The 72,089-nt window shown below is 41.4% G+C and overlaps 1 protein-coding gene and 1 non-coding gene across 4 annotated transcripts; both read right to left on the bottom strand.

The window, feature by feature from the left end:
- Positions 1–1,330: 1,330 nt before the first annotated feature.
- On the bottom strand, positions 1,331–1,436 carry LOC129658240 (U6 spliceosomal RNA). Its single transcript, XR_008717334.1, has one exon. It is a non-coding gene; the product is annotated as a U6 spliceosomal RNA (small nuclear RNA).
- A 10,617-nt stretch (positions 1,437–12,053) lies between these two features.
- On the bottom strand, positions 12,054–56,688 carry KDR (kinase insert domain receptor). Of its 3 annotated transcripts, XM_055588591.1 has the most exons (30): positions 56,339–56,688; positions 52,635–52,728; positions 50,537–50,733; positions 47,545–47,675; positions 47,143–47,311; positions 46,288–46,427; positions 45,505–45,682; positions 43,996–44,110; positions 43,745–43,908; positions 41,724–41,880; positions 40,502–40,625; positions 39,877–39,985; positions 38,722–39,063; positions 36,496–36,642; positions 35,264–35,395; positions 32,887–32,993; positions 32,322–32,457; positions 31,629–31,733; positions 29,976–30,089; positions 29,310–29,398; positions 28,578–28,731; positions 26,577–26,674; positions 24,009–24,131; positions 23,745–23,856; positions 23,382–23,481; positions 22,870–22,975; positions 21,578–21,729; positions 16,326–16,425; positions 15,740–15,825; positions 12,054–13,755 (listed from the first exon to the last, which is right to left on the bottom strand). In XM_055588591.1, the coding sequence occupies exons 1-30, from the start codon at positions 56,403–56,405 to the stop codon at positions 13,533–13,535; spliced, it is 4,071 nt and encodes a 1,356-aa protein (XP_055444566.1). In that variant the 5' UTR covers positions 56,406–56,688; the 3' UTR covers positions 12,054–13,532. The 3 variants fall into 3 exon arrangements, with proteins under 3 accessions (XP_055444566.1, XP_055444567.1, XP_055444568.1); XM_055588592.1 differs by lacking the exon at positions 24,009–24,131; XM_055588593.1 differs by lacking the exon at positions 15,740–15,825 and having other exon boundaries at positions 13,530–13,755.
- Between the last annotated feature and the right edge of the window lie 15,401 nt (positions 56,689–72,089).

A 72,089-nucleotide genomic window follows, 5' to 3' on the forward strand; every position in this document is an offset into this window, starting at 1 on the left:
TGTCATCCTAAGTCTCTTGCACAAACTCCTGTCATCTGGTGCACTAAATGCTCAAGGCAGTCATATTGTCCTACTCTGTGCATTTTACATACAGTACAAAGTTTGAGGGAAACCATGGGTTAAGAACCCCCGCAGCTTGTGAAGGTCGGTAGTGAGCTGAGACTTTTAATAAAGTGCCTGGTGGGAGACTCTCTCGTCATTTAAGAGAGATTGACAAAGCTTCCACTTAGAGTGAATCAGTCTCTAGGAATCTCCCATCACAAGTTGGTGGACAGAAGATCCAGCCAGAATCTTAAAGAGAGCAGTGACTTCACTAAGCCGTCACATCACAACCTGCTTTGGCAAGGAATGCGCGTTGGATTCTTAGATCAGACATCATCAGTATTCAAATGTTTCTGATTGGAAGCTGCATAGAGGAGGCCAGAAGAGAAAGAGAATGTCATTTCAGAAACTGTCATCTGCCACCCAGCCAACCCTTAAACATCTTATCCTGCCCAGGCACACAAACTCCAGGGAGCCTGACAGTTGGAGTGCTAGTTAGCTAATTCAAAGGAAAGAGGCTTTCCTAGGTTCTGCTTAAATATCCAAAATCTTAACTTGCAATGATTTCCCCAGCATCCCACCTGAAAAACAGGTTATTTGCCACACACACAAAAAAAACAACAACCAAAAAACTGTAGCTATAAAATATGAAGATACTCAAAGAAATAATTGTCAGTGTTTTCACTGATTGTTTTGTTCTTACAACATCTTAAAAAGTTCCCAGATAATGTAAAGTTAACTATGACTTTTTTTTTTGAGCCCCAAATGAGTTTCTGAATGTCAGGCTAAATCAGGCTGACAAAGCAAGGGGGTGGAGAAGAGCATATTGTTATGGGCTCTATAACATTTTTTTTAATTTATTTATTTTAATTGGAGGCTAATTACAATATTGTAGTGGTTTTTGCCATACATTCACATGAGTCAGCCATGGGTGTACATGTGTTCCCCATCCTGAAACCCCCTCCCACCTCCCTCCCCATCCCATCCTTCAGGGTCATCCCAGTGCACCAGCCCTGAGCACCCGGTCTCATGCATCAAACCTGGACTGGCGATCTATTTCATATATGATAATATACATGTTTCAATGCTATTCTCTCAAATCATCCCACCCTTGCCCTCTCCCACAGAGTCCAAAAGTCTGTTCTATACATCTGTGTCTCTTTTGCTGTCTCGCATATAGGGTCATCATTACCATCTTTCTAAATTCCATACATATGCATTAATATACTGTATTGGTGTTTTTCTTTCTGACTTACTTCACTCTGTATAATAGGCTCCAGTTTCATCCAAAAATATGGAACACTTCATGAATTTCATGTCATCCTTGTGCAGGGGCCATACTAATCCTCTCTGTATCATTCCAATTTTAGTATATGTGCTGCCGAAGCGAGCACTCTACAGCATATTTTTGTAATACATCTTATTTTGGGTTGATCTTGATACCAACTGGAGTCTGAGGAATGGCAAATTTCTCCATAAGCCTGGTGGAAGATGTTTCTAATGGGTCCTAAAATATTTACTGTGAGTTTCAGCACTTGAATCAGCTTCTGGGATTAAAACCTAAACCCACTATTTCTTCCTAACTGTACAGTTTTGTACAAATCAGTGAACCTGCCAAAACTTCTATTTCCTCATCTGTGAACTGGTGATAATATCAGTACCTGGCTCATGGGCTTGTTACGAAAACTATATTTTTATAAACTGCTTTGTACCCAGCCTAGCACAGACTAAGGTCCTAATAATTTATTGATTAATATTGTTTCTGTTATTTCTATGAAATCAATGGAGGTTATGAGGAGGTGCCATTGGTACTTGAGGCGAGGGCCATTTAGTAGCTACTTGCCCAGAAATGAGACTTTGAATCTCCTTCTGACGGATGCAGCTTTATTTTATTTCTTTAGCAGAAGGGAACTTATTATTTTTTTTACATTTATTTTTATATATTTATTTGACTGTGCCAGGTCTTAGTTGCAATACATGAACCCTTAGTTGCAGCATGCAGGATGTAGTTCCCTAACCAGGGATGGGTTCTGGGCCCCCTGCATTGGGAGCATGGAATCTTAGCCATTGGACCACCAACAAGAAGTGCCCAGATTCAGCTTTAATGGCCTTGCCAGGCATCCACAGCTGGCCATTCTGGAGGGCACTCAACCTTCACCAAGGTCACCTGGCAACCTAATGCCACAGTGCCAAAGCCTGTGTTAGCAGGAGACACTGAGCAAGCTGGCTGCCACCTGGAACAGTGATGGGACTTAAAAGCCTCTCTCAGAGACGACTCTCACCCTGCCAATATAAGGGAAACAAATTGGTCCTTGGTGGCTGTGGCTCCCCCAGGTCCTTCCTCCTCAGGGGCTTCATGGTTGCAGAAACTGCGGAAAGCTCAGCCTCTTGATCCATTATCTGTCACCATTCTAATGATCTGGCAGGAAAAGATACCTGCCCTCAGTCCCCCTGGGACAGACTCACATTCATTTATGAGCCAGCAGAGCACCCCTTCCTCACAACTTAATATGTTTAACAGCTAATTGAATCTCTGTAGGGATTACACTTTACATTGTGCAGCTTTATGGAAACAAACCCCGGGCTTCCTCAGATTCCCCTAAACAGCTCCTTATCTTGGAGAGTGAGATCCTTATCAGGGCCATATGTTAGAGGGCCTGGGCTGCTTCCAAATGACCCCAAGAGAGTCTGGGGCCTCATCAGGCTGCAAGGGCCTGAATAGAGTCACAACCTGAACCAGCTCAGCGCCCCAAGCCAAAGGAGGCTCCTTCTTCCCTGCCTTCTGCCCTCCATAAACCTGTCGAAGGCCACTCAGGGCCGGGGTGGCCCACATCAGCTCCTCTCCCCAGGTGATTTCCTGTGCTGTCAAAGCCTGGGGGATTCCTGAGCACCTCATGCAAAATCACAGTGAAGCCTCTGCCTGTTCCTGGGGTGCTGTGGAAGCACTAACACATGGCTTTTTAACTCACTTAGGAGCTAATCCCTCTAACCTGTGAGGAAACCAGTTAACGCTAACGGCTTCCTTTTGCCAAGATGGCAAGGTGGGCTCCAGCCAGAGAACCAGCTTGTTTCACACACAGTTATCACAAGTCTCGGGAGATTCCTGGCCTTGGCAGACACTAAAAACACTCCTTCCCCTGGGTTATAACAGTTCAGTGAGAGACCTTGTCTTAAGGAACTCCTGGGGGAGGGAGGTCGGCAGAACGCAAAGAGCAGGAAATGTCTCCCAGTGAGAGGAGCCTGGAGCCAGAGGGGCCCTGCTGGAGTTTTCCAGCCTGTGACTCATGTGGCTACTTCCCTACTTGACCTGGCCTGGACTCCTGCTCCTCGGCCACTGTGTCTCAGCGCCTCTTCCTGTCTCCATTCCGCCCAGGCCCCTGAACAAAGCAGAAGTCTGGAATCCACAGCAAGGACTGAAGTGTTGTGTATATAGTTGGGCGTCATCTGTGGAAGCAGCTCTTTTGAAAACAGAAAATAACTTCCCTACCCTGAGAAGAACTTGGTGAGCTCTTAGAAGTGTCTACTTTAACAATTGGAGGCTGAAACTTTGATTATCATCTCTTGAAAAAGGAAGACCTAGTACATTCGTTTTCATGGATTCATAGTAATAAGTAAGGCACTTGTCGAGCACTTAGGTGCCAGGCACTGTACTAAACGCTTTACATCTATTACTTTATTTAATACACACCACAACCTTTTGAGGTCTGTACTGTTGTTATCTCCATTGCATGATTGAGGAAACGGAGGCTCAGAGAGCCTTGTTCATGTACCTTGTACATGATCACTTAGCTACTACATGGTGGAGCTGGGATTCAAACATGGGTCTGTCTTATTCAAGCACTCAACTTCTTTGTCTCTAATTTTCTGGGCAGAAAGGGAACTTGAAGACCAGCTGAGTCAATGGGTACTCTGATCCTCAACTCTTATAACTCCTTAACTCCTTTCCAACAACTTCACAGAACAGTCTCTGCTTACTACCAGGAAGGCAGACCCTGGGAGCACAAAGGAAAGAGCATTAGGCATCAGATGACCCAGGGTCTGCCGTTCTCATGGTTTTTATCCATTGATCTAATCGCCATTTGGGAACACAGAAGAAAGTCAGAATACTCTCCATGGACACCTCTTCATATATGAAAAGAGAGTCCTTGCTTAGTCCCTTACATCTTCTCCAGTCCAACTAGTTCCAGTTTGCCAACCATTCTGTAAGTAAGGCCGACACAGGCACCATCCTCTGGGTGTGAGGCAACCTGTTAACTTTTAAGTGTGGTTGCAAGAATGGAGAGTTAGAATTAAGTTGGTCTGATCAGCTTGGAGACAGTGGGAACCCTCCCTTTGTTATCTCCCCATACTCACTGAGTTATACAACTTAAAATTTCCTCACCTCTTTGGAAACCCCAACATACCCTGAAAATGCAGTCAACGAAAGTCCTTAAGGTGTTTTGGTCTTGCTGATGCCTAGGAAAGCAAGCTAAAATGCCAAAAATCAATTTGCAGAGAGCCAATTGGCTAAAGTTCTATCTACCAAATGATAGATTTTATCATTGCATTCCACAGATATTGAGTACCTACCACTCTCTGGACATCGTTCTAAACACTGGAGATGAAGCAATGAACAAAATAGACAGAAATTCTTGTCTTGATGAAGCTAACATTCTTAATATAATGGAATTGCTCCAGCCACTTTTAAGTTCTTCTGATTGCTTTGAATGTCACTTCACAATGCCTCAATGGGCATATGAGCATTCATCTAGTATTTCTAGCAGTCAGAAAGAAAAATTCAGCATTTCACATCAGTGTGATTAGTTTGGATCCCTTTACAGAATTTACATATAAATGGCAAATAAATATTATAATTTTATGCTAAAATTGATGAACTTGAATGAATCATTGAAAATGATTAAATGTATTCATGGGAAATGTAAGCCTATGTCCATCAATTTCTGAAAAATTGAAGTTTCCATAAAATTCTTTTATGAAGACAGAGTGAAAACCAATCCATTACAACTTCACAGAAATTGTCAGTACAAATGGATGTAAACTTTATAGATAATTTTTTAAATTTGGGGGCTTATTGATCATTTCTTTTCACTTTTTCAAGATTTTATTTTTTAGAACAGCTTTAGATTTACAGGAACACTGCATAGAAAGAACAGAGTTCTTCTATACCCCATCCCCCAGTGCTGTTTCTTCCATTATTTTTTAATAATTTTTTAACTTTTTATTTTTTACTGTGGTATAGCTGGTTAACAAACAATGTTGTGATAGTTTCAAGTGAAGAGTGAAGGGACTCAGTCATACATATATCTAGTACCTGATGAGTTCACTATTAGGCAAACCAAGTATCTGACAAACTGATTCTTAGCAAATTGGTCACTGGCTAGCAGATTTGGGGCAAACTGATATTTGTAAACCAATGTAAAGTTATTGCTAAACTGTGGTGCCCCATCCCAAAATATGTGCAGAATAATCAAATTAATTTATTTGAGTCTCTGACCAGTGAGTTTTTCCGAATCCTGACTCTGTCACACTTCCGTCTTCCCAGGCACTTGTCATCCAGCAATTTGTTCCTCATGCTGAGTCCTTATGCCAGTCTTCAAATCCAAGGGATCAGGGACGGCAGAAAATTCCACTGGAGGCTTCCATCCAGTTTGTCAATGGTAAGTTAATTAGCAATCTTTGAATCATTCAACACGTTATAAACTTAACTTCCCTATCCCCAGCATCATCACAGGAAAATAATTACCTTTATTGAATACTTTCCACTTATCAGGCAGTATGGTAGATGTCTTATATACATACATCATTTAATCCTCATCAGGCTGAGGGAAGGAAGACTCAAAGCAGTTAAGTAATTTTCTTGAGACCATATAGCTAGTAACACACTTTCTTCCCTCTGGCAATCAGATGTTTATTTTTACACTAAGCTTTTACATTTAGTCAAAATGGTTTTAATTTATAGATAAAGGTGCCTGAAAGATGGGACTCCTGAAGGCAACCATATATTAACTAAGACAGTCTTCTCCTGGTGGCTCAGTGGTAACAAACCCGTCTGCCGATACGGCAGACACAGGTTCAATCCCTGGTCTAGGAAGATTCCACATGGTGCGGAGTAACTAAGCCTGTGAGCCAGAACCATCGAGCCGTGCTCTAGGGCTGGGAAGTGCAACTACTGAGCCCAGGTGCTGCAACTATTGGAGCCCACATGCCCAAGAGCCTGTGCTCCACAACAGAAGAAGCCACTACAACGAGAAGCCCAAGCACCTTAACTAGAGAAAAGCTCATGCAGCAACAAAGACCCAGCACAGCCAAAAATAAATAAAATTATATTAAAAAAACTAAGACACTTAAAGGTACCAGACTACCTTCACATGTATCTTTTCTTTGGTTTTGATTTATCAGAAGACAAGTCAGTGCATTGCCTTCCATTAGGATTCCATCCTGATTCCCATCCCAAATATGAGCATGTCCTCAAGATATAAGTAGACAAGATCTAATCCTGGCGTGACCTTGCCTCCTTAGACAAGATCTAATCCTGGCATGACCTTGCCTCCTGGGGCTTCAAATTTTAACTGCCAGTCTTCACTTGTAACCTGGTGATGATCGCACCTAACATAAGGGGTATGACAAGGATTTAATGAGATAGTATATGTGGAGTGAATAGTTCAATGCTTGGCATATGGTAGACAATCAACGGTCAAGGTTATTTCTGTCTTTCAGGCTACTCGGGTCTGAGTGACTGCAGAGCTAATTGAAATGTTTATCACCATGAAACAGAGAAACATAATGAATGTGCAATCCATAATATATGTTTATCTAAAAACACTATTAAACTTGCTCTAATATATATATCATCCGAAATTAAAACCTATTGGTACTTTCTTTTAAAGTGAACATTGCCAATTCTGTAAGTAAGTTCTGACTCAGGAATGGTTCCTGGCATGACATTTTCTTGTCTTGTTCATCAATCAGAGAAGCAATAAGCTCTCCTGCAGTTCAGAAGCCTACAAGAGTGAAAGCTGGGCAGAACACTGAAATTTACTGATAAATGAGGTGATAAGGGAAGAATGAGGATCTTTTTTTCTGTCTTCATGACAGGTCCTCAAGGCAATTTGCCAACCATATTAGACAGCAGAGATGGGGGGTGCAGGGGAAGGTACAGAAATGTATCATGATCTATTCACAGTGACTGAACTAAAAGAAAATTCTATTTCTATTGACTTCAGGTATATGCTGCTTAAAAGATTCTCAAGTTGGTTTATACAGGAGCACACTTTGATTTGTAAAACAGACGTATTTATGAAATGTTGCACCTTACCTGATAGTATTTTGAAATACCCAAAGGGAAGTCATTGTATACAGCAATCCCTACTGAAGAATTCCTAGTAAAACTAATGGCAGTGATGGAATTTACTCTTTCTCTACTTCGAATGTTCACTAACTGGAAAAGTTTAAAATGTGGACGAGTACTATAAAGGTCAAACAATGTTACTTATGACAAAACAAAAGATTCCTTCTGTGTTGCCATACAATGCCTGCCAACATGGAATTCTTTCGAATGCATTATCAGAATCTCCTTTTGCTATATAAGTGAAATGCAAATTTTTCAACATGAGGTGAACCAGACCAAGAAAAGCCTCATTCCCCCAACCTGCTGTCAAAGAGCTTCTTACCTGATTTTTGCCATGAGCATTCTGACCCAGGTTAAGTTCCCCCTCGGTAGAATCTATGTATTGTAATACCTAGAAATGTCCTTGAACTCAGATCTTTGTTCAAAAATGACTGAAAGAAGAATGAGCCAATAATGAGAAATATGCTCAGTTGGTTAAAGGGATATCCCAAGAATATGTAGAGAATTCTGGGATAAGATTGAAATTCCTCCTTTCCAGGGTTCTGCTAACTTTTAACCCAAGCAGCTAAGAAGACAGTTCTGACCACTAACTGTTAAGGTGCCTGGCACATAGTAAGTGCTTAACAAACATTTGTAGAAACCATCAATGAGCTCCTTTAATGTCTCCTACATGGGCTTGCCGCCGGATCTACACTATGATGCCTCTATCTTGCTTTAGAGTCTCTATTAATTAAATGGGTTAATATTAATAAACTCTTTTCAAAAGAGTGTCTGGCACAATGTAGCATATTTAAAGTACAGTTAAATACAAACAAACCAATATTACTTGCTTATAATTGAGTATTAAAGGCTGAGTCTTTGGTCCTGATTTCTCCGGAAGGCCTGCTCTCCCACTACAGGCTGCCGGTTTCCTCGTTAGCTTAGGCAATGCATGTGGAATGCTGTCGCCCACTGTGCATCCAGCCTGAATTCTCAACATTGGGTCTGGGCTTTCATAAGTCCATTTCTGCTCTTTCTGTGGCAATGAACGGAATGTTTTCAATCCCCTTTGTCATGATAAGTCATTTTGGCTTAACGAGATTCCCTATGCAAAGCACCAGGCTCCCATGAAATCTCTCTCCCTAACAATGGCTCAGAGGGTTCTTGATGAGTCATTTCTTGCCCCACATCCTGTGAAAGGCACATGGGATCCAAGTCAGTCAGTGCCACTATCCTTCCCACTGAAGAACTCAACCCCCTTTCCTGGATTTATTCCCCCCAAATATTACTACTTGAAGAAGGGAGAGGACAAAGAATGGGACAAAACTGGAGCAGAGGTCAGCTTCTCATTCCCTGCCTTTTTCTTTTTGTAGCGCATCTAAAAGTCGAGACCTTCAAACAATTCAAGTATGGGGGTATGCTGTTGCCAGTTACTAGTAAGTATGCTGTCATAGGTTCTAAAGTATTTAGTATAAACAAAACATGAGACTAACATAAAAAAAAATCAAACCATGTGTTTTCATTCTTTTATTTTTAAACCGAAAACTATGAGTGAAACTGCTGAATGTAATGCTGTTCTACAGGAATCAAGACATTACAGAAAGGTCATATACTGTGTTGTGTAAAAAAAAACACCTAAGATCCAATTTGATGCCTTCTCATTAACATTCACTCGTCACATATCTGTCACAGTTTACTGTAATCCTGCTCTTATCAATAGTCTTCCTTAGAATAAGTCTTCCCTAACTCAGAGCTCTTTCTTATCTCTGAGTCAGACCTCAGCTGAGTCTGTTATGTCCTACCACCTTAGCTCCAGAACTTCAAGCTAACTTGACTGTTATATTTCTCTCCAAGTTGCTACTTCAGATTTCCCTTCTTCTTTCCCTTCTGATCAAAACCAGAGTAAATGTCTTTAGTTTACCTTTTTAACCTCTATTACGTAGAAGCATTCTGTAACTTTACCCCCAAAACATCAGGCCTAAAATTCCTTTCACAAAGACTGCCCAGATTTTCACTTATGTCTAAACGCTTTTGTGGGAGAGACTCATATAGAAAACACAATTTTATAAAAACAGAGTGGAAGCCCCTTTAATCTGTGCTCACTCCTTACCTGAAAGCCTGGGCATGATATGCCTACTGCCCCTATGGGACAAGGGCACACAAATGTGAAAAGTTGTATATTAAGAGCTACTCTCTGATTATACGCCAATTAAAAAAAAATAGAGAAATTTGTTTTTAAAAAAGAGCTACTCTCTGAAAGGCATTCACTTTCTGGGTTTGCTACATTTTACAATCAGGGTGATAAATATCTGAGTGAGACTTCTAAGGCGTACTAGGGGAGACAGGAAAACTGGGCTAACTACAAAGTGGTGGGTTTTAGATTTTTACTTTTTTTCTTTCATTGAAACAAAGGAATATGCATTGATAAGAAAAGCTACTCTATGGGTAATGAACTTAAACCTCCCACCACTCTCCTCTCTCTTGTGGTGTGTGGGGGGAGAACGGCTGCTGGTGGAGGGGGAGGTGGGAGGCTGAGAGGAGAGGAAGTTTAACTGAAAGAGAGAAACAGGAGGTGAAAGGACAGGGGGTTTGAGAGGAGGGAGAAGAACAAAGCACATCAAGGGAGAAAATGAGAGGGGCCAGGAGCCAAGGGGAGACAGCGTGGCCTCACCTAAAACACACCAAACGTCTCCAGTGAAAATTATGAAAATAAGGCCCTGCAGGAAGCACATTTAAAAGCTACAAGGTTCTTTTCAATACAGGGGCAAATGAGGAGAGAAAAGGAGCTAAGAACAAGGGGCATGGGAAACAGAAGAAGGAAGGGGAGGGCTAAACCTCCCCTCTGAATTATTCTGTCTGAGTTGCTGAAAGCATTTCTTTATGAAGTGCGAAGTTTCAACTGAATCCAAACCCCTGGCATTGGAAACAGTGCCAGGGGCCGCTTATGAGAAACAAAATCTCTTTTTCTTAAAATGAAGAAAATTCTGTTTTTCTGTGAGGTCTTCTCCATCTTGAATAGCCTAGACTCTCCTTCCATTCATTTACTGGACAACATTGTAACAATAGGAAAGACAAGACCAGGCCTGACCTACAGTTTCACATCTCTCAGAAGACCCTGCCTCACTAACTCCAGCCAATGGCTCAACCTGTAAGTGCAGTGCCCAGGAGCCACACAAACCTGGAACTGCCCTCTTTTCCATCATAAAGTTGTACAGAACGTCTAAGTGAAATGATAGGGTATGAAAAATGGTACAATGTGTATTTCCCCAACCACAGGGGAAAAGAGGTATATTTCATAAATGACGCTGCTACAACTGCTTGAAGAAAACAAAGCTAGATCCCTACCTCAGTCCATCGTTGTTGCTGTTCAGTAGCTAAGTCAGGTCCAACTCTTTGTGACCCCATGGATGGCAGCATGCTAGGCTCCCCTGTCCTTCATGTCTCCTGGAGCTTGCTCAAATTCATGTTCATTGAGTCCATGATGCTACCTAACCATCTCATCCTCACTCCCAAATCCCCAAAGGATTTCAATGTAATAAAAGAAAAAAGACAATTTAGAATTGTGCATTATTTTAGAATTGGGAAGATCTTCCTCAATATGATTTTAAAAACTTAGCAAACATTTAAAAATATACACAGGCATATTTTTTGACTATATAAACATTTAAAAATCTTTTATGAAAAAAATCCCACGAAGAATAGGACTACTCTTCAGTGCCAATAATCTTTAGATAACTCTACTCACTGAATTCAAGCAAAAGTAATCACTCGAATGGACGTGAGTCTCAGTGAACTCCGGGAGTTGGTGATGGACAGGGAGGCCCGGCGTGCTGCGATTCATGGGGTCGCAAAGAGTCGGACACGACTGAGAGACTGATCTGATCTGATCTGATCTGAATCACTCAAAATGGCAATGTTGGATCAGAGGTTCTGACACTGTAAGGATGGTGTGTGTTAGTCACTCTGTAGTGTCCGACTCTTTGTGACCCCATGGACTGTAGTCCACCAGTCTTCTCTGTCCATGGAATTTCCAGGCAAGAATACTGGAGAGGGTTGCCATTCCCTTCTCCAGGGGATCTTCCCGACCCAGGATCAAACCCATGTCTCCTGCATTGCAGGCAGATTTTTACTGTCTAAGCCACCAGGGAAGCCCCATAAGGATGGAGTAAAGTGTTATTGAAAACTATAAATATGCTCCATGCTTCCCTGCACTGCTGGGTGTGGTCACCTTTCTCAGATATCTTGGTCCCTGATTTTCATGGTTGGCTGTTCTGAGAGGCATGGGGATTACTAGAGAGCCAGAAATACTGTTAGAGTACTTGTCACATATCTCTCAATCCATGTTTTAAGAATCTCAAAAGTGCTCGGAATTTAACAAGAGTATGTGTGTGTGTGAATTATTTGTGCTATGAAGAAGAGGGGGAGAAGCAATTATACCTCAAGCCAGAAATATTCACCCTCAAGACAGCTGTGATAGTATTATACCATTGTATTTTTTAAAACTAATAATACATTTGTTTATAAAGTATATAAGCATTTTATGAAAATATCCTTTATAAGAATAAGAGAACAAGCGAAAATAAAAAACAGCCACAGGAAACGCTGTCAGAATCTCCCTCCTCCATTTCAGAAGTGAGAGAAATGATGGGTATAGCGATGCAACCTTGCAAAGGATTCCTTCAAGTTTTTCGCTTTTTTTTTTTTAATAAAATGGCATCAATTGCTAAAAGCATTATGACCTTTGTTATGCTACATAATACTGATACAAAATGTGAATAGTACAAAGTTCATTATATATAATATAAGGTTTTAATATATTACATTTGTTTCTACATAAACAGACTATAAATATATGTGCCATAGCATGTTTTATAGTCATTGCTCCCAGCCTCTCATACTATGGCACCAAACAGAAAATACATCTTTTTTAAAAAGAAAAGAATAAGGGCAGAACCAGTAGAAAGAGCTTTACATGTTAAAAGTCTAAATAATACAATAGGTATTGTTATAACTTGAGCTACAAGGTAATTTCGAAATCTGGCTAAGAATTACTCAGAGAGTGAACAAACCAAATCATATTTTACTAGGGCGTACAGGTCAGATGACTAGAATACTGACTGGCTGGGAGTGGGGAGGTGGGGAAGGGACAGTCAGGAAAATACTGAAGGGAAGGGGGAAGACACGGAGAGGGGAGAAGGAATAAGAGTAAAATCCTTCCTGAAGCTTTGACACCACAGCTCCACACCGAATCTACTGCGTTCAGGCTCAGACATATCACATCAGGACAGATAGGTAGGTGTCCATCCAGAAGAAACCAGAAGCTGGTTCACACAGTCAGAAATCCTCAACGTGACAGGGAGCCTCCGTCTGAGTGTCCTTTTCTGTGGCATCCTGAGCAAAGGATCAGTCTCGAGACAAGAAGCCAGAGCTGCATCATTTCCTTCCTGGGGCTTGGCCAGGAGACACGTAAGAGAACGGAAGGAACTCTCATTAGGAGTCGGAAACAGCACAAGGAACTCTCATTTAGCCCAAATGAGAAGAGCACGCAACCTTCTAAAACCAGTCACCTTGTCTGAAGCCTTTATATTTCCTCACAAACCCTACGGCCACCACCTCCATGCCAGAGCCAACACAACGCATGCGCAGGTTCCAGGGCGCTCCCAAAGCAAGTCAGCGTCTTCCTTTCCATCAATCCAAACCTCACAGGTAAGACGTGGCTCCAACAAGCAAAGCTTCCTAGATGGATTTAGCTCTAAAGGTCTTTCCCATCTTCAACACCTAAAGCACTTCCATTGCCTGGTTTATCTTCTAGTTTTACGAGGTGTCCGCTCCCCGGGCACTGCTACTTCTCTGAGGATGAAGTCATTTCTTGAACTTCTTTTGCTGCAACCCTTGGGGCAACCCAGGGTAGGGTACATCCACCATGCTTTTTAAATGAATGAAAAAAAGAATAAGGTCAACACGGGGAGAAGACACAAACACATTCTTGGGTCACAAGCATCTCAGGAAATGCCTAGGGGACTGGCTCCCTGCAGTCTGAGGTCCTTTTTTTGAAATGAAAATCAAATGTGGCTACTTCCTGGTGGTGGAAAGAACAACACTTGAAAATCGGAGCAGCACCTCTCGTGTGATTTCCAGGACTGGGGGACGCAGGTGCCTCCTTTTAAATCGGAGGAGAGCTCAGTGTGGTCCCAGAGTCAGGCTGGAGAATCGGAGCTACACTGCCGACCTGCGGCCCAATCTCCATCAGCTTTAAAAGTTCAGCCTCCTCGCTGGAGTACACAGTGGTGTCCGTGTCGTCAGAATGGTATCCCGACTGGTAGCCGCTTGTCTGGTTTGAACCTTCGGATGCCACAGACTCCTTGCTTTTGCTGGGCATCAGTCCACTGCAGAAGAGATGGCAACCAAATAAGTTGGCAGAGAGAAGGCAGTTCTTGTGCATTTTATCCTAACCCCATCCCCTACCCCGTGTGGGCTGTCAGTTTCCTGGAGACACAGCCCATCCCTCCCACTTGTTAATCAACATAGCAGGTTTACTCAGACAATGTCTATTTTCAGGTACTAGGATGAAATCTGAGTTTCAGATAAGTCCTCTTATTCGGGTCCAAGTCTTTCAAGCCTGAGATGAGATGAAAGGCAGTTCTTTTGGATTATGCAAAGGCTCCAACCAATGGAACCTTTTTATGGCCTTGCAGACTGACAAGTTTGTGTACAAGAATAGGAGCCAAAGGGACTCTTTCATGACGTGGAAGGAAACTGGGATGTTCTGAAAGTCCAATGGTACTTGTCACACACTGCCAAGTAGGGGATCACAAGGCCCGTGTATGGTGTTAATAAAATTCTTGAGCAACTTTAAACTTTAGTAAGCTGAAGTGTGTGTGTACAATCAAGCTAGACATGTCAAAAACTGCTTTTTACTCATCAAAACCACATTCTTTGGAAGCATGGAGGACGGGATCACTCAGCAGCAACCAGAAAATGTTTTCAATGGCGTGAAACTATGACAGACGGTAATCATGTCAAAGCTTAGAAAAAAGCTTAAAAAGGCCTTTTGTAGCTGGGTGTAGGCTGTGTGGAGCTTAAGTCATTCTGAAGTACAGTGATTTCCCACCTTACTAGGTGTTTTACCAATCTATGCATGTTACAAACCAAAAAGAAAAAAGGATTTTATTAACTCTGAGTTCATATATGGTTTAAAAGTTATTTCAAATAACTAGAAATGCATCTTTTTTTTTCAATCTAACCTCAATACAATGGACTTAGTGTCTCAGACAATGGCATGGTACATAGCCATTGCTAAGCAAATAAAATACTTTGAATCGGTGAATAAAACATATAATTGGCTCTCACAATTTCTCATCACGGGCCTAGGGCAAATGATAAAATTGCACAATGGCACATTTTAATTTTTTTTTTCTTAACATGAGCATCACTCAATAATGCAAGGGGGCTCCCATTTTATCCAACAGTTAGATTATAGGTAGATCAAAATCTTCTCAATTCATACCTTGAGTGAAACTGCCAGCAAATAAATGACCATTCTACATCCCACTATTGTTATAAATACAGAGTTTCTTATTTATTAAGTTAAAAGCAGGTGGTGGTGGTTTAGTCGTTAAGTCATGTCCAGCTCTTGTAATCCCAAAGACTATAGCCTGCCAGGCTCTTCTGTCCATGAGATTTTCTAGGCAAGAATACTGGAGTGGATTGCCATTTCCTTCTCCAGGGTATCTTCCTGACCCAGGGATCAAACCCAGGTCTCCTGCACTGTAAGCAAATTCTTTACTGATTGAACTACCAGAGAAGCTACAGGAAGCCAACTGTAAAGGCAGGTACATCTATTCAAAACAACTACAAATTCCTATAGAACCATGTGGAAGATATATTCAAAACCAAATTCACTGTTTTCCCCACAATTAAATACTCAATAATTCAGCCAATAGTATTTAAAGCAAGTAGACAATGGTTTACTTAAAGACAGGTGCACCCATTTCTGTTCAGGTTTGAAAATTCTTCACTGTAGAGTCCACAAAGATTTTAACCATCTCAAGAGTTTTATTAAAGATCAAGCCAGTGACCTCTTTGTCACTTAGCCAATATCACACAAACCATTGACCAAAGCAAATATGCTCAGAAATTCCTTAGTATACATAAAATCTGGTAAAAACCAACCAAATCCTCTTATTTCAGATTCTTTTTAGACTTGCCAGGTAATGTGTTTGTTTCTGTTCTTTATTAGTTAGGTTGATGCAAATATGCCTAACCGATAAAGATACAAAAAAAAGAAAACTCTGCACTTATGCTCAAAGTCCTAAGTTCCTTCCAAAAATTCCCCTTGAAATTTGTCTTTTCTAGTTGGCTGAACCTTACCTAAAAGATGGGGCTAACTTGGTTCTGTCTTCCAGGGTTTTCAGCTCTTCAGATGCAAGAACCATACCACTGTCCGTCTGGCTGTCCTTTTTAAGAGACAATGAGATGGCACAGTTGATTGAGTGTATATACTGACCGATCACTTAATCAAACTGATTTCCTAACCCATCTCTGAGACAGCATTTTCATGTTCTGCAGAGAGAGGTAAAGGTATTATAGCCAGAAACTGTACTGGCTATGAGAGGAAGCAACTGCTTCCACAATAGACCCAGGCCTGGAAGAAGAGAGGAATTTAGGAAGAAGCTAAGGAGACCCGTTTCTATCCCTCTTTCCACAATAATATTATTTACACTTCAATGGAATTGGGCATGAAGCTCAATTGTCTTGAACCTTAACTAGGGGCTTCACTTATGGAAAAAACAAGGCAGCCCAATAAGTTCCATCGCTATAATGACCCCAAGACACATACCCACAAGGGCAGCCTCATAATGAGGCTCCAAGACTCCAATGCTTAGGCTAATATTTATCTAGCTAATGTTTCATCTTTGGTATTATTTCTAAGACTATTTTTAAAAGATGTACTTACATCTGGGATGACTTTTACTTCTGGTTCTTCCAACGGGATATCTTCAAATGTTTTTACACTGACGGGCCGGCTCTTTCGCTTACTGTTCTGCAGATACTGACTGCAAAAGAACAAATATTTATATTTTAGTAGTGGTATATAGTTGACTGCAGATTCCACAAGTGATACCTAAGTTCATTATCTTTGAACCACAAGTTTAATAGCGACCTTCAAAACATCCTCTGGAAAAAGAAAAACAAAACAAAAATCTCTGCTAGCACACACCGAAGGCTTAATTTCCTGTGAAAGTCCATTTAAAAGTATAATATAACGGAGGGGCCTAGATGAGCCCCCTTTCCTTTGAATCTTACTTCTGCGGTCCAGGGCTGGACTGAAGACAGTAACAGCAGACTCAGCGGTCTGCCTACTACTTGGCTTCCTGATTACCTGCGATTCCTCCACTAAGCTCTCAGCATATCGCCGAGTGTTTCACATCTTTCTGGCCATCTCCTAGGCAAGTTATCTAGACAACGTCCACAGAGCAACCATTCCACGAAAGATGGGCAGAGGAAACACTCCCAGATTTCACTGGGTTCAGTAAAAGATGCTGAACCCAGCAGACTCTGGAAAGCACCTTCTCCTGCTATATGTAATAGAGGCTTAACGGGTAGAGGTGGGCTGAACCTCACAATCTCCTATTTTTGGCCCACAGAGCTGGGGCTGTAGTTTGAGAATCATGAGATATTCCATCTATTTCCAAGTTTACCATGGATTAAACAGACTTGGGAAAGCCACGAATATATTTCTATGTCCCTGTTTCCCCATCTTTAAGATGTACAGGCCAAAGCTTTCCTTCCCTCACTCACAAAGATATCTGGAGGATGAATGAGGTGATCAGTGGTGGGTGGTAAAGGATCTTAGAAACAGTGATGATCCATCAACCAAAGCTCGTTTTCCTCCTTTGAATTCCAAAGACTACCAGTTTCTTTCAAGAGTCCAGAGGACAGGACATGTCAGATAGCACATCACCTGTTCCTTAGGGGTGCTTTTTCCCTGCCATGTGACTTTGAGTGAGTGGGAGTGGTTTTGTGAAAATCAGCCCAAGTGGAGAGAAGCAAAGTTGTTTTCATAGGAAGGGACAGCAAATTCACTCTTCACTTGAACCCCACTGTACTTCCCACCCGAGGAGCCTTCCAGATATATTGCATATTCCTTGTGTTTTCTGTGACCAAGTGAAGAGAGGACTCATTTGGGCAAAGGAGGATAATGGAAACCAAGTCTTCCTCCCCTGCCCGAGGAGGCTGGTTTTTCCTCTATAAAGAGAGAATGAGGCTCACCAGTGACATCCTCACTCAGGAAACCCCACGGGAAAGAGGACACAATGTATTAAAAATAAGGAGATTGAAAACCCTACTTCTCCTAAATCCAGTCCCCAAAAGTGATAGTTCTACCAAATTACTGGTACCATAGTCAATCATTCATTCATTCACTCATTCAGGAACCCTCCCATGTGCCAGGCACTGTGTCAAATGATCCTCAACCACTATCTCATGGCATCTCCATGGTACCTCTCTAGGTGGGTATCCTTAGCCCAACTACAGATGTGGAACTAAGACATAGAAAGGTTAAGGAACTTGTCCAAAATCACATAACTAGACTACCTGGATTATCATCCTGAGGGCAATGAGCAGCCACTGAAGAATTTTAAGCATGAGATTGACAAAGTCAGATACACCTTTTAGAAAGATGACTCTGGGTTCAGGAAGGTAAGACCAAAAATCATGAGATCAATTAGGGAGCTGTTCCACTTATCTAGGAGAAGGAAGGGCAGCTTGACCAAAAGGTGATGCCTCCAGGTCTGAAGAAGCAGACAGATTCCAGAGGTATTTGGGTTGTAGCCTCAAGTAGAGTTGGTGAGCTTCCTTAGAAAGGCCACTTTCTTGGTTTCTGAGCCCAATAATTCCAAACATTGTTCAGCCAGTCTCAGTTGGCAAGGCATTTTCATATACATTGTTGCATCTGTTCTTAAAAAATCTACACAGTAGGTTTTTCTTATTTCTTATTTGGAAAAGAGGAAGTGATGGCTTAGGGAGGAAATAACTAGAACTGGAGCTCAAACTTAGGTTTTTAGAGGCCATGCAGGGTTGTTTTTGTTTGTTTTTACCTCACTCCACATTGATGCCCTTGGAATAGCATTAGGAAGGAGAAGGGAGAAGAGGGCACTGGATATGATTGTTCAGTTCTTTATTAAGCACCTGATATGCATGCAGCCCTGCACGCTTCCATGTGTGCACTAAGCGTGCAGTGATATGGAGTGGAGGAGGGGGAATGTGGGCTATGAGACAGACAAAAGGTGAAGAAAGAACAGGTTCATTTCAAGCAGTCTAATATCAGAGCCAAATTCAGGAGCATCTAGCCAGCAGGCTGTCCCTGGCATCAATCTACAAGGAGCATTTAAATCATCACTAGCAATTAACCAAAATGAGAAAAAAAAAAAAAAAAAGTATGTGCCAGAACCTTTCTCTGGGAGAGAACTGAAAAGAAGTCTTTGATAAGCTGCTTGGAGTGGGGGGTGAAACTCCCAGGGGAAACAGTGGAGCAACCGCAGATGGTCCCCAAACTACCCTGTAAGGAAGATGAGCCCAATTAAGATGTGCTTTCTTGCAGGAAGCATGCAAACTGGGGGCCGGAGCTCATCCATAGGGAAATTAGAGACAAAGCAGAGTCTAGACACTAGTGGTCCTTCCTCCTCACCCCTCCCCTACATACCTCTCAGCGTCTTCTCTAAATAAATGCTGAACAAATATTTTTTAAAATAGTTAATGGGGCAAAAAATCAGGAGGTTGGCTCCCACAGGGATGTCTCTGTCCTGCTCTATTTATAACACAATGAAATTGAAAATTATAAGCAGGAAGAAAGTGAGAAAGACACCTCGGCTCTCCTACTTGACTGGCAACATGAAGATAAAGGAACAAGTCCCCTGAAGGGACCCCAACCTCTCCTCTTGCTCCTCAGGGAAGCAGAACCACAGGAGAGCATCGAAATGAAGTGTGCTGTGTGGAGACGCCTGGACTCTGCCTCTCTTTTAACCTAAATGATTAAAATGTGACCGTGGTGTCTTATTTTTAGAAAAGGGAAAAAAGTGGAGGGGATTGAGTGGGGATGCAGACAAGAGATTCCAATTTCCATTTTATTTTTCAAATTATGGCTGGATAAAAGAGAAACTGGACTGCAAAGACCAATTCAAAAAGCACAGACAGCAAATAGCAGCCAGGCCTGCGCTGGGAGTGTGGTGTCACATTTGTCCACGCTTCTGGGGATAAATGTTAGCAGCCCTGCTTCAGATCCAGCATTGCATTTGGCACTTCCATCACATATACATGACTTCATCAACTCTCAGCACCATATGCAAAGCGCCCAAGTGAGCCAAGAGGCTGCCGGCTGGGTCCTCACCCCACCTGGTCACAGAAAACCCAAGGAACACAGCTCATGATCAAATGGCTTTCTGATCAAGCAGAAGGCAACAGTGTTGCAGGAATAATTACCACACCAGAAGGCCAGTTAAACTTGAACTAGGACTTTTTAAATATGAGGGTGGAACTATGGATTTTCATATTTTCATTTCATTCCTCCTTCTATTTGAGGCCCCTTCTTTGGTATGGAAGAAAACAGTCCTGAGTTAGATATCAGAGGAACGAGATTCATCCCCAGGATGTATTTTAAGCAGCTCACAAAATAGCTGTTATTTATTGGGTATTCTCCAGGTACCAAGCAGTTAGAAACTCATTATGTCATGTAATTCTCAAAGTCATCATTTTTGTACACCAGTGTCCTGGCCTAGGTCACACTGAAAATTTGCCCCAGATCAGAGCTGCAAAGAGCAGACTTGGGAATCCAACCCAGTTACGAAGTCAGTGTTAGTCACTCAGTCGTGTCCGACTCTTTGCGACCCCCTGGACTGTAGCCCTCCAGACTCTTCTATCCATGGGGATTCTCCAGGCAAGAGTATTGGAGTGGGTTGCCATGCCTTCCTCCAGGGAATCTTCCCAACCCAGGGATTGAACCCAGACCTCCTACACTGTAGGCAGATTCTTTATCATCTGAGCCACCAGGGAAACCCAATTCTATCTGACTTTAAAATCTGGATCTTTAACCACAATATCATATTCTTCCAGGTAATTGCTCTGAGTCTCATATTCAACACTTACATCAAAAGATAACAGTATCTACTTGGCCTAACTCTGGCAAAACCTGGTAAGAAAACGTTCTTTCAAAAATGCCAAAAGTTCTTGACACAGATGGAATGGAGAGCTTACTAGCTGGCTTCTACCCACTCTGAGCTTTCCTCCCTCCCATGGCAGCACTCCTGCTGCCCTCCCTGTGCAAGTCCACAGGGCACACTGACCAGGGTGACTCCCCACCTGCCATCTGGCACCCTGGCCACAGGCTAGAGCTCCTTCCCCCCCAACCCGGAGCTTCCAGGCGCCCCCTGCAGCCTGTGCACACTCAAGGGGGCAGGCTGGGCCTCTATGGTCAGGGGTGCGGTTACAGGAGGAAAACACCCGAAGGGGTGGGAGCGGGAACAAAGTGAAGTAAAGTAGTCCCAGGCTTATGAAAAGACAATTTTAATATCATATTGTAGAAACCATATCAACTCTTTCCTTATGCACAGGTGCTGGGAGAGAATAAAAAGAAAGCTGCCTTTAGAACCCTTCTACAAATCAGGAAAATACTGCAGTGCATGTGTTTTAAATAAGCCCAGAAGTCCCATTATGCAAATAAAATGCTGAAAATCAGACTTGGGAGGGGCTTCTGAAGATGTGCTGTCCGGTCTAATTCAGGACGCATCCCCACGGCAACTGTATCCCAGCCAGAGAGGCAAAAGTGTGCTTTCATAAACGCACAGAACTCTTCCTTCCTGAATCTTTCCTAAGCTGTTTAATTCACATTAATAAAAGAGTACATGGGGATAATTTAAATACAGATGTCTTTGTAAAATCGGTCTCTTTTTCTGGAGATTAACAAACTATGGCATTCCAGCTATTTGCAGCTGCAGGGCTTAGGATTCTGAAAGGAAGAGCTTCGGCCGCAATGTGGACCACAGATGGGAAGAGATTCACCTACCCAGGCACCCTCCAAGGAGGACCTCTCAGGGCCAAGGGTGAACGTGCAAGTGAAATGCAGCAACTTCATACAATGTCCTTCCTCCACCCGCCTCCCCAGGATGACCTTGAAGCCCCTTCCCCCAAGGGGATGTTGACCTTAGACTGTACCTGATTCCTGCTGTGTTGTCATAATGGAATTTGGGGTCACATACTTCCTCTTCCTCCATACAGGAAACAGGTGAGGTAGGCAGAGAGAGTCCCGAATCCTCTTCCATGCTCAAAGTCTCTGATATGGGAAGAACAATGTAGTCTTTGCCATCCTGAAACAATAAACACAGAATGCTATTGTTATGGCTTCAGTCCTTCAAGAGCCTTTACATGAAAAACAAAGCCCACGGGGGCTTCTTGTTTATGGGGAACGTGGCTTTCATATCTGAAGGTAAAACTTTAAGACAACTTTAAAAATGGCTTGTCAAAAACACAAGGGCACTTAAAAGGGATGTGTATACTTAAGGAACGAACAAACACGAGATGGGCAAAACACAGAGGAGTATGCAGGCTGTAGTTACAGCTGGAGCAACAGAACAGGCAGAGCTCCGCAGGGCTTAGAAATCATTTCTTCACAAAATCCTATCTACACCAGCCAGGTCCTTTAAAGGGCATGTCATCCAATTTTAGCCTCTACACTTCAAAGCAATGGAAAAACTGATGACAGTCTAAAGAAAAGCAATATATGTGCAGGAAAATGGGTCTTCTGAGAAAAGGTTATGCAACTTAACATTAGTTCATGGAGAGAAAGAAATAAAGGGCAATTTGATACTTCTCAATGTTTGGGAGGTTTATTGATAAAGACAGATTTGACACATTGTCCCCCAGCTGTTCAGAAGAAAACCAGGAGGAAATTGGCTTCCATTCACTCTGGTGAGAGGTGTTGACTGGAAAGTAAATAACTTTCTAAGGGTAAAGACTACAATAAAATCCTCTGATGGAAGTTGTAGGGGCCTGGGATTTCATGGAGGGGGAAAAAAACAGAACATTTATTTTGCAGGATTCAGATATGTTTTTGCCTGAAGAATATATTTAAAATTCCTTGAAATTCTGTCCACTGTTGATATTCACCCACTGTTGATATTCACTTAATCAATGAGGTTTTGGTTTTTTTTCAATTTGGGGGTTTTATTTGTTGTTTTTGTTTGCTTTTTTTACTTCATAAGAGCACCCGAAGACACCAAAATATACATCAGTAAAAATAAAAGTGATCAGCTGCCAGGTTATGAATTAGGATCTCATCTGTTTAAAGGGGCAACTAAGACTTTTAGAAAAGCATTACTGCTCAGATCGGGAATGTGGCTCCTTATTCAGTGGCTGAGAGGACAGTGTGGTGGCCATGAGAAGGCAGCAAGAGGGCCCTGGACAGCTACGTACTCTCTGCAGAAGCTTCTTGCATGGAGGTCACAAACCTGTTGAGCGTTAGCTTGTAACAGATTTCCCAGATGCTCCACCAGCTCTGAAAACGTGGGTCTCTGATTGGGATCCCCATGCCAGCAGTCAAGCATGGTCTGGTACCTAGGGAAGCAAAACACTGATGTCATCAACTGCCTCTTTCCGCCTGATCTGATGCTGAAAATAAGCACTTGAATGAGTAAACATTTATAAAGAGTCCACCATGAGCCAAGATGCTAAATAGGGATATGAAACTATGTAAGACATAGAGCCCTACACTTGGAACATGAAGTGTGTACAGAAAAGGAAACATCATAAATCAACATCTAGTAAAAACTGACTGGTTCGTACAGATAAACTGCTTCATTTCAAGGATGACTCTGTGGTTGAGATTATCAAGGAAGACTTCAAGGGAGAAGTAAGACACACACTGGGCCACAAAGCAGGTACACAGACTGGAAAGTCTTCTAGGCAGGGAGAATGTTTGTGAGTAAAGAAGGAGGATAGAGAAATATGTGTAAAATCTTACATTTCTGGTGTGGTATAATCAGGGGCTCTCATTCTAGTTCCTTCTTTCAGTCGCCTACAAAATTCCTCATCAATCTTGACTCCAGGATACGGAGAAGCACCTGAAAGAAAAGAGGAATGGGACACAATTGATTAGATTTTCTCTTACAGAAATCCCTGAGTCTAATTCACATATATATGAGCTTGACTCACACCTTCTTCACATGTATATCTTTTTCTCCCTTTCTTTCTCTCTCTCTTTTTCAGATTTTTGTAACCCAAAGCTTCCAAGTAAGTTTCATCCAATGAAGGTGAGATACAGGAGTAACTGACTTTTATTATTTTCTTGGCAGCATGGATGGAGGAACAAGGAGAAGGGACTTACCTAAGGAAAATATTTCCCAGAGCAGGACACCAAAAGACCACACGTCACTCTGAATTGTGTAAACTCGGTCAAAAATCGTTTCTGGGGCCATCCACTTCAAAGGGAGGCGAGCCTGTAAGGGTAGAAGACAAAGAATGAAAACCCAACTTGGCAAAAACCTGAAGAAAAAACTTCCATTATCCCTGCACACAGCTTCCCAGGCTGGCCCAGGAGAGTTTGGATTCTGCAACTTAATAGATCGCAGGGTGCATCTTTGAAACTTACATCTCCTTTTCTGACATAATCTGGGTCTTTATAAATATCCCGGGCCAAGCCAAAGTCACAGATTTTAACCACGTTCTTTTCCGACAAGAGGATGTTTCGTGCTGCCAGGTCCCTGTGGATACACTGCAAAAAGAATTGTGTGCATTAGAGTTCAGCCTAGCTGATCTCTTCTACATCTGTTGTGACCTCATGCTTTAGGGAAAAAAAAAAAAAAAAAACCCACATCAGAAAACCAACTGATTAACAAGCACTGGGTTAACATCTTTTATCAACACTTCGGGAAAAAAGAAGTCTGTGAGGTTCACTAAGACACACATCTGCTTATTTCATAAACAGCCTCGGACTCTGAAACTAAATAATTAAGTTGTAGCATGCTGATGGAGTCATAAATAGACTTCTCTTGGGCACAATTAAGAATGTGTTTCTGGTCACATCCACACATCCCTTTTGCCTGGCACCATATACGGTTAAAATGTGTTATTCTAAGGAGGCCCTAGAATGAATGAATGCACGGAAGTCAGAAACAAGGGGCTCTCCTTAGTTTGGTGCCCTTTGTTGGTTTCTCCACTTCATATGTAACTGAAGCTGGACCAGCTCTGAGAAACAATTCTGAGTGGGGCTTACCCTGTTTTCAAAGTGCTGGCTTATCACAGAGGCCAATGAAGGCACTCTCAGCCTCTCACCCATCAAAGAGATTCTCTGATGCACACAAAAGGAAAAGCCAGTTCTTGGCTTTCTCTCTACTCTGTTCTGTCCCTCAGTTTCTCTCTTCTCTGCATCTCCTAACTTCATCTAACTTCCTACACTAAGCAGTTCTATCTCCACTGGACAGATCTGTGACGGAACAAGAGCCTTGGGGAACACTTAGAAATGAATGAAAGGCTCAGATGAGAAACTCTTAGGTCCGTGGAACAGTGATGTGTGAGCCAAGCATGAGGGACCCCACACCTTGCAAGGCACAGGGATATATTGTATAACACGGGGAATATAGCCAGTATTTTGTAATAACTGTAAATGGAGAAAAAAATTCTATATAAATTTCAAAAAAGTTTTTTACAAAGCACATTGTATAGTATGATTAAGTAAGCCAGGAGACTCCAAAAAACACAGTCCTTCCTACTTCCTCCTCCATGCCCTACCAAAGAGCTTCCTTTTTTGAAGCAACCAGGTGTTATTCAAGAATCAGCTGGTAGATGCAGGGAAATGAAAGGATCCTCTCCTCCACCCCCCATTCCCTTCCCTGTGAAAGGAGCTCTAACTAAATGGCAGGCTCTGGCCTTTAAAACATAATAAAATAAAATCGTCAAGAAGGGCAGAAAGCCTTTCTCTTTGGGAAAATCCTCTAAGATCCCACTTCTCTCCCTTCTCCTTGGGAGCGAGAAGACAAGAGTTCCCAGGCAGAAACCTCTGGGATCCTGAGGCTCTGAAAGCTGTAACAAGCTTTAAACTCCAGAAAAAAAGACACGGCTGAGGGATTTCACTCTAATTTAGAAACAAACAACAAAATAAAAATGTTAAGTCCTTCTTCTCCAAGTAGGCTGCAGCAAATGCATTCTGTCAAATGATCCTTATTCCTGAAACTTGATTTGAATTTGTCTTGTTCCATGTAAAACCAGCCACTTCACTCTTGCCAGGGTGGTGACTTCAACCTCACTCCCTCCACAATGTTTACAACCTTTGGAATGTTTGTGACTTGTCACGTACCCACCTCAGCCTTTGTTCAGCCTATTTTTCTAATTTTAGCTCTTTCAATTGCTCTCTCTAAAGGTTGTCCTTCCTGGTTTCTAATTATACTACTAACAAATACTTTTTGATGGATGGTGATGAATGTAAAAGAAATGAAAAATAGGCTCTCTTACGCCAAGATATCTGCAAGGCTCAGCCCCTCACCTCTTCCAGGCCATTGCTCAAATTCCATGTTTCCTTCAAGCCATGGGAAACACTCAGTTTAAAATCAGTGTACAGAGAGAGGCAGTTGTGCATTCAAACATACGGCTCCTACAGACTATAACTCTTTCTTGCTTATTTTTCTACACAGTACCTGCTCCCATCTAAACCACTAGGTATTTCACTTGTTTTTATTGTTTGTTCCACCCGCTGGAACATAATCTCCATGCAGGTAGACTGTCTGCTTACTCACCCACACGGTGTCCTTAGTGCTTAGAACAGTGGTCCTCAAACTTTTTGACACCAGGGATCACTTTCGGGGAAGACAATTTTTCCATGGACTGGGAGTGGGGGGATGGTTTGGGGATGATTCAAGAGCATTACACTTATTGTGCACTTTATTTCTATTATATCAGCTCCACCTCAGATCATTAGGTATTAGATCCCAGAGGGTGGGGACCCCTGGCCTAGAAGACTGCTGACACTTGGAAGCTATTTATCACATGAATTAATTTCATGAGCTCCTAATATCTCTTTAATGAGTAGAAATGGAACCCCCCCAATAGACTCTCTTAACAGTCCCATGAGTGGTGAATGAACTACAGTTCCAGAAAAACACGAATGGCTGGCACTGGACATCTCATTTCCAAATTTGTAATGTAAAGAGATACTCTGTCTCACCTTCCGTGATGCCAAAAACTCCATGCCCTTAGCCACTTGGAAGCTGTAACAGATGAGATGCTCCAAGGTCAGGAAGTTCTTGTACAGATCTTCAGAAACTGTCAGAAGATACAGGAGCACAGAGATTGGTATTTCAGTCAGAAAGTATTTGTTTCTAAGCTTAATAGAGTAATCTTCATTTTAAAAATTGGGAGTTAAATTTCAGGAAATAGAAGCAAACAAAAAATGCTTCTCAATTCTGTAAGTATGCTGAATCATGGTATATTATTGGCCCTCATCAAACCTTTTAGCAAAATATTGTTTTTTTCCATTTTAGCCAAATTGGGTGAACAAATCCAGGAGGCAAAATGGAGGTGAAACTGGCATAGATAACAGGGAGGTAAAAGAGGGCTTTTACAAATTTGCTGTTTTAAACTTGTTTTTTTCATGTACCCAGAGGGATAAACAATAGTTTCATATCAAGAACTCTAAAAATAAAACAACAATCTCCAGGGTCATTGAATCTTTTCTCTACAAGCTTTGTCCTAGCATAAAGGCCAAAGGTCAAATTATAATCTACAACGGATAACTAAAAATACCAAAAATATATTTACTTCTCTCACTTTCAAGCTGAGAAAATGCTGTAAACACATTAAATCAGGCCTGTGAGGATACTTCTTTTCCTTCAAGGATATGAACCAGAGATGACAGGAACATTGAAAGAAAGATAAACTTATGTAAACTCATGGTATCCACTTCCGGGCAAGTGGTACAAATAAACACCAAGACATTACTGGGTGTTTCAACATGATCTCTTAACTTTGGTCAGATAAGATAAGACATGGCTTCTCTCTTGGAGACAAATACCAGAGTAAATGAAAACTCAGATGTAATACTAGCCTTGTAAGTAATAAAAACACTTGAATCTTTTTCTCAGTGACTTTCTATGCTTAGGGCTGGAGGCCTCTCCATGAAAAATTAGTGAAACTTCTTCCTTTTCTAAAAAAACGAAGTCAAAATTCCAGGCCAACACCCCCTCTACTCCAATGGTTCCCTCAAGCTCTTGGGTTTCCTGCTTACTGGCCACCATTTTGTGAGAGAGAAGATGGGGCAGAGACTGCTGCACTCAGTGTGCGCTGGGTTATATGAGCTCTAGACAACCTCACCATGCTTTTCTGGACCACGTTCTACCTCACACCGCCTGCTTGGCTTCTATGGGAAAGAGGTTAGTTTTATGTTCTGTGGCCTCATGTCAAAGGGAACAGAAGTGGGTTTCTTCCACTATTTCGTAACAGAACTCTTCTATGCTCATGCCTCAAGAAGAGCCAGATGTCAAGAAGCCCCACCTCTTCCTCCACGGGGCTGTCTCTGCTCCTTCTGAGGGAAGCAGATATACAGGGTATCCTGAAGCTGAAGAGGTTCTGGAAGTTAGGCTGGGAGCACAGCCCCACTCATAAAGAGCACCAAAATATCAGTGGAAGCATAAGTGGATAAAGAAACAGGTATTTTCCAAGACTCCTCTGAAGAAGTATGGAAGACTTGATAAGCCACTTGGGATAGGGTAGAGACAATAGATGCCTACACTGCCTTGGAAAAGGTTGGGTATGACTAACTGAAGGACTTCTGTTGTGCTGCTACAGCAAACAAGGTGGGGCTGAATCCCTGTGGACAATGGGGAGGCTGATCAACCACCAGGGAGTCTCCTTCGCACTGAGTTTCTCCTGCTGATACATGTTGAACCAACTCTTGAAGAGCAATGGTTTGAGTGTTGCCAATTGCATAGCTCTCCCGGAAGACCAAGGTTTCTCAGGCTAGCCATGCTCCACTCACAACCTAGCCCACTGCTTCTTTAGACCTTCTGCCCTTCACCTTTGCAGAAACTGAATGGAAGCCTTCTAGAAATTTAGGTCTCTTCCAAATACTAGGTAAGGCTTTTCCAGGACAAAATTCTTTGTCACATCCCGTCACCTGGTCTGTTCCCACAGAGCATGTATTCGGCATGGAGGAAGCAATGGCAGGTACCTTCCTCCTCCTCCACATCACTGAGGGACTTCTCCTCAACAAACCCAGAGCTGGCTGAGCTCTGGCTGCTGGTGATGCTGTCTAAGCGGCGTTTAGGATCCATGGTGATCTCCCCAACATATTCTTTCCCTTGCCGGAATTGTGCCCCTTTGGTCTATAAAGAAACAGATGAACAAACTCCTTGAATACCAGAAAATCTCTAAGATATAAACTATAGAAGCAATTGTAACTATTAGAAGAAGATGAGGGACATCAATTTCAGGATCATGAAATCTCTGGGCTGAAATTTTGGGCAGGTGTGCTAAATAATATATTTTCTTCCATAAAGCCTGGTTCCTTTTTAACTTAGAGATAAAGGCCTTGCTTCCAGTTTCCCTCAGACACGCTCCCAACATTAGGGCATTTTGACAGTGAGATTGATACTCGATAGGGCCAAATATGGCCAAGGAAGAGACAGAATAATCCTGAGCTGTTCTCCCCTTCTCATTCTTTTTCTTTAATCACCCACTTTCCCCTACTCAGCATCACCTGTAATGGGTCAGTAGATTACACTCCCAAAAACAAAACACGAGATGTGTCCTCCAGAAGGTAAAAGAGAAAAATACAACAGCCAAGAAAGTAACATGAAAAGATTCCTCACAAGTTCCTTGCAGAATTTTACCAAAACAAGTACCATTTTGAGTTTTCCTCTGCTTTACGATGTGGCCACAGGTGAGGTAGAAAATGACATACCTTGTAGGGGACAAATTCATTTCTCTTGCTTCTTAAGTAAGTTGACAGGTTTCCAAACTTGCAGAACTCCACAATCACCATGAGTGGCCCTGCAGACAGCACAGCATGCCAAGAAAGAAAAATGTATTTTCACTCATGTTTCTCACCAACTGTTTAATACATCAATGAGTCAGAAAACATCACAGACAAGGCTACAACCTTTCACTGGAAGCAGGATCATAGAAATCAGCTGCTTGCCATTCCCTTCCATTGTAATTTTTTTCTTTTTCTAACAGGCCTTTCCATAAAAGATTAGTCAAAATTTCAGAAGAAAATCCACCCACTTGCTTTTCCACACAACCATGTGAGCTGATTTCATTTTAGGGGGAACCACTCTTAAATTCCTTTGATCTCAAATTTGGGAAGAAGTTTTCTTTTCTCCTCTGAACATCTTTTACATAGGAAGCAAACTTTATTATAGCGATATGGCATTTTTTAATTCATAGGAAGTTCTAGAATAATCTATAGTTCCCATTAAATCTCCATGAAATACATTTATATCTAGGAATCTGCCAAAGTTTCCTAACTTAAGGAAACCAAGGCCATGGGAGTTGGGTGGTTCCCTCAAATACCAGCAGAAAAGTATATGCTGAAATCCCACAACCAGAGCTATCCACAGACACTCACCCCCTGGCTTGGTACAGGCACCAAGAAGATTGACCACGTTGAGATGGTGGCCAATATGAATAAGGATCTTGAGTTCGGACATGAGGGCTCGGTGTTCACTGTGTGTTGCTCCTTCTACAGATACAGAACGAAGAAGGCAATCAAACATGAGGGCATTACCTTAGGAGGATGAATGCCACACTGCATGCATCTGTGCAACTTTCCCTCCAGGGATAATATAACTATGAGCCAATTTACAGACTAGCTACATTAAAAGACAAATATAAGTTATATTTTATAATTCTAGATCAGATTCTTTAAATGCTTGATATTAGAAGGAAGCCATTGTGAGGTCTTCTTGTAAAGTGGAGAAATACATCTGCAAATGAAATCATGCCCAGATTTTCTTCTTTTACAAAAGTGGATTTTCACATATCAGGTTTACCATGCTTCTTAGGGCCTGATTATTTCAGTGCTTCCTCATAAGGAAGCAACATCATGTATTAAATATCCTCATGTGTTATGGGCTCTGCTGAAGTTCCCATCAATCTGTGCCGAGCAGGAAACTTAACAAGGGCCAGCTGGCAAAGCCAGTTGGTACATGAGGCTGATGAGGCTAAGACTGTGAGTTTGATCCTGTCCAGACAGGGACACTTCACTGTGATTCACAGGCATGGTCCACACCTCAGACCCTGATGAGCCACCTCAAAACTACACACCCCCTTGTCCACAAGGGAGAAGAGGCAAAAGGAGAGAGATGGCTTCAAGATGCACAAGACCTATTGGCAAAGGATCCGCAGCACTGTCTCCATCAGTGAAAGCACATTACAATTCTAGCACAGAGCTTTATAGGCATGACCTCCCCCAATTAAAATGGGAAGACCAGAATACCATTACTATTAGGCTTAACAGTTGTTTGCTCTTATTGTTTAGTTGCTAAGTCATGTCCAACTCTTTTGTGATCCCATGGACTGTAGCCCGCCAGGCTCCTCTGTCCATGGGATTTCCCAGGCAAGAATACTGGATTGGATTCCCATTTCCTTCTCCAGGGGATCTTCCTGACCCAGGAATCAAACCCGTGTCTCCTGCATTAGCAGGTGGATCCTTTACCTCTAAGCTACCAGGGAAGCCCCTAACAACTGTTTATTAAACTTTTAATTCTTAAAATGTCACCCACCCATAATCCTTTTTACCCCAGCACAACCATTCTTTTGTATATTATCGTTTATATACTCCAATTCTAGGGAACATGGCTACTATTTTTACTTCTTATATCAAATTTCTTTTTCTGCTTCTTGATTGTCTGTAGTTATCTTGCTAATGCACCTCAGTACACTAAGAAACAATTTTGAAGTAACCAAGCTTTTATTTTCCTATGGCCCAGCAACTAAATATATATATATAGTTGTAAAAGCTGTTTCTTGTACGAGGGCTCTCAGGCAAGGTGGGGTGGTAGGGTAGCTGAAATCTATCCCAACTTTGCTTGCCAGGCCATGGACCCTGGCATGAGAGGAACTTTTTATCCAGTTTTCCCAAAGGCATTATACAGTCTGGCTGCAAGTTTGGCTAGTGGGGCCATCTAGCCACAAAGCCACTGATACAAGGCTTTCATCATGTTTAAAGGATGGGACGAAACAGATGGAGGGACATATCACCATATAGTTTTGCTTTTACCTTTCAACATCTTGACAGCCACTGTCTTGCAGGTTGCTGTCTTGTCAATTCCAAAGGCATCGGCTTCAATCACTTGTCCAAAGGCACCACGACCAAGAGGCTTACCTAGAGTCAACAACAAAACAGATGTCGACTTTATCACTACCGAAACCATAGGCAGAGATTCTGACTTGATGGGATGACCATACATCCTAGTTTCATGGACGGTCCTGTTGACCCCCTCGTCCTGGCTTAGTAATTTAATACCTCGCTCTTCCCTGGTGGCTCTGATGGTAAAGAATCTGCCTGCAATGTGGGAGACCTGGGTTCGATCCCTGGGTTGAGAAGTTCCCCTGGAGAAGCGAATGGATACCCACTCCAGTATTCTGGCCTGGAGAATTCCATGGACAGAGTTGCCTAGCAGGCTACAGTCCATGTGGGGGGCAAAGAGTCAGACACAACTGAGAGACTTTCACTTCACTGGGCTTCTCCCAGTTCCTCATTATCTTCACTCTCCAAATGTCCTGCTCTGAGCAATTATACAAGGAGCATACTTCTCAGTGACTAAATGGATGATTACTCGAATTCAAGAGATGAAATGAATTTTCTAAACCAGAATTGAACATGTGAATAGACTAGATCTGTCATCAGCCTAAACGAGGATGAGACGGCCTGGTAAACCCAATAGCAAATCAATATCGATTGAAAACATACCTAGTTTCAGCCGGTCTCTGGGGAATTCCCATTTGCTGGCATCGTAAGGCAGGCGTTCACAGTGCTCATCCAGGGGGAGCTCGTCTGGATCCATGACGATGGATAAGTAGCCCGTCTTCAGTTCCCCTCCATTGGCCTGGAAAGCATTACTCTTCCCGGTCACACACACTCTGTTGTTTGGCTGTTGTTTTGTGTGCTTGTTATTGTTGTTTTATAGAAGCCCCATTCTTGGTGTCTCATTTTCTAAATGGCTCATGGAGTGTGAGGGCTGTCCTAGTATAATTCTGTTCCCAGTGTCCCCTCAACCCGCAAATGAGCTCAGAGTTTAATTCTCAAATCTTAATTACACTAGACAGTCCAAGCCCATTTCTTCTCTAGTAGCTTCTATCAATTAAAGCCCAATGGTCCAGCCAAAAGTAAGTGGGTAGGAACGTTATTGTATAGAAATAAAATTGTGCCTATTGAGCCAATAACAATGGAAAGAATCAACTCAAAGAACTCCAGTCAGCTTTCATTAATCATGAAAACCAACGTGAATGGGACAGAAGGAAAATTATTCTGTTACCCGCTTAACGGTCCGTAGAACGATGACAAGAAGTAGCCAGAAGAACATGGCAATCACTGCAGTGCCTACTAGAATAATGACTTCCAAGTTTGTCTTTTCCTGGGCACCTGGCAATACACAAATGAATGAACATCAACAACTGGAAACTCATACCTTTTGACATAAAACAACAAAGTTCAATCACTAAAGCAAAACTTCAATCTTATGAACTCAGAAAAATCCTAGGCATTAATAGTCACAATCTCTAACTTGGATGGAGCTTATAATATTCTTAATGGATAATTTAAAGTTTGCAAAACATTGCTCATGAAAACTTCCAACATTAAAATTCTAAAGTAATTAAGGAAAGAAATATTAATATCTTAAAAGGCAAACAAAGTGTTTGTAAAAGAGCAGACTTTGATGGAAAGAAAACAGATCATGTTCTATAGAAAAGAGAAGTATCATATTTGGAGAAAATAAATATATGATTTTCTGCTGATAGTCTATATTTTGATCTGTATGGAGTTTGAGGAGGACTGTTTAAGAAAACAAGCAGGGAAATAAATGTATTCCTTTGGCCAGAGAACCATTGGTGACCACACACCTACTAACTAGGTGTACATCACTTTAAATATGTCATGCCACTTAAGTCTTCTCAATAACCCTCAGTTTTGAGATGGAGAAGACGCTCAGAGAGAATTAAGCTATTTCATCAAGGGCACACAACAAGTTGCTGGAATGGTCAAGAGCTGAATAAGGTCTGTTCAACACCAGCTAACATTACATTACCCCATCCTCATGTGGTAGTAGCCTCAGTGAGGAAAGAGAGAGAGCTGAAGTGAGTGCATGAGTGCACAATCACTCATGAAAGGACAGAGAAGAGAAAAAGCTGAAGGTCAGCACGGAAGCTGCAGATGCTCAGGACTCCAGAGGACAGCTCTGAGGGGGGAAAATTAAGCCCAGAGGAGGCTTTCAACTAAGAGTGATTAGCAAAGTGGTGATAAGGAAGCAATTATCACTTAGGGTCACTTGCCTGTTGGAGGAGTGCAATGTGAATCAAACTGGGCCACAAGCTGTGAGCGTGGCTCAGGCAGCCTCAAGAAGACAGGAAGACAAGTAATTAATTAGTTAGCAAAATAAGAGTTACAGTTGAGAGACAAGCATCAAGTCTGCTTGGAAGCAAGCAGACTTTGTTTTTCTGGTGGTCTTACTGAAGGATTTCTCCGTTTATACATAGAGATTGAAACATCTGTTTGTTCAGAGTAGGAGGTGCAAAGATGCAACTGTCTATATAAGTTGGAGCATTAATACTCCCGTATGAACATTTGGGAAACTAGCAGGAGCATTAAATACATACCTCATCCTTTCTTAATATTCTCTCCTGGTGAAAAGTAAACATAATCTCAGTGCCAATGTTACCTAGTTAGGCCTCCTTGAAACCAGCTGCAGAAAGCTAACAGAGCTGAGGCAGGGCATGGGAGAGAACTGGAAATCTCCCTTAGGATTTGCCCTAAAGCATAAAGCAGTTTGAATGTGACCAACCGCCATGCCACTCAAAATCTTTATTTGCAAGTGCAGGTTATAAAATGGCAATAAGCCTACAGATTCAAAAAGAAGTCAAAGTATTGAGATGTAACACTTGGCATCATAGATTAGACAGATTAAAGGGACTAAAATCTAGACCTTGAAAGACAAATTAGGATGAGTTCAGAGAAATCTGTCAACTCCTCCACCTATCAACACTCCTCTCCTTTCCCCCTGCATACCATTCCTTCACCCACATAATACAGTTTCATTGTCCTGCTCATGGGTTATTTTTTTTTTAAAGATAGGGACACACTTTTGAAGATAAAATATTCTGTCACAAATTACCTTTCCCATCTGAGAAAAATGCTAGATTTCACATCATTCCTGCATATTCATTTAGATAAGAACCCCAAATTTTCCATTTCAGAGAAGCAATGGTCCATTGTTCACAATTGAATCTTAATTATCTCCAGTCCAATAAAAACTATGAACCTCTGTGACTCTCTAGATAGCACTGATTTTCATGACTAGGCAGTAATTCTACCCAATAAATATAGGGGCTTAATTTTCATAACTAGTTAATTAAGCCAGACATATGAAGAAAGAATCAAGGAAAGAAAGACATTCTACCTGCTGGGCTAAGAATTTTTTCTACAATGAGAACTGCAGAGATAGAAATGTGATGCAAGCAGAATTAAAATAACATTAATTATGTTTTCTGGTTAAAATAAATATATATTTATAGTAGAAAACTTACAAAGTACAAAGAATATTAAAAACCAGCCATAATCCTCCCACCCAAAGTACTTGAGTACAGATACAAGCTAATTTTTAAAAGCAATCTGATTGTCTGTGAATTCCCACTGACCTTCTACTATGAAAAATGCCTCCACTTTTGCACACCCAAGAACACTGCATGCCTGGCAGGTGTACAGGCCTTCATCCTCCTTCCTCACCCTGCGGATAGTTAGGTTTCGGTTCCCATCTTTTAGCACAATGCCTGAGAAAGGGAGAAAATGCAGTTTTTGTTTTATTCTTAAATTTTTATTTGAATATAGTTGCTTTATAATGTTGTGTTCGTTTCTACTGTACAGCAAAGTGAATCAGCTATATGCATACATATATCTGCTCTTTTTTTGGATTTCCTTCACATATAAGTCACCACAGAGTTCCCTGTGTAGAGTTCCCTGTGCTGTACAGCTGTTGTTTAGATGCTAGAGTGTGCCTGATTCTTTGCAGCCCCATGGACTGTAGCCAGCCAGGCTCCTCTGTCCATGGGGTTTCCCAGGCAAGAATTACTGGAGAGTATTGCCATTTCCTTCTCCAGGGGATCTTTCCAACTCAGGGTTTGAACCCATGTCTCCTAAATTGACAAACGGATTCTTTACCACTGAGTCATCTGAGAAGCCATGCTATACAGGAGGGTTTTTATTTTATGATGTGGTCTGGTGGAGCTTTCCAGGAAAAAAAATTAATATACATATTTCCCTTTATCTTGGGCTAGTGTCTGACTCCAAGGAGTCAGGGTCAACTGCTATCTCAGCACCCATGGCTTCCATGAGAATTCAGCAGGCTCTGGATACTTGGGCTCTGAGTCTACAAAATGAGTCAGACCATGGACACTAATACTGCTTTTTGTTCTGCCTAAAACAAATCAATTAACAGCATAGATGTTATACTATATGACCCTTCTATGTGGAATCTAAAAAATAAAACAAGCTAGTGAATATAACAAATAAGAAGCAGACTCACAGAGAACAAACCAGTGATGACCAGCGGGAAGAGGGTAGCGGGTGGGGGAAGATACCATAGGGTAGGGGATTAAGAGGAACAAGCTGCTATGTATAAAATAAATAAGCTACGAGGATATATTGCATAGTGCAGGGAATATAGCCCATATTATGCAATAATGATAAACAGAGTAATAATTTTGAAAAGTTGAGAATCACTATGTTGTCCGCGTGAAACTTAAATAATATTGTACATCAACTATACCTTAATAAAAATAAATAAGTAAATAATTTTTTAAAAAAGATAATATGGACTTTAGGCAATATCTCTAGGAAAATTACGCAGCCAAAGTGAGATAGACATGCTCACCTGAGTCCTCCACAAGCGTCTCATTATCTTTAAACCATGTAATCTGTGGAGAGGGATTCCCAGATGCTGTGCAGGAAACTTCGATGGTTTCACCAATACTTGTCGTCTGATTCTCCAGGTTTCCTGTGATCATGGGTGCCATGCGCTCTATGTAGACACACAACACACACACACACACACACACATACACACACAAATCACAGGACATTTAGTTATGACTTTTGAAGTGGTTTTCATATTAGTAAACTATTAAACCATTTAGTAAACTATTAATTTACTAAGCTGAAAATACACAGAGGTGGACAGCAGGAGTGTTGTTCACTGAGCAAAGTTAAATCAAACAAGTCAGTTCAGACAGATTACTGCATCTCTGAACATTCATACTAGTGATTTGACCTGGTAGTCAACACAAAATTAAAGTTGTCATTCTTATGGACTTCCCTCCTATCAAACAGATAGATAGATAGATAAATTCTGGCCACTGATACCCAAGAATTCTGCCATGTTTCTCTTGGAAAGTATATAACTTCAGTGCAATTCAACAAAGAACACCTTATATTTATTTGGTATTTTTTACAAAACTCATTTGTCCTACTTCTGTTGCTCACTGTCAACTCTGTGATGGGAGTAATAGTCTTATTTTGAAGATGAAATGGGTTAAACAACTTGTCCAAGTCCCTGTAACTAAGTTAACAGCTGAATTCAGAAGCTAGTTATCCAAAAGGTTAGTTCAATACTATTTCCACTAAACCATAGACAAAATAATAATACTCTAACAAAAGTCAAAGATTTTTGTTTTTAAATGAAGCCCACGGGTACTTGTTTAAATGTACAGGACAACTTTAGATTTAACCTTTCCTACAAATCAGCAAAATGCTATGGAAATAATTTGTCCAAACTAACTGAATATCGAAAGGAATTTTGTTGAAAGAATCCACTTCAACATTTGGCAAAACGACAGTACCTCAACAGTGAACTGCACTAGGGCTTAAGCAAATATACTCTAGTCTATTTCCAAGAATAATTTGGAAAGCAAGCAAATAATTTGGAAAGAAAGCAACCTGGGAGTCCTTAGGGAAGCAAACCAGCCCACCGTGAGCAAGTGTTTCCTGGGCATGGCAAGCCGGGAGCCTCCTTTACATCTCTTCCTGAAGTTTTTCATTAGCTTGAAACAAGACCAGTCACCAAGATGAACAGAAAAACCATGTTCATATATGGGCTGTGATCTGAAGAGCCTTGGGATGACTACACTCAAAAAATCTCTTCTTTTGACACCAGAGTCTTAACACTAGCAAAATCGATCCTAGTTCCCGCCTGAAAATATGCCAAGGCCTTTGAAATGTTATTCGTCTGAAACTGCAGTCTAAATTAGCTTATCTGGGCAGTTCTCCTTAAAAAGGCAGAACATATGCATCCTAGGAACTAGGAAGGGACACTAAGGAGATGAGAAAATGAGAAGAGAGGGCACAAAGAGAAACTCTCTAAATTTGCCTGATTTCCCCAGAGACAGAGGAGACAGAGGCTGCACAGATTTTGTGCAAGGTGAAATGTTAGACGAGGTGTAGAGAGTGGCTTCATGTGGAACTTACAAAGCCTTTTGCTCATTAGAATGATCAACTCATGACTTTGAGCTGTACCACAGAGGCACACACACTGAGTGCACCCTCCCAGGGGCTCTCACAGGTCTTAAACAACCCCATCACCACACTCTCCAGGCAGCAAATGTCTTATCAAGCAGTATGTGCCACTATGTTCTATGTTTGGAGCTCAGCAAGGAGTAAAGCAGAAAACAATCCCAGTCTTCATGGACACAGAGCATTCACTGGACTATGACAGGCTGTCTGTGTTCTCATCCTACCCACCGAGTCACCACTGTGACCTTCCAGAACCCTCCAAGCTCATGGTGGGCATTCACACATACACGTCTATTTAAAAAAATGAATGCCCAAGAATGAGGCAGAAATGTCCCTGGTTTAGGGTAATCCCCTGAAGACAGCGGTGAGTGATTCCACCATCAGGGTTGGAAAGAATAGGATTATTTTCTCTTTTCAATACATCACTTCAGCATGATTAGCTTCCTTCTGCCTTGAGGAGTTTTGGTGAGTCAGATATGAGCTCATCTGTCTAATATATAAGCACATAGAAGACAATCTTCTCATGGGCCCTGAAAGCATTACATTGAAGGCAACCCAACTGCCTCTGGATGGTCCAGAGTGACTGCCCTACCTAGGACTGTGAGCTGCCTGGCCACACAATGTCTTTTCTTAGTCTTCCTGTCCTGAGCAAAGCAGACATAGTCTCCTTGGTCCTGCAAGGATGCATTCTGCAGCTTCAAGATCAAGATGTCATTTGTGTTGTTAGAGATCATGGTAGCATTCATTTTCCAAAGAGCATCCAAGTTCTTGCAGACAGGTGTGGGTAAATCGCCCATGTGGATAGGCAGGGCCTGTGGGCCGAGTTTGTACCACGTGAGGTTCTCAAACATAGTTCTGTCCGCGGAGCACCACAGAGACACATTCTCCTGCTCGGTGGGCTGGATGCCAGGTTTCAACGTGATTTCAGGACCCCCTGAAATGTAAAACCCATGGTTAGCAGATAGTGATTTGCCTTGGGCTTTTTGCTACTGCTTTCGTGTTGCCTTCAGTCTGCAAAGAAGCACCAAGAAAAGTGAAGCCCTGGCATTCCCAGACAACAGAATGTAAGGAGACAACCAAACTGGACAATGTGGTTTCAAAACGTAGTGTTTTGCTAAAACACATTATTTGGAAATGTAAATGAATTCCTCAGGTATTTCTAAAATCTCCACTTGGAGTCTAAGTATGGTTTTAAGATTAAAAAATGGAAATTGAAAGAGGATAATTATAATATGAGATTTACAAACTTAATTCCTCATTGATATGTAACACTCATTGACAGGAAAGCTATGTTTATTACCATGAATTGGCCCAGACCGAAATATTTTATCCCAGTCAGCTAAAGCCAAACCGTAAATTAAGATGAACAGACAAAATCGGCAGCATTGGGATGGCACTGCTCCAATGTCATTACAACTGTCTCCCCAAGACCCAACTTGTCAAATGTTCAACAGCAAGCCCATAAATATTGATTGAATCTCGCTAAGCCAAACACTGTGCTAAGACTCTGATGACAGACACAAAAAACATGGTGCAGGACTTGAGGGTCAAAATCAGCTGTTCTCTCTCCTGTAAGGTCAAATGCACTGACTTCCCATGAGTCCAGGAGCTACCTGAGGAGTTCTCATCTATGAACAAAAGCATCGATGATCCACCCACATTCCCTACCTAAACCCACTGCCCCTCATGGGAGCAGTCAGGACAACAGAGTATCTATCAGTCAGCCCAGCCCCTGGAGAGCACTTACTGGTCACATGGAAGGAGATAACCCTCTCTCCTCTTCCAGCTTTGTTCACTGCTTCACATTTATACAAAGCAGACACATTGGCCGCTTGGATAACAAGAGTACTTACAGTCTGTGAAAAAAATAAATCCCAGGCCATAAACAATGGAGCCTATGTTTATGCACATGCACTCAGACTAAAACTCAGTACCCTCCCCCCCACTGCTGCAACCTGCCTACTCCATTCATACTCCAGTACTGACTGCGCTCAAATCTGTGCAATTATAATTATGCTGATGCTACTCACACATCCTACAAAATGAGCTTTGGAACCATAAAATTTTAAATGTTTTAACACAACATTACATACCTTTTCTCACTTTCATGTTTATAAAATCAGAATTACCATACAGCTGATGTACAGTTAATGGCATATGTATTTTACGTTTCTCTGATACAGTAATAGCAAGTCAATAGTGCTTCTAAAAGTCAATGGTGTTTTCAAACTGGCTTAATATGCTAGTATTTTATCATTCCACTTATCTGACAGTCAATCTCCAATATTCCTCACCTATTATTTTACCGTGCTTCCAGTCCATCCGTCCTTAAAAGACAGACAGATTTTCAAATTTAAAAACTTAAAACTCACTTTGTTTCTTCCTTCAATTAGGGCAATCTGATTTTTGTTGACTTCGATTTTGTTTCCCCCCTGGAAGTCCTCCACGTTTCTCCATTCCTTACAAGTGTATGGGTTTGTCGTTAAGGCAGTGAGGCTGTAAGACAGAGGTAACAGGTGATGTCATGACTTAATTTTCCTTTAATTCAAATCAATATCAAGGAAAGGAGTCAGACTTTGGTTATTACATTCTTAGAAATAACTTCGAATGCACTCCGCCGAGTTACAAGACTTGGCGCCAATTAAAAATAGGCCTCGGCAATGGAGGAAAAGGTTCTAGGTAGATTCATTCAGGATACAGGAGGGAAACAGCTATTCTGGGAACAAACCTCCATTCATAAATCGGATCGACAAGACAATTCAAGTTAATTTAGTTCAAAGGAAGGCAAGGAAACTAAGAAGCCATTGGGCTTCTTAAAGTAATTTCCCTGGGACTGTAGCCTGTGTAGGAAACGGTCAGCATCTGAGGAAGAAACTAGAGAGGCCATCTCGAAAACAACAACAGGAAGTGCACTGCTTAGGGTGGTGGTGGGCGACTTGTTGTTGCTGTTTTTCCTAAGGATGTCTGGACTTGTGTGTTAGGACCTGATAAGCCAGGCCTGAGACTCTGAGGTCTATCACTCCCTTGCAAGCATCAGCACTTCCTCTGAGATGGACCTTCTCACAGATAAGGAGATTGGGGTATTCACTGGCTGACTGGCATAGGAAGAAAAACCAAGGCCTGGCAATTAACAAAGTGGCAAAGAAACTGCATTCAGAGAGGTAGATATAAGGGCTAATTAGAGAGAGCTAATCTCAAAGCAGGATACCCCAAGGAATGACATCTCCTAAGGACATAGCACAGAGAAAGATGGAAGGAGATGAAGAGTACTGCTTAAGGAATAACCTTAGAGATAGCCTCCTTGGCTTAGAATAGAATCATAGCATAGCATGGCTATGTCCACCAACAGAGGAGTGGATAAAGAAGCTGTGGTACATATTTGCAACAGAGTACTACTCTGCCATATAAAAGAATGAAATGATGCCATTTGCAGCAACACGGATGGCCCCAGAGATTATCATAGTAAGTGAGGTAAGCCAGACAAAAACAAATACTGTCTGTTATCACTTACACATGGAATCTAAAGAATAAAACAAATAAATAATTTTTTTTTAAGTGCAAAACAGCAGGGGCAAAGGGCATGGTCCTACTCACGTGGGCTGGTAGGTGCACTCCGTCTCCAGCTGCCAGTACCAGCGAATGTGACTTGGGGGAGGAACGGCGTAGACCGTGCACGTCAGCGTTTGGGAAGTGCCGTACTGGTAAGAGTCCACAGGAGACAGCAGAGATTTCTCACCAATCTGAGGAGGGGCTGGAGGTGAGAAAGACAACTTTTGAACTGTCAATCAGCTTGGAGGAGTGGAAAGTTGCAGTTTTCAGCACCCAAAGCCTATGTTTTGCCAAGCATAGGATTTTTGCCCCCATTTGCTTTGTCAAAGAACATTTAGACTTGGAAACAGGACACCTGACTTCTAGTGATACTCATGGTAATAATAATAAACTAGTAAGTTGGGTGACTTTGTGCCAGTTTCACTGCCCTATGACTCGCTTTTCTCATCTGCATCAGCGGGAGAGCTCTCCTCGCCCTTCCAATTTCACAAGACTGGGCAAGCCTCCAGAAAGAAAATACTGTAGTTGTGAACAATACTGTAAGCAGATGTATTATGTACTGAGCATTGTTCTAAGTGCTTTACATCAATTTATTCACTTAATTCTCACAGCCACTATTATTGTTCTCCACTTTACACATGAGAAAAATTTAAAAGTGAAATGACTTGACAAGGGCACCTACCCTGCCTCCCTCTCCATCTCTCCCTCCTTCTTCACCTTCCTGCCTTCCTTCCTCTCTCCTGTCCTTTCTTATCTTCTTGCCTTTCTCCCTCCATTCCTTCCCTGCCTGACCTCCTTCTTTCCCTTTTTTCTGTTTTTGGCTCCAAAGTCATTAATGTGAAACTATCTTCTCATCACTTCCAACTTAAGGCCCAAGATTATACTTTCAAAACTTGACTTCTTTTTAATGCTTGTTTTAGAGAAGAGGGTAAATGCTAGGGTGAATCAAATGTGGAATGACTTCCTGGATGAATGAGATGGTTATTCACTCTCCATTCTTTCATCTTTATTTCTTATTCATTTCCTTCTTCCCACCCTTCCTACCAGCTTCTCAGCTTCTCTCCCCTCCCAAACCCCTATATCCAACTGGCTCCTAAATGACATTTCTGGAACCTGTTTTCTTTAAAATACTCCTTGAAGCTGATGTCCCAGAAAAGAAATGAAGCCAAGCTCAGTAGACATAGAGAGCACAGCAGGACATATAAGGAAGCACTTTAATATCACATGAGAAGGTTCTGAAGTTTTAATCTGCTATGCCAGTAGAAAGCATAAAGAATTACAACAGACAGGTATTTCCCAACCTGTGTCTGGAGCAAGATATTAATGGATGTATGGGGGAGGGGTGCGCCAGTCAAATGTTTGTTAAACCTCGGCTACTCTGTCTTCCTGCCCTCTCCCACTGGAAGATGGCAATACACAGTGTCCATCAACTTAGCATCTCTTGCATTTGCTTAACCATGATGACCTTCTTCTCCCACCCAGAAGACTTATTATAAATAAGCATCTTTCAGGTTAGAAAAATAAAGTTCAAATTATTCTTAAATCCAAAATTTAATATCTCCCCTTTACAGCCTCAGAGTCAGGTCCCAGACTTCTGTTGAAAAAAAGATTAAAACACGTCCAAGCAATGTCGACCTAGAAAAGCTTTCTGCATTGGAGCTACCTGTGCATCACTGATACATCAACCCCGAATCAAACTAGAAATTTCCCACAAAATTCAAAAAGAATCTTAAACATATGCATGCCAGAAGCGCAATTCAAAGGTACTGCAATTGAGCCTGATGACTGTCCTTGCTAGCACTTTTATTCCACAGTATTTAGCCACGGGCTAAACCATCTACTTTAGTCTCACATTTGTCCAAGGTTCAATCATCTAGCCTCATAAGCAAACGTGTCCAAAGCACACTGCCGCCACCTCGTTTCAAGCCACACTGTTCTGGATCATTTTTATACACAGGAGCCTACTCATGATGCCAGTGAGGCAGAGGCGCCCAGCTGCTCAGGAGGACATCATCAAATTATTTGTAATAGAACGGGGGCAGAGAAGGAAAACTGAACGGACTTACCATTCACCACCAGAGATACCATGTGGCTCTGTTTCTCCTTTGAAATGGGATTGGTAAGAATGACAGTGTAATTTCCTGTATCTTTCTCACTCACTTCCATAATAGTCAGCACATGCCCCACTTTAACTGTGTGATTGGACTCAATGGGTCTTCCATTTTTATACCTATGGGGAAAAAATTCCACGAATTAGTCCAATCTGAGGATTTGCTTTCATGTGGCACAAGGCTCTGCATTTATTTCCAGTCGTTACCATTTTATTTCTGGAGGAGGGTAACCAAGGTACTTGACAGGGACTTTCACACGTTCCCCCACGGTGGCTTCCACCAAGGATTCCATGCCACTACCGAAAGCAACAAAAGGCTTTTCTGGAAGAAAATAAAGACAATTTTTTCTCATAGATAGCAACTTCTTAGAAATGGCCATTTCTAAGAAGAGTTTCCAGTGAAGAGTCAAAAACTACGGCTCTGAGTCGCTGCGGTTCCCACACTCCTACAGGTCCCATTCCAGCTTCTCTCTCACCCCTGGTCTCTAGCTTTTGTCTCTCCCCCAGTCTGCTCTGCAAGCCTATTGAGCACTCCAATTTCACTCAGTCCAAGCATTTGCTTCTCTGTGAAGCTTTCTCTACGTACCCCAGGAGCCCTTGGGTGCTCCTTCTCCTCTGGTCCCCTCACACCCTATACATAACCCCATGTGCACCAGGACTCAGGCCTCAGACCTCTTCTCTCTATCGACACCCCCTCTTGTCAATTACATTCCTCCTAAATTTGCATCTCCTGCCCCAGCTTCTCTGGGATCTAGGCTAATATATTAAAGTTTTCACTTGGATGTTTAATGAAGCCACCAAATGAAGCCACCAAACCCTGGGTACCCAAATCTTACTCCCCTCCTTATCTTCTTTATCTCGGTTAAGAAAACTATCATTCACTCAGTTGCTCACACTAAAAACTCAGAGGTCATCTTCTAATTCTTTTCTCTACATTCCACAGGCAGGGAATCAACAGGCAGATGCTATTGGCTCTATCTTCAAAGTTATATCCAGAATCAATTCACTTCTCACCACCTCCACTTCCACCAACCTTGTCCAGGCCACCCATCCATCTCTCACCTGGATGACTGCAATTAGCCTTCTAACTAGCCTCTCTACTTCTGCCCTTACTTCTCTAAAGTATTTCACATTAGGAAAAAAAAACTTACATAGTAATCCTATAAAAAACCTAAACCAGAGCGTGTCTCTCTCTGCTCAAAATCCATCTTGCATTCCCATACTATAAAATCCAAACCCTTATGAAGGCCTGTAAGTTAGATGCCATACAAATTATCATCTAAACTGAGACATTTATGTGAGTGAAAGAGAATAAATGGGAAATTAAGTTATTTTCTCAAAGCCCACAGAAACTAACTAAATATAGCTTTCACCAACTGCAAGGCTTATGCTTGCAATTCAAGGAAGCCTCTCAGGCTTGTAATTGAACAAAACTTGTAAAATGATCTTAGATAAAAACCCTCTGCTTATTACAGTGATAATAAGAATAGCAGCAACAACAAGTAATATTTAGTGAGAACTAACTACATCAGCTCATTTCAGCTCTAAAGCTGGGCTCTGAACCTAAGCTATGTTCTTGACCCTGAGGTCCTACCTAGCAAGAGCTCAAAAACATCTTCTGAATGAACAAAATAGGATTCACTAGCTGACCTAAACGTATTTGAATTATCTCACTTTTCAAGGCAGAGCATAATTCCGAAGGCAATCTTCGCTTACCATGTACCCGGACGAACGTGCTGTTCTTCTTGGTCATCAGCCCACTGGAAGCTGCACAGATATACCATCCCTGGTCACTCCGGGTTACACCATCTATAGTCAAGGTGCTCAAAAACTTCTTCATTTCAGTCCCAGACTGGGTTTTTAGGTCCCGGTTTATAAGTTTTTTATGCTGATGCTGAAAAAGAGGTTACTGAACTTTCAAAGGCCAGCATAACATTCCCTAATAGCTTCTAGATAGGGACAAAAGTCTTGGCCCTTGGTGAACGCTATTTAATGCTAATAATAGAGACTTCTGAACTTTTAACATTATGCAGATGACAATTACATTTGGTTTTAGGAGAAATAAATAGAATCAACTGAATTAGGAATTTTAAAACCTCACATAACAGGAATGAGAGAAATATAAACTGCAGAAACACAAGGAAATATGAGCACAGTCTAAGGAGAAGAATGTCTCATGCCACTTCTTGCAAAAAATTTCCTTAAAGGGTAAATAGATCAAGGACTTTGGAGAACGGAGGAATAATGCAAACCGGAAAGACGTAATCATCAAAAGAAAACTAGTCTTCACAGCTTGGACAGAGTTCTTGATTTTGCCTCTTTCTTTCTATGGGTGTTGTATGTCCTGTAGTTCTTTAAAATGTATGCGTGTGTGTGTTAGTGTGAGCTAAGGCCCTTCAACTTTATCTGGCTAAAGAGGTCCCTGTCTCTCTCAATCAAACTTCGGTGGAGCTTATTATCAAAGTATTTGGAGGTCTGGCTTTGAGTTGTTAGTGTTACCTTCAAAGAAGGGTATTCCCAGTGGAAGTCGATTCCCACATTTAGCTCAGTTCTTGCCGTACAGTTTAAGATGAGCTTCTCTCCAACAGACAGCTCGACTCCATGGGGGGGGCTCAGAACCACATCATAAATCTTGTACCCTGGAGCAAGTAAATTGGAAAAAGAGAAAGTGAGAGGGAAACCAAATCTATAACTTGGCTCATATTTTTTCAGAAATGAAGCAACTTCAAAATGTATCACATCATTTTCCCCTGAGGGCCTCCCCAAACCTTGGGAACTCCCAGGAAAAATGGCCTACAGAGATTCACAAAGCAGCTCTAAAGGGATTTCCAATGTGTTGTAGCCCAGTGGATAGAAAAGCAGTAAACTATGAGAAGTCAATAGTCACTGGGGCCAGCTTTAGAAAGTTACTGAACTTTCCATAAAATAGGTATACTTAAAAGAACTGATGCCAAGCAGTGCTTGGAACATTGAATTTTTCATAAAATATACTCCTATAATAGAACTCTTATTCATCCTCGCTCCTGATAAGAAAGGAGAAGAACCTCAATTGCACATAGGTTTGGAGAAGGAAATGGCAACCCACTCCAGCGTTCTTGCCTGGAGAATCCCAGGGGCCGGGGAGCCTGGTGGGCTGCCGTCTATGGGGTCGCACAGAGTCGAACACGACTGAAGCAACTTAGCAGCAGCAGCACATAGGTTTATTGGATAGAGAAAGAGGGGATGTAATGAACTGCTTAACACTAAATCTTGAATTAATATATTTCTCAATATCTTTTGTCTTCCAGGATCTTAATATAAGAAGCTAATTTTTATTATCTAATATTAAAGATTAAAAAAGAATTGTCCTCTTACCTATAACCACAATTATGTACATAATAGACTGGTAACTTTCATCATTGATTTTTGCTTCGCAGAAGACCACGCCAGCATAACTAATCATATAGCTGGGAATACTGAAGCCTTTCTTGCTGTCCCAGGAAATTCTGTTACCATCAGGAACAAATCTTTTTTCTGGATACCTCTGGGTAGAAAAAGAAATATCAAATATTTAATTGCGTTACCCAAAAGTGAAAACCATGAACACTAAAGAATTCATCTTAAGATTACAAATTGGTTTTATTTATTGTCATATTGACCCTTTCTAAAGTTTCCTTTAAAATTCATTGTTGATTTAATTACAATATTAACAGGCTAACCATCTTAATATTAGCTAAAAATTAAAGGTAAGAGATGATGGAAGCAGATGTAACTTACTGCACAGAGTGACACATTGAGGTCTGAAACAGTCCCCAAACATGGAATCACCACAGTTTTGTTTTTGTTCTCAGTGATGTACACAACTTCATGCTGGTCGCTAACAGAAGCAATAAACGGAGACCTATAATCTAGATGAGAATGTAATGTCATTCATTAATGGCATTTACTAGAAAAGCTGGTCATCTTTCAGGTTCATAAACCCTAACCAGAGAAGTGAATGACTGGGAAAGATACCTCTCACTAGGCAAGGGAATCTGGAGGTAGGTCATCTGGTAGAAATCTGGCAGATTGATCACTACAGTTTTCTCAAAGTGAAAGAGCGCATGTCTTTATTTTCATAAACATTTTCATATACATTATACATCTCTCATATACATACATTTTAAAGTAAATTTAAAGTTAAATCTGTATAGTTTGCCTATCGAGTTTTATTAATATTTTTAAAAATTCACATTCTTTCTCTTTAAGCAAATAGTGTGTCGTGAAAGCAGATTAATGGCTTGCAAAGGATCTTTAAAATAAAGAAATAACTGACCATTTTTAATTCAATTCAAGAGAAAGCTTATGTATTTTAAAATTGTGAAGAATAAATATAAGATTCTGTATAAGGTAATGTTTAATAGTTACTGCATTTAGCTTAAGATTCAGTAGTCATTAATATTTTCAGTGACCAAAACATGAAAAACCATCATGGCAAAGACTGAGAAAAAAATAAAAGAGACTTTAATGCTGTTCAAACATTGATCATATGATGTTAATATGCTGCTGGGAAACCACTCCTTTCTGCAGAGACAGAGTTGGGGTAAAATCATGCTTGAAATCTCTGAGAGATAATGGGTCATACCAATACCCCCAACACACCTGACCAAGCATTTTCACAGCTCTTCAAGGTCACTGGTCCAAGTGAAGAAAGAGTTAATTAAACCAAAGGGGGGAAAGCAGCTAATTCCCTGCCACAGCAGAAGTTTGATTTCCTTCCCAGCTGGAAAACACAGAAAGGCAGCCAATCCCGGCCACCACATGCCACAGCCATTATCTTACAAGGCCAAGACCCACTTCCTGGCTCCATCATTGCTGGAGGGAATGGGGTCAGAAGACTAAGGAAGTAAGGTGGGGACCAGAGGGGATATTAAAGGCCTATCCACAGGGAATACTTCAATGTTTTCTTTTCCATTGTTAAACTTCATGACCAAAATCTTGGACAACTCACCTCCTAGAACACTAGGCTTAGACAGGAAGTAGAATTTGATGGTATTCTCAAAGACAGGCAGTGTACAAATAAACAGTGCAGGAGATGGCTACTTCTTAGTATTACCTATCTTTCAGCTACATGCTATGAAATATTACATAGCTTGCTTATAGAGCAAGTCTTTGGAAGCTAAATTAACCCCTTGACGTAAGACTAAAGCTATTCAGTAAATCAATTCTATTTCAGTACCCCCAAAAAGGAAACAAACAAAAGAAACCCAAACAACCACCCATCCTCTCAAAATAAAATATTTACTGGAACTCATGAAATGAATTTTCGCATGTCTCCAGGTTTCCTGACTTGGGAAGAAGGAAATAACGAGATATTATGGGAGAGGTTCATCCCAGTAGTATTTCCAGACAGCCCGAAAGCAGGAAATCCTTGCAATCTTCTGAGAAAGCCTGATCTCCCAAGACTGCCAGATCAAAAGGAGCCAGAAATTCTCAAAGATCTGAGCCTTGTCTCTTTCAACTTCTGCAGAAGGGAGGACACAGAATCTATCCTGGATTGTGCTTACCCTGCACAAAAGTAATTCTCAAATACTGTGCAATCCAGGAGTGACATACATTATTTGACGGTCCTCCGCTGCACTGACCATATTGCACTACTGAAATGTAAATGGCGATATGCAAGTGTGCTTCCCAAAGCCGATGAAATCCCTGATCTGTAAAAGATGCTTCTGGAAAAAAGTCTAAGCCATCCTCACCTGCCTCAGATTCTCTGGGATGTATAGAGGTATACAAATGTATAAATAAAATTCAGCTCATCTTTACTGAAAAGAAAAATATTTAGTATATCTAAGCAAAATACTATACTATCCAGTTAACACCCACCAAAGTTACATGATTGGTATCTCACTAGTTAAGTCAGTTTTCCCAGGAAAATTAAGTTAATATAAGATTTTTGAAACACAAAGGAAAGAATAATTCAGATTATAAATACTAAATACATGTGTATACCTGTGGCGGATTTGTGTTGATGTATGGCAAAACAAATACAATATTGTAAAGTAAATAACCTCCAATTAAATAAATTTATATTAAAAGAAATAATAAATACTAAATACACGTGACATGTATTGTACCCTATGTGGATGGTAAGCTGGCCTCCACAGTGTAAATTCCAAATTGCAAGCTCTAAGATAACAGGGCACGTCATCCAAGATCTCAAACCACACAAGCAAAGGAAAGAAATCCTGTCTTCAAAAGGCTCTTTGAGTCAGTGTCTTCATTTGCGTGAGTGTACGGAAACTTGTTTTTCATAAAGTGTAAGAGGGGGAAAAAAAAGTTCTTATGAACAAAAAAGCTCCAGAGCCCTTGGCTGATTCCCTGTGCATTCTTGGGGAAATCTCTGAATCTGCTGTAGATAACCTATCTCTCCACAGAAACTGCTCCATAATTCATTCCTGAATCTTCCTTTTCAAGGATTTCAGGGTTTTTTCCCTCAAACATCAGAAGGCTTCTTATAAATCTCCATTGCCAGTTGCAAACACAGACTTTGCTTAGAAACAAAGATCAGAACCGAACTAATTGGGTAAAAGAGGTGTAACAGGGCCCAAGCTGCAGAACAAATCACTGAATCTTTTCCTCAGAGGAGGCCTTAGGAGAGAGGAATTCTGTGGATTCCTGTTGGCCGACAGCCTTCAGAGCGAGCTTTTGTTTTCCTCAATTCTTCTGTGCATCTATTGTGTTTTGTAACTGGTAAATCAACTTGAGAAGTGAACTGCATTTAACCACTTACCTTGAACATACACATAAACAACGGAGCCCATGTCAGTGTCCTGGTAGAAGCACTTGTAGGCTCCAGTATCATTTCCAATCACTTCGGAAATTGTGAGCATCTTACAGAAGAAGCCATCACTGCAATCTGTGACCTCCACTCTTTTCTCAGAGCTGCTCTGATTGTTGGGCCAGAGCCAGTGCAAGTCCCTCTGACCCCTGAAAAATTCATCCCAAGCAAGTATTTAAGTGAAATGCCTATGAGGCTGTTTCTAGGAAAATAGAAGGTTTAGTTCTCCAAATTATACAAACTCCTCAACAGACAGATTCACAGCCTTTTACCTGTGATTACAGGATATTATGGACAATATGACAAAAAGGCCGAGTCTTAATTTCAGAAATTAACTCATTCATTCATTCAACAAATATTTATTAAGCATGTGCTATGTGCCAAACATTGGTCAAGACTGAGAACACAGCAGTGAACAAACCAAACTAAAATCAATGCCTTTATGGAACCTCAGTCTAACTGGAAGACACAGGCAAAAAAAAAAAAGAAAGTAAATAAACTTCAATGAAGGTAAAGCGTTCAAAAAGTGAATAAAATATATTGTATAAAAGGTAGTGATAAGTACTATGAAGAAAATTTAGAAGATGCAAAGAAACAAGTGAAGAGCTAGTTCTGGAGGGAGGCAACTTGGTGAAGTGGGCCATATGTATATTGAGGGGGACAGAGCTTCAGGCAAAGGGAACAGCGATATTAAGGCCCTGGGGTGGATTCCTATCTGGAGTGTTAGGAGAATGGCAAGGAATCCAGAGTAGCTTCAGAAGAATGGGCAGTCGGGAGAGTAAGAGGTGAGGTTAGGGTGGAAGGGAATGCAACTGTCTAAGGGCCTCACAGGACATTGAAAGGAGAGCATTAAAACACAGACTGCTTTCACTGCAGAATTTCTCTGCAAAGCCCCAAAGAAGACGGTCAACGTGAAGACAAATGTAACATTACTGACCCTTCTTTAGCGAACTTGACATCAAGTTGCAGCAACATTAATGAAGTTACTTTTAACATACTCTATCATTTTTTTCACGACATACAGGGAGTACAGAATCTCAGGGGGTTTAAATAACCTTTCTTGTCAAGGGTAGTTAAGAGGAAAATCTATGGAGAAATGCATCTTGAAATAGCAAAGCTAGGCCAACAGCACCTCTTCCTATGTTTTTTCCCCAAGGGCTGGGTATTGGTGACCTACCCTTGATAAGGGGACTAGAGTATCCTTTACACTCAGCAAGCTAAAATAGATCGGTCTCACTGTGCTGAACACTTCGCATTCATCACGCAGAAACAATGGCAACAAGCGCCCCAAGGTTCTTTGTGGACCCTCAGCATTCTTCTTAGAGGGCAAGGTCGCTTCCACCCATCATTTCTGCCAAAGCCACACTGGTCCCAAGAAGCCTCTGGGACTGACAAGCATAATCACTACATTAAACCCTAAGGTCTCTTATTTTTCTTCCTGCAGTAGGGGCTGGAAGGCAAAATTTAAAAGCCTCTTTTTCTTGTTAAGACGACCTATTTCCCCAGTGAACAAGAATCAAGAGCATGACTTCTTGCTAGCTGGTGAGTGACAGACATGTCAGAACCTCAAGCCAGAGCATGAGATTCACTCAGTAATATTAATGACTGAATATTAAATTGCTACTACAGTCAGAATTTTATCATAAAATAAAGTTCTTGAAAAGTGTTAAACATGTCCAAGAGCCATGCTGAGAATAACAAATATGTCCCAAAGCTTCTTTAACTCTATGGGTACATCCTTGATTTCATTTATTCAACATTGATTGAGTATATATAACATACCACATGCTAGGTGCTATCAGTAATGGTTAGTAGGGTGTGTGTGTGTTGGTAAAGGATTGTAGGGGAAAAAAAAATCAGTAAAATTGCACAGAATTTCGGGGAGAAGACCTTTCTCATGTTTTTATTATTACCTTAGTTCTTAGAAACCTCACTACTTATAAACTATTACAATGACTCTATTACAATTCTGCTGTATGAAAATCATTTTTTCTATAATAAACAATGAGATATTTGACACAGGAAATCTGAATCTAAAAGGAATCCTTACCTGCAAGTAATCTGAAGCGTTGTGTTAGCCATAACTGTAAGTATGTCTTTTTGGATGCTGAGCCTGGGTGGATCAAGGGAAACACTAGAAAAACCTAGAAACAAATGAAATAAATGAATGCAATTGCCACTGAGTCAGGGCCAATAGGAAACACCTTCCATAAACAATGCACACTCTATACTTTAAAAGGCCTCTTCAGCAGTTCATTGTGTAAAACTTGTGAATTTACTTTTCACCATTCCCAGTAAAAGTTCACAAGCTGTGTCATAACAGGAAGAATGGGCAGATGGTCATAAACCAACACAACAGTTCTGCAATTCATGGAGCGAGGGTGGAGTTCCTGTTTTCCTGCACTGCCAACTTCAAGGTCTTACAAAAGGATATGGGACATTGAAACCAAATGAACCTTCATCTGATGACCTCACTCCTTTGGGAAAGGACCCGCTGACATTTTTTATAAAACATAGGACACACATATTTGACCAAACTGCTGATTACTGAGTACTACATAGAGCAACTTCTACATAGTTCATCGATGTACTTTGGTGGGAAATGTCCATGACCTTACTTTCCTTTATCAATTTTCTAATGCACTTACTCTGGTAACTGAACTGCCAAGGTTGAACGATCGTACATTAAAACTAGGTGAGAGGAACTGAGAAAAGAAACATTTTCCAATGTCATTTAATATGCATGTACTTTTCCTCAGAGAACAGGACTTTAAAAAGGATAATGCTAATGAATTGCAAGTGGGGAATCTCAACTTATTGACCAAAGTGTTGAGCTTGTTCTGACACCAAGCGTGGAACACAGGAAAAGTGTCTACCTAAATATACCACACAGTTTCCTTGTCATGGGTCACTCCACGGCAAGAAAACTGAGATCTCTGCCAACTAAATGCAAAGAGCTACCAGGTGTTAAAAAAGCATCAAGAAAGAAAAACTGTCCATCATGCTAGGGTCTTAACTGATATCCAGATTTTCAAAACACCACCTTAAAAAGTGATTGATGCTAGGTAAGCACCTAAGTTTCATATGACCCTTAACTCACATCCACTAAGAACAAATGACTCTATAGGCCTAAACTGGGATTCACATTGTTGAGCAAATAAAAGAGTATTAGCAAATATGAAAATGTATGAATAAACAAGTATGAGCAAATATTTAGTGTAAATGTGCAGAGCACTGACTCTGTGGACCCCAGTGTGAACATCTGCAGGCAAAACAAACAACTGATCACACGTGTTCTCATACACTCATTCAGATGTGCAAAATACGTTGTTAGTAGATTTGTTGCTTAATATCAAATTTTATTTTAAAAACTGGAAATTGTTCTATCAATAAATCTCAGAAGCAAATAGGCATTGGACCTGACAAGTTTCAGGGGCAGCAGTCTTAAACCTTAGCATGTATCACAATATGACTAGGCCTACAAATCTGCCTTTTAACAAGCATTTCAGGTGAGGCAGGCATACATGGTCGATGGGCCACTCTTGGATAGCTGTGGTCTGGGGGGTCATGTTCAGTTAATCAGCAGAGCACTTTTCAACATGAAGGAAATAACCACCCCCAAAGTAGACAAACAGTAAAGCAAAATGTTTAAAAGCTAAAGAAAGTCTTCCAATAATCAAGCCCTCCTGCATCTAAGGAAAAGAAAATGAAAACAATTCATTTGGATGAGCACAGATATCAAGTGTGACTGAGAAATGCTCAGTTGAGAAACGTGTCAAAAACAGTAACTTAATACAATTCACATGATGATCCAAATGAGAAACAATCCATTATTTGTGCATATTCACAAGAGAAAAAAATGGTAGTAAAGACTAAGCTCTAAATAAGCTATGCTCCCACCATCACCAAAATAAAACATTCCTGAAAATCTCTGGTAAATCACCTCCACAGATTATCACACACTCTGGACACTCTTTCCTATGTTAAAAAAAAAAAAAGTTATCCATTCATAGGGAACCAAAACAACATCATAGTATTCTCCAACAAAAAACTATTCTACAAGGCTATCAATAATGATAACTTCAAATTCATACATGTAGACCAACGCTCAATTTCTTTTTGCTCCAATAAGCTTCATTCATTTTCATTGGCAAGTTTGAGTTCTGCTTTTCAGAAAGTTCTAAAGAAATAACTCTAAGAAGTACATACACTGCTACTCAATAAAAAGCTCTTCTATGTTCAAATCCCATAACCAAAATTAATTCATTTGTGCACTATTACCCTTCCAGCTCAAAGACAGGAAGGAAAAACAACAGTGCCTCTGTCTCTAAAATTTGATGGCATCAATTATAGCCCAATCCAATTAAGCATGTCACACACTCCAAAAGGGCAACCTCATCATTATATTCAGGGCAACCAGATTACAGTTCCTACTGCTGTGCTATGGAACACCCTGGGCTTAAAAGCAACTCACATCTTTGGGAAATACAGAACAAACCGCAAGTTCCAGAACTTCACTCTCTACCCCTAAAGGGAGACAGAGAGAGATCTTGTCAGGGAAAAATGAGTGTCCCTGGTAGAGCTGGCATGGATGAACCAAGTCATTATTAAGAAAATTCAGTAACTACAGACAGATGACCCTGTTACTGTATACGCATGTGAGTGTCCTAAAAAAAAAAAAAAGGTGATTCTTTAATTTATAAGGAATTTTACTTTTATAAGAAGTTTCCCCTGAATTATGCTTTTTTTTTTTTTTTTCTTTTTCACCCTCTTCCTTCCTTCTGGCCCTCGGAAGAGTGGAAATCTGGAAACCAGCAAACTGGCTACAGAGAGATGAGAGAGAAGGCGGGGTAGAGGGAAAGGGGGAGAAGGGAGAGAGAGAAAGGAAATTTATTGCAACAAGGGCATGTGTGTTCCTAATCTTGAAGGATAGAAATTTTAGACGGCAAGGAGAGTGACGAGTGGTACCCAATCTATGTACCAAATCGCTCAGAGTTTTCAGAACGTGAACTTCTGACCATGTGCTTACCCAAAAGACCAAAGCGTTCTGAAAGATGTTAAACTGTTTTACAATAAGGTGTCTATTACTTGGAGAGCCCCGGGTCCAAGGCCCCATTCCCCTTTCTCTCCGCGAAGAGAGGGCTGTTCTGCACCAGGAAGAAGAAAAAGTTTCGCTCTCCTCTGGACCCCACTTCATACAGTGGGTGTATAGATGAGCTCGATCCAAAAAGGAACATCCGACCATCAGACCGGGGTCCCGCTTCGACTACTACAGAGGCAGAGCTGAGCGCACGGTGCCCTCCGGCCAAGCTGGCTCCCGGCTCCCGGAGGGCTTCCTTCCCCGCGCTCGGGCAAGGATGGTGAGCGCAACCGGACAAGGTTTCACCGCCTGTTCCCGCCTGCGGGGGCACCTCCTGCCTGCCAGCCCGGGGCGCCTTTCCACTCCCGCCTCCCAAGAGCCGGAGGGTGTATCGGCTTCTGCAGAACACTCTCCAGCCCAGGTCCCTGTCGGAAAACAGAGTCGTGGAAATGGAACGAGGCTCAAGAGACTACCAACTTTCTGGGTAAACTTGGGTCAGTCACTGAGCTTCAGTTCCCTCTTTGGTAAAAGAAAGAACACAAAGTGTCAAGTCACTTTCACCTCTCCAGCTCTATCAGTCCCGATTAGGTCCAGCTTCCAGGTCCTCTCCTCATCCCTATCTCTCCGCCCGCACCCGATCTCTCCGTTTTTTCTCTAGGGAGTGGGCTCCTTACCCACAGAGGCAGCCCGGGTCTCCACGCAGAGCCACAGAGCAAGGGCCAGTAGCGCCTTGCTCTCCATCCCGCACCTCGCGCCGGGCGCAATGCCCAGAAATCAGGCGCCCGTTCTCTTTCTGGTCCTGCTCCGCCAAAAAGGCGCGGAGATGGACCGTGCGCAGCCGCGCAGGGCTTCGGGGCGCTCAGGGCGAGGGTGCCCCAGCTCCGGCCGCGGCTGCAGGAGCGCCTGCGGTGCCAGTCGGAAAGGATGATCCCGGCTGCCGGACAGCTCCTGGCTTTCCGTGGCGCGCAAGTGATGCCTCGCGCGGGCAGAGGAAACGCAACCATACACCTCCGGCTTTCTCGGAGTCCTGGGACTCAGTGCTGGGTGAGAGCCAGAGCCGAAACTCTAGAGCGCGGGGGCGGGGCTATGCAGGGCGGGGCTTCCCTTCGAGACCAGCCCCGCCTCTCAGTCGGGTTCGGTGCGTGGATCCGGTGCTTTCCCACGCCCACTGCATCTCTGCATCTCCCCCACTTGCCCACAACTGCGTCTGGCCCAGAGTGGCCCAAGGGAGAACGTCCCGGGTGCAACAACCCCATATCTGGCAGAAAGAAAATGTAGCCCGCAACGGGTTCTGAGGTACTCCAAGATTTAGTTGGTCACTGCCTCCCCCAAACCCCCGAAATATTGGGGAGCAACACCGGGAGACCGGCGAGGGACACTGCGCCGTCAGGAGGCGCGCCAAAGTTTGGGACAGTCTTGGCTCCGCGCGCGCCCGAAGTGGCTGGGGGACGGGCCGAGGCTCAGCGGCAGGTTGAAGCAACCCGGGAGAATCGGATACTGAGCCGAAGCGAACGCAGGATCGCAACCTGGTGGTGACTCCAGCCAGACTAGAGTGTTTTGCTTGGCCAGCACAGTTGTAGTTTAAAAACCTGAATCTGAATGCCTTTAGTCCGAATATTCACTTGCCCAGTTCTCCAAAGTTCCCACTATTTCCTCTTACACCTGATGGCTTCGAACGTTCTCAAGTTACCTGTCTGGCCCCCTAAAGCATTTAAATCTGAGACCCTCCCCCCGTACCTACCTTTCACCAAAAACCTATCTCGGGCCTCCGGGGAGCTGGAGGTACCCAGGGCTCTGGCGTACCTTGTTCGTGTGTGAGTGTCTCCTTGAAAAGGAGCTTTTGTCCACCGTGTGACCTGACCAGGAGTCCCTAGCGTGACGCTTCCTGGGCCTTCTCAAGAGCATAGCTTCCAGACAGGATCCCCTTAGGCGGAGGGGAAGGAGGCCTGCAGCGGCGGGCTTCACTGGAGGGGCAATGAAGCAAAGCTCCCGACCCTGGGCACCCGGAACGGTCTGTGCCAAACCTCTCGACTTTCTCGGCAGGTTGTAGACTCTTCGTGGCTCTGTTAGAGGAGAACTCGGATTCCTTTCTAACCACATGTATTCTTTTCTCTCCATTTCTCCCCAGACCTGGGAAGTGACAGCACATGTCCTCTAACTTCATTAAATAGGATCTTCTAGATCCATCTCTTACTTTCCAGGAGCTTTTTTCTTTTTCCTATTTTTTCTATTTAAAAAAATTTTTTTACAATATTGTGTTGGTTTCTGCCATACAACAGTGCAAATCAGTGGTGATTATACATACATTGCCTCCCTCCCTAGCCTCCCTCCCCTCCCCCCATCACATCCCTCCAGGTCATCACAGAGAGCTAGACTGGGCTCCCAGTGCTGCACAGCAACTTCTCACTTCCCTGGTGCTTTTAAATGACAACTTAAAGGACCATCTTTCAGGAAGATGGAGAGCTAGAAATATTTCATTTCTACATCTAATCCAAACTCCTCCTTCTTGAAATACACAATCAATGTAAAGTCTTCCTTTTCTTCTATTTTTTTTTTTATGCTTACTATATCTGTGCTGTGTTGTGCTTAGTTGCTCAGTCATGTCCCACTCTTTGCGACACCAGGGACTGTAGCCCGCCAGGCTCCTCAGTCCATGGGATTCTCCAGGCAAGAATACTGGAGTGGGTTGCCATGCCCTCCTCCATGGGATCTTCCAACCCAGGGATCCAACTGTCTGAGCCACCAGGGAAGCCCTTACTGTATCTACTCTTCTACTTTGCCAGGTTGACAATTGAAATACTTTAACTTTGAAATGTAATGCATGTATATGGTTAAAATTATTTTTCGTATGGAAAGTTTTAGAATGAAAAGTCTTTCCTCCAGCAGAGGCAAGCATATTTTTAAAGTATTTATTTATTTATTTTTGGCAGCACTGGATCTTGGCTGCTGAGTGTGGGCTTCCTCTAGTTGTGGGGAGGCTAGAAAGACTGCTCTCTAGTTGCAGTGTGCAGGTTCCTCATTGCAGTGGCTTCCCTTGTTGCAGAACACAGGCTCTAGGACACAAAGGTTGCAGTAGATGTGGCATGCAGGCTCAGTAGCTGTGGCTCCCTGGCTCTAGAACACAGGACCAGAAGTTGTGGCACACAGGCTTAGTTGCCCCAGGCATGTGGGATCTTCTTGGCCCAAGGATTGAACCCTTGTCTCCTGCATTGGTAGGCAGATTCTTTACCACAGAGCCACCAGGGAAGTCCCAGAGGCAAGCATTTTTACCTTTCCTATTTTTCCAAGCAAATAAAGGTATATCATGATCCTCCTTCCAAAGGGTAGCCTTGGTATAAATATCATTTGAGTGATGGCTTTTTTCACTTAAAAAAAAAAAAAAAAACTTGGAGATCATTCTACATCAAGCCTTAGGGCTCCATCTTGTTCTTTTTCATAGTGGCATGGTGTTGCACTATATAAATACACTAATATTTAATCTAGGAGCTATTTGTCAGGGCCAGGGGTATACTTAAAAGAAACTCTTCTCTTCCTGCAAGTAAACTTAGCAAGGAAAACAGGATGCGCTCTGGCAAAGTTGGATAAGGGGGAGGGAGATGGAACCTGGTTTGGAGCAGGCAATTTTTCTCCATCTCCAAACAATTCTTCTCTCTCAACTTTATTTACAATTCGTGACACTTCCCTTTCCACGTCTCACTTAAGAAGATAGTGTCTCCTCTGAATGCAAACCAGAACCTGCAGGCCCGTGGTAATAGCCCCCTTAGAAGTCTTAGAGGAAATGATGCGTCTTTGATGGCCACAAGACCAGAATTTGGCAGGATCTCAATGAAATCAGTCTACCACATTCCCTCCCACACAGCACAAAGAAGTGCCTTGTGTTCATGAAAAATGACAAAGTGTGTTTTTTTTCTTTTTTAAGTCTGTTCCACGTGCAATACCCTCCCATTATCTGGCACTGCTGCAAAGGAGTGATTTGTGAGTTAATCAGGCAGTACAGGTAAGATCACTACCTTTCGAAGTATGCAAGTGTGTTCAGCTTCCCATAAATGGTATTCAGACATCTTTAGGAACCAAGAGTGGTGCTAAGTACACACAGGCTACTGGCTGGACTCACCTCCCAGGTCTACCTCTTACTATCCACATGATCTTGACCAACTTACTGGTTGCATATCTAAGAAACTAAAAGATGATAATAGTATCTTTTGCCAAGGGTTTTTGCAGGAATTGAATGAGTTACTGTACATAAAGCATGACTTAACAACTGGTAAGTACAAGCACCTGGCACATAATAAGCACCCAATGCCCATTAGAAAGCATTCTGCAAAGATTAATTACACTACAATGCACAGTCGCTTTCATGTTGCTAAAATCTGAATGGCAAATCAGGCTCATTTCTTCAACAACAATTTCTCATTCCCTACTATGTGCCAGATACTACATGAGGAACTAGGGTACAGAAGGTAAAAATACAGACAACATGAACAGAAATGAGCAGTCTTCACACTAGCTCCACCCAAATTTAACTTAATCACAGCATGCTCTGCATGTCCAGCTGTTTCACTGGGCTTTGTGCACAAAGAATATAAATGGTTCATATCACCAAAGCATAATGCATCAATTACATTCCATGGTGCCAACTTTGGTTCCATCACCACCAGTATTTTGGACTTTATGTCTTAAAAAGTACGAAGTCTAGCAAAAGATTAATAACTGTGGAAGCTGGATGATGAGTAAAAAAGGGTTCATTTTACTATTCTCTCTACATTTACGCATTTTAAATTTTCCACGATTTAAAAAAAATGTTTTAATTAACTATAATCAAAGTGCTGCCTGGTCTTGTATAATACCACTGACTCTTCCACAGTCAGTTATCTTGACATTACCTCTGGGAAAAGGTTGGAGCAGAGAAGCAGATGGATGGGAACTTGCACTTTTTAATTCATCTATTTCTACAACATTTTGTCAAAATGAGAACGTGTGACTTGTACAAATAAAATATATAAATCAAGATCAGCTCTCTTTTCTAGTAGCTGTTATATTTTTCAGCTATCACCATTTGTTGATTACATATTTGCATGTCGCTTTCCCCTGTTTACTTCACTTAATTTGTTTCCAATATTTGTTTTTGCTCTAACCTACCAGAGCCCTGACTACCTTGCCAGATGTTGGCTGCACTTCACAGCCCATTGTACTCATGACACTCATGCACTGGGAGATCACGAGCACCCTTTATCTCTCCTTATCCATCTTCCTTACACACCCGTGTGTATTTTACTCTCTGTGTGACTTATTTTTAACTTAAATTTAAAACATATTTGTATGTTCAAGAAAAAGAAGATTTTCACCACAAAGCCAGGCTTGCCTTGGGTATTTCTATCAGTGTTTGGTTTCATTCATAAAGTCCCCCATCCTTTTGGGGAGTTTGCAATATATTTATGAAACAGACTTCACTACTTGCCACCTGCATAGGAAAAATCTCAATTACTATAAATATGCATGCCTATGTGCCTTCCCCAAGCTCACCCATATAAGTTTCTTGTTATATCACACAAGGATCAATGTAACAATTTTAAAAAGTGGAGAGCATGCAGAGAATTTAAATAATCAACTGAAAATCCACATGGCACTGGAGGATGTTAGAAAATAATAATAGCAGCCAACATTCACTGAGTACACTCTGTGAGCAGGCACGGTTGTGAATGCGTCACTGCATCTCTCACTTCATTGCTGCAACATCCCATGAAGGCAGCAGGCACTGTTAGCAATTCTCAGTGAAGAAGAGTGACAAGAAATCACCATCCTTAAATAAATGTTCCTTTGCCTTCCTCAAAAGTCTTCCAAAACAGAAAAGAAGTTGTTTCATCTCTCTGCAAACAATCCATGCATAGTTTTCTTACAATTAGTTAATGATTGGCTAAAAGCCAAGAGACTCATTGCTTTTTAAAAATAAAAATAATAACAGTAAGTCAATTTTTGGAGCACTTTATATGTGCTAGGTATTTTCCTTGAATTATCTTATTGTAATGTTTACAATAACTCAGTGGAGAAGATACGATAATTATTTTCATATGGGAGTGGGGGCAAGAGATTTGCATGTTTAAGAAATTTTCCAAAGTCCCACAACTATAAGTGGTAGAATCAGGACTTCAAAGCAGAGAGGCAGTAAATATACAAGAAGCACTCTTCCAAATACATACAGTTTCTTGAAGGACTGGTCTCCTTCAGGGGATGAGGCTGAGTCAGTAGGTGTCATTGGCTTCCTCAGCCTCTCCATGCTGATGGCTTCCGTTTTGCTGGGTGGATGGAAGGCCAAGGGTGACTAGGAGAATCACTCTGGGTGAACAGTCAAGGCAGAATTAAGGACACATCACTAGATCTCTCCCTCTCCCATTCCAGAAACTCCATCCCAACTGGATCTTCACTTTACCCTTCAGGTAAAAGCAGGTACTCCTGTATACATAATTACTTGTGCATTTGGAGCATTTGTTCTCTACCATGGTTTTGGAGGGGTTCTTTAGTCTCCAGGACTTCTATTTGTCCTTCAATACCCAGTTCAAATGACCTTCCCAAGTAATGGTTTAGTTCTTTATTCAACTGCCTTCTTCAACTGAGATCTTCCCCAAAGAAATAGGCGGAGGTTAAATCTTACCTGAGCAGGTAGCTGAGTTTAGCAGGATGGTTATTAAGGTATAATAAGAATGATGAAATGCATGATGTTGATGCTTATTTAATAAAATGTACCCTGTACATTACATACTTATCATGTTATGTCCGATTAAATAGAGCTATTGTCAAAAATACTGTGGGGTTCAAATTATGTGTGCTAGCTATATAAAATGTACCTTACAAATCATTCTTAAATTCACATTTATAAAATAGTCATATAAAAATATAAATATTTCCAAAGCTATACTGAATTTATACTTTACCCTAGAACAAGTTAGTTTGGACTATTTTGTTATGCACAGAGCTAAGAAATTACTTTCTTTTTCTTATATACACATAGCACTTACACAATGTATGATAATATGACTATGTTCATGTGAATGTTTCTTCCTCAAAAGCAGGAATCAAGTCAAATCTATTTTGCATTTTCGATGCCTAGCACAATCTCTGTGTATCCTTCCTTAATACACTGACGAAGCTCAAACTATTTTTATTATTTTGTTTTCTGCTCTTCTTTGTTTCTTCACTTTTTTTCCTCCTCAGAATTATGTGTCTCTTGGGTATCCATCACAATTACCTTTACAGAAAGCAACTTACTGGAATAAATAGAACTGAACAACATCAACAGACACAGAGTGAAAAAGTTCTCAATTTATTAATCAGTGAATATTGGAGTTTTGTTTTTTGAGTAACAAAAAAAGCATTATAAGATTTGCATGTGCTATACAAAAAATGTGTGACCCAAATTTCATGTCTGTGCCCTTTGCAGATTGTAACCATTTTCCAGTGAATTAATGCCATCTCCCCTTAAAAGCTTATCAAGCTTTCAAAGAACTAAATAGTGCAAAAACAATTGCTTTGTCTCCTAGAGAATAATTATAAGTCACTCATCCCTCACAGGAAGAATATACCCACTTTCAGGTTAGTTGTATTAGTTTTCAGTGCTTTTTACATTTCTACAGAATAAAGACAGCGTTTCCCAGTAATGTTGCTTCACCAGCAATGAGAGCTAATCAATGAAAGCAGAAAAGTTTTACGTTCTTTGTATATAAATTCAGTCCCCAGAGTTTCCAAAACACTGGTGAGGAACCCCTTGAGGCACAAATAAAAATTTTCTTTCCGTGTGTTTCTGAACATTCATTTCTCACATGTCACTGTTTGGTGTACGTAATAAAACCAAGTGGAACAACTCAGCAAGGAACACCTCACACAGAGGGAAAGTTTTAAATAAAATAAAAAGTATAACTTCAGATCTAACTGATAATCATCCCCAAATTGGTCAGGCTGGTTATAGGCAGATGAAAGGCCATAAGGGAGTCATTTCACGCATCTGACCACATAATATAAATAGAAGTTCCAGATGTGGAGAAAATGAGTCTAGTAACAAAGCAACACATCGAAAATATTAGACAAAATGATCTTTGGATTGTATACAAAAACACTTACATTTCCTTATCCTAAGGAATAAGGACTGTGACCTTGAGTCTCCCTAAGGCTACTTGGTTGTTGGTTACTTTTACCTTTCCTCATCTAAAAGTTCTGGAAAGAGAAAGGCCATCCCTCATCTTCTCTTCTCAAACACAGTAGCTTCTTCTCAGACTTGACTCTGCCCAGCTGCCTGGTAGGCTACAGTCCATGGGGTCGCGAAGAGTCGGACACAACTGAGTGACTTCACTTTCACTTTTCACTATCATGCATTGGAGAAGGACATGGTGACCCACTCCAATATTCTTGCCTGGAGATTCCCAGGGATGAGGGAGCCTGATGGGCTGCCATCTCTGGGGTCGCACAGAGTCAGACAAGACTGAAGCAACTTAGCAGCAGCAGCAGCACCTCGACCACATCTATTCATTGTCAAGCCCATCTTGAAGCTCTGTGTTTGCTTGAGCCTCTTTACACTGTACGTGCCTACCTCTCCAGCCCATGCCTTTCATCAGCTTAAGCTCCTTTTCTCAACTCTGAAGTGAAGTGTTAGTCACTCAGTCATGCCTGACTCTGAGACCCCATGGACTGCAGCCCAGCTGGCTCCTTTGTCCATGGGATTTTCCAGGCAAGGTTACTGGGGTGGGTTGCCATTTCCTTCTTCAGGGGATCTTCCCAAACCAGGGATTGAACCCAGGTCTCCTGCACTGCTGGCAGATTCTTTACCGACTAAGATACGAGGGAAGCCCTTGCTCAACTCTAGACATAGGGAATCCCCAAATCATTCTTGGCCATCATCCCTTTTCCTCTCCCATGAATTTCTCAGGAATCTCATTTTCCCTTGTGCCTTCAACTCTCTTCTTTATGGGGATAACATGCAAAGTTGTGCTTTCCAGCTCTGACATCTACTGTAGCTCCAGACTCTAATTCCAATCTGTCCTGGCTATATCCACGTGTATGTCCCACCAGTCTTTTAAATTCAAAGTGTACAAAACTGAACACTTGGCTCTGCACTCCTGCACTGCCTCGTGCAGGCTTCTTAAGCGCAGAGTCCATCTAAATGCTTGTACTACATACCTTGCAGCCTTGCTACCCCCCTGCCTTTTTTCTTCCACCCAAACCAATCTTGTCTACTTTCTTTATATCTCTCATATCTAACCCCTATTTTGCTTCACAAACTGCCCTGATTCATGACCATTTGCCTTTGTTCTGGAATTTTCCAATCCATCCATCACTCTGCTGCCAAAGTTATCTTCCTAAAACACCAGGTTCATCTGTCCTTTATCTTTGACTGTTGGCACTTGCATTCAACATGAAGTCCCAAATACTAAGCCTGGTGCTCAAAGCTTCATTCTTTGTCTGCTTCCTGTTTTTCCAGCTTATCTTCTAGTATACCATAGACATACTCTATATCCAGCAATACAGAGCCCACTGATCATTTACAAAGAAATGCAATATACTCTCTGGTCTCCAGGCTTTTGCCCAATGTTAGTTCTCTTTGCTTAGAATATACTTTATTTCAAAGTCTGCCTATAGGAGGCTGGCCTCCCTTCAAAACCAGACACTAAGAAGTCTCTTCAACTCCTACTGCTGCACCCCCATCCAACTAAATTATTCGATCCCTACCTGCAATAGTCAGAAGTCCTTGGATTGTATGTACATTGTTGTTTAGTCGCTAAGTCGTGTCCAACTCTTTCCAACCCCGTGAATGTAGCCTACCAGGTCCCTCTGTCCATGAGATTTCCCAGGCAATGATACTAGAGTCAGTTGCCTTTTCCTCCTCCAGGGGATCTTCTTCACCCAGGGATCGAACCCATGTCTCCTCTATTAGCAGGCAGATTCTTTATGGCTGAGCCACCAGGGAAGCCCTCTTGGATTGTGAGCAATAGAAATAAACCAACTCAATCTGGATTAAATGTATCAGATCATGTTGCTATAAGTTATGGGCTGACTTCAGATAATTTTATCTAGAATCTCAGTGTGTCATCCTGCTATTTTTCTGTATAATTTGCTCAATTCTGTCATCAGGCTCTCCTTACTGTTAAAAAAAAATAGCTGTACATCTCCATACCACAGTATACACAAAAAATTCTTTGCCAGGATCTCTTGAGAAAAAAAAAAATGAGAAAGACTCTTTATCTTCAGCAAAAATCTTCTTGCATCTTCTTTGCTCATCCCTACAGCAGTTACACGGAGGCAGTATCTTAGTCCATTTGGATTTCTATAACAAGACACCAAAGGCTGGGTAGCATTCCAACAACAGAAACTTGTTTCTTACAACTCTGGAGGCTAGAGGTCTGAGATAAGGGTGAGGACCCTTTTGGGTGTTTCTCACTGTATCCTCACAGGGCAGAAAAGGCTGGGGAGTTCTGTGAGGTTTCTTTTAAAAGAACACTAGATCTGCCTGGTGGCTCAGATGGTAAAGCCTCTGCCTACAATGTGGGAGACCTGGGTCCAGTCCCTGGGTTGGGAAGATCTCCTGGAGAGGGAAATGGCACCCCACTCCAGTACTCTTGCCTGGAAAATCCCATGGACGGAGGAGCCTGGTAGGCTACAGTCTATGGGATCGCAAAGAGTCGGACACGACTGAGCGACTTCACTTTCACTTTCAATCCCATTCATGAGGGCTCTACTCTCATGACCTAAGCACCTATCAAAGGCTCCATCTGCTCATACATCATCTTTGGGGGTTATGATTTCAAAATATTAATCATTTAATATTAATCCCTTTGGGGAGGTCACAGACATTCAGACCAGGAAGGATGCCAATAGGGTGAGGTTAATCAGAGTCTGGTAGTGGTAGTGTGTTAGTCACTCGGTCATGTCTGATTCTTTGCAACCCCAAGGACTGTAGCCCACCAAGCTCCTCTGTCTATGAAATTTTCCAGGCAAGAATACTGGATTGGGTAACCATTCCCTTCTCCAGGAGATCTTCCCAATCCAGGAATCAAACCTGGGTCTCCTGCATTGCAGGCAGATTCTTTACCATCTGAGACACCAGGGAAGCCCATGCAATTAAGAGTGGGGTTGATAACATCAAAACCACAACTCTGAAATGGGGTAGGGACTATTTCTCAAAGAAAAATCTAAAGGTTTTTGTAGAAAGTAAGGGGATATGAATGTTAAGGGGACAACCAACTAAGGACTACTATATTCTCCATACTCCAATTACTATTTATAATAATATATTATTATTATATTTTCCATACTCCATTATTCTATATCTGTTGTAGCACATATGATACTCTGCTTTATATCATATTTATTGGGTCTGTATTTGTTTTCATTTAATTGTGAGACCGAGGACAAGTTTAATGTAGTTTTCATAGCTATTTTCTCTAACCTTCCAATTAATTGAAGACAAGCTTTTTTAGTCCTCCTCTGAAATATTCCACCGTCTTCCAATGTTATCATCAAAATGCATCATAAATATAACTAATTAAAATTTATTAAATCAGGTCTTCTTGTGTACACTTTATATGTGTTGACTCCCTTAATCGTCACTAGTGTCTTACAAAGTAGGTACTATTATTATCTTCACTTCATAGATGCGGAAACTAAGACTCAGAGAGGTTAAGTAATTTGCCCATTGCCACATAGTTTGTATGTGGTGGAGCCAGGATATGAGCCAAGGCAGGATGAATCTAAAGCTGTACTCTAAAGCAGATTCATGGGATGGTCCAGTGGTTAAGAATCTACTTTGCAATGCAGTGGAATTAAGTTCGATCACTGTTTGGAGAACTGAGAACTAAGAACATGGAGAACTAAACTATGGAGCAACTAAGCTGGAGCAGGCTGTAACTACCAAGGCCGCAAGCCACAACTAGAAAGCCCGTGCGCTGCAAGGAAAGACTGCACAAGACGCAACTCAGACCTGACGCCGCCAAATTAATAAATAAATATTTTTTCAAAAGTTAATAAAGCAGATTTGTGCTAGTTCATCTCTCAGTAAAATACAGCTCTTGATAAAACAGTCACTAAAAAGCTACTTCTTGTCTTTCAGCCCTCCCATTCCAAGCATCACTCAATATTGCCAATTCTTCTTTCCTAACATACTGGTTCTTTGTAACTTACTCTTATATTAAGCTGACCATCAAGTTCTAACCATATCTTGCCTCAACTTTTAGAATAATATATTTGAAAATCAATCTCGTATGTTGACCCCAAACTATCCTCCTAGTCTCTACACTCTTCTTTCTGACTTGATCTCCAATATCAAATAGCTAATGTTTTTCTCATTATCATGTAGCATGTAGCATGTAGGTAGCATGCTACCTCATAATCATGTAGCATGAGGAACTGATGTTGGGTTATATTTGGAGTTGCTTATGACAATAATTCTTATGAGACTGCCTGTCAACTAACTCCTTGATGCTGTCCCTCCCATGAAATGGAACTCAGAATTATAGGGGCCCTTATTAGATTACTTAACTCAGTCTCCTGTCTTCAGTCAACAGCCATTAGCCACTCAAGACAGGTCTTGATTAGTTCCCTCTTGAAGAAGTATTGAAAAGATTCTCTATAACCACACTCAGCAGCACAGAACCTTTTCTATCGTGTGGCAGTGACAGAGTCTTCCCAAGAGGTCAACACCATAAGGTCTCACCTCACACTGTGTACCCAGAAACCCACTTTAGTACCAGAGGTCTGCTCCTTGAGTACAGATGGCAGACTTCTGGGCAATCCCTATTCATTCAGCAAATTATTCATTTCCTTTTTCATAGCAAGGGAATTATGATATATATAGGCAAACACCAGAGTTTTAGACTTTTTAAAAGTAATTGAACTACATATACAGTTCATGTTTTTTATTAGAGGCTTTATTGTATAGTTCTTACTTTAGTTTTGTTTTTAAATTAAATTATTTAAATTACATTTTTATTTATTAGAAAATTCATTTATTAACAACAAAACAGTGGTTCTCAATCCTGACTACACATTAGAATATCCTGGGTCTGCGGAGCTTTGAAAAACTACCAGTACCTAGAATCATCTTACATCAGTTCAGTCAGAATCTCTGGGAATAAAACCTGACCAACCGATTTTGTGTGTGTTTTAATGTGATTCTGATATGTAACCAGAGTAGAGAAACATCATGTTAAACTCTTGTTCATGAGAACAGAAAAGATCCCCAAAACTTTGAAATTAACACATGATAGCTCCAGGGCTATTTCATGCACTGGGTACTACAGTCAAGTGAGCTTTCCAAAGAGTACAAAAATTTGTGAGAAATTTTAAAAGTATAACTCATAAGAATGAAATTATTCTTAGCACACTCAAAATTATTAAGACTTTTAAATATTTTTCAACCAAAAAAATCTAATGTGAGATGGCAGTACCTTTGAATGTATTTGCCATGATTCCAGATTTGGTGCATCTTCCAAAAGTAAGAGCGTTTACAACATAAAGAGACCTTAAATCCTCCTTAATAGAGTATTTCAAATTAGAACTCAGTATTTAGAGCTTGAAATGTTCTTATCTACTGCTGAAGAAAATATCAAGGAAGTAAAAGAGTCTGAAGTCAACAGTACGGTAACAAGCATTCATTTTGATACAAAGAATTATAGCTTTAAACAGAAGATAAGATTTTTATGTTTATTGAGGCAATTCTTCCATTCTTTCTGAGTTATGTTTTTTGATAAATGGTATTCTGAGACAAAGAACTGCTTGGGGGAGGTTGTAAAGGAGGAAGACACCAAAATGGAGTTTCAAGAAAGATGAATTATCTAAATCACTTTCTCTGATCTAGAAACACTGTTGAACACAATGCAGTTTTTGACGTCATTTTTCACTCTTCTTTAACTCCTAAAATCAAAAGTTAGATTCCAATGAACTGGAGTACTATGGAGCACTAGCTCTGATAACCAGTTACAAGAATTCTTCAGGGTCTAAAATGAGGACACTGGACTACAAACATCTCTAAAATTCTTCAGGAGCTTTCAGTTCAGTTCAGTTCACTCACTCAGTTGTGTCTGACTCTTTGCGACCCCATGGACTGCAGCACACCAGGGTTCCCTGTCCATCACCAACTCCCAGAGCTTGCTCAAACTCATGTCCATCAAGTCAGTGATGCCATCCAACCATCTCATCCTCTGTCATCCCCTTCTCCTCCTGCCTTCAATCTTTCCCAGCATCAGGGTCTTTTCCAATGAGTCAGCTCTTCGCATCAGGTGGCCAAAGTATTGGAGTTTCAGCTGCAACATCAATCCTTCCAATGAATATTCAGGACTGATCTCCTTTAGGATGGACTGGTTGGATCTCCTTGCAGTCTAAGGGATTCTCAAGAGTCTTCTCCAACACCACAGTTCAAAAGCATCAATTCTTCGGCACTCAACTTTCTTTATAGTCCAACTCTCATATCCATACATGACTACTGGAAAAATCATAGCTTTGACTAGATGGACCTTTGTTGGCAAAGTAATGTCTCTGCTTTTTAATATGCTATCTAGGTTGGTCATGGCTTTTCTTCCAAGGAGCAAGCATCTTTTAATTTCATGGCTGCAGTCACCATCTGCAGTGATTTTGGAGCCCCCAAAAATAAAGTCAGCCACTGTTTCCATTGTTTCCCCATCTATTTGTCATGAAATGATGGGACCAGATGCCATGATCTTAGGTTTTTGAATGTTGAGTTTTAAGCCAGCTTTTTCACTCACCTCTTTCACTTTAATCAAGAGCCTCTTTAGTTCCTCTTCCCTTTCTGCCATAAGAGTGTTGTTATCTCCATATCTGAGGTTATTGATAATTTTCCTGCAATCTTGATTCCAGCTTGTGCTTTAGGAGAACAAAATTATTCTTAACAAACTCAAAAAGTTGGAAAATGTATGTGTGTGTTTGCATACAGAAAACAGACTGAAAACTTGAATAACCTTTGAGTTTAACAGAGGTTATTCAAGAAAAAATATGGGGAACTTAAATGATCTTCAAGAATCACAGAGTACTTGTTACTCACATATGCAGAAAAGAAAACTGATGACAGACACATATGAAACTTAAAAATAATTACTCCTGAGGACAAGGATGGGAATGGTAGATAGAAGCAGTTACATGTATTACTCTATCCTCTCTTGTGTTTTTTAGTATTTTCATTGATAATTTAGAATCATAACTTAAATAATAATAAACACAACAAGTGTTGGGTTCTCAGAAAGCTCTTAAAGGCAATCCTCATCCTCTGTAATTTGGAAGTGTCTTTGTTAGCATCTCATTTGCCCAGGTGGATAAGAGGATGTGAACAGAAGTGCTTGCACTTCTCTCTCCTGCTTAGAGAGCATGGAGCAATTCTCCTGGAATACTCCCTGTTTCCTCGTGGGTTTCATGGAGGTGCCAAAGCAGGAGCTTTATCTCAGAAAAGCCCTAACTTATCAATAATAATTCTTAAGAGCTCAAATGTATTAAGTACCTGCTGTACAAAATGTTTCTTACACATTATCTCATTTTCTCTTCAAAACAATCCTATGAGACTCAGAAATTTTAGGTATCTTTGACAGCCCACACCAATAGTAAATGAAAGAGCCAGGATTTAAATCTCTATCTTTCTGGGCCTTCCTGGTAGCTCAGTGGTAAAGAATCTGCCTGCCAATGCAAGAGACATGAGTTTGATCCCTGGTCTGGGAAGATCCCACGTGCTGTGGAGCAACTAAGCCCATGCACCACAACTATTAAACCTGTGTTCTAGAGCCTGAGAACCACAACTGCTAAAGCCCACACACCCTAGAGTCCATGCTCCGCAACAAGAGAAGCCACCACAATGAGAAACCCATGCACGGCAACTAGAGAGTAGCCCCTGCTGTTCACAACTACAGAAAAGCCTGTGCAGCAACAGAGGCCCAGTGCAGCCAAAAAAATAATAATAAAGTGAATAAATAAAAAGTATACATCTACATCTTTCTGGCTTCACAAACCAGTGTCCTAAAATAGAAAGAAATTAGAATTGTGAGACAATGAGGAAATTTGAACAGTAAGTGGATATCCGCCTAAGTTGGTAACATTTCTGTTACTATAACCCTCCTTAAAACTTTGTAGTTCTCCTACAACTCTTCTTGACTCCATGAGTCAAAGACCACAACCATAAATCTCTTTGAGGCAAGTGTCTCTCTACCTTGGGCTTCTGCTGACATGGCTGGGGGACAACGGCCCCAAGTTTCTTAGAAACTCAACTGTTTGACTGAATAATCCCGAATGCCTTCGGTCTTTCTGCTAAACTTGCTGCCTCCAGTGTTCAGTGATATTTTCCTTCTAGCCCTCACCAGCAGGCTTCTCAAATGTCATCATGCTTTTGCTAGCAACTTCAATATTATTTTTTACATATATAATTCCTCCCATACATACATATTGTAA

The sequence above is a fragment of the Bubalus kerabau genome, chromosome 7, assembly GCF_029407905.1.
Source record: "Bubalus kerabau isolate K-KA32 ecotype Philippines breed swamp buffalo chromosome 7, PCC_UOA_SB_1v2, whole genome shotgun sequence".
NCBI lineage: Eukaryota > Metazoa > Chordata > Mammalia > Artiodactyla > Bovidae > Bubalus > Bubalus kerabau.

What these genes read in the sequence shown, in the direction of transcription:
- KDR (XM_055588591.1), bottom strand. Translation starts at nt 56,405, where the DNA reads ATGGAGAGCAAGGCGCTACTGGCCCTTGCTCTGTGGCTCTGCGTGGAG. An exon ending in TCAATGTGTCACTCTGTGCA is followed by an intron (nt 47,312 to 47,544) that starts GTAAGTTACATC and finishes TTTTCTACCCAG; the next exon opens with AGGTATCCAGAAAAAAGATT. An exon ending in TGCCTGTACCAAGCCAGGGG is followed by an intron (nt 29,399 to 29,975) that starts GTGAGTGTCTGT and finishes TGCTGTCTGCAG; the next exon opens with GGCCACTCATGGTGATTGTG.